Here is a 60948-nt window from a genome sequence, read left to right as displayed (position 1 = left end):
CGGTGGTCGATAAGGTGTAGAAGCTTTGTGGAGCTTGACCTCCTTCTCCTGCTCTCCTTCCTTCTGCTGGTCTGCCTTTTCTCCATCAATCGAGCTAGGCCGAGCTGAGCTTGGCAGTTCTGGTCTGGACTGAGCAGAATTCTGCAGCTCTGTTCTGATAAAGTCAGAGGAATCTGTTTTGCTCTGGCGGGATGGTTTCTCTGCTCTGACAAAGCCAGAGGAATCGGCTCTACTCTGGCGGGACGGTTCCTCTGCTCTGGTTTGTGTTAGAACATCCACTTTGTTATCCACCACTTTACCACTGCGGAGAACAGTGACAGCTTGAGCTTGGTGGGTTTGTAGAGGTTGGCCATGAAATTTCCCGGGCTGCTGCTGCTGTTGAGTTTGGCTCAACGTGCCCGACAATTGCCCCACGGTAGTCTCAAATCTTTTTATTGTGGCGGATTGAGACTCCATATTTTGCTTACTAATCTCCATGAAGGCTTGCAATGTCTCCTCAAGAGATGTTTTCTGTGGTGGCATGGGCTGTGCACTCTGCTGCGAGACTGATTGCTGCTGTTGGTGTTGATATTGTGGTCTGTATGGTTGGGGAGACCCCTGCTGTTGTGGGAAATATTGATGTTGTTGTTGATAGCCCATTGGGGGTGGTCGACGGAATTGATTTCCCCCAAAATTTTGATTTCCCCATCCAACATTCGGCTGGTTTCTCCATCCTCCATTGACATTTTGTTGGCCTTGATTCATGTTCTGCCCATAGGGTCTGCTTGGCCCTTGATTGTAGCCCTGAAATCCTTGTGCCGCATAGACCTCAGCTTGTCCTTCCGGAGTAAATTCTCCCATTCGATGACACTCATTGGCTCCATGGCTGAAATCTCCGCATATACCACATGGCTCCACGTACTGCAGGGTTGGATTCGGCGTGGCTGACATTGTCGGCGCTGATATCGGCAGAGTTGGATTCGGCTGAGCCGACATTGGCAGTACTGGATTCTGCACCGGGGCTGAATTTCCCGTCTTGTCCATCTGAAGATGTTGCACCTGTCTCACCAGATCGGCTACTTGCTTCTGCAGCTCAAACTGGTTTGTCACGGCACTAGCTTCCACTCTCCGTCCACGAACTGACTTTTGTTGGGAACTCTCGGCCAAAGTCTTGAAAATCTCCTTTAACTCTGTTGCCGTCTTCCTAGCTATGTTGCCTCCCGCCGTGCTATCCACCATAAATTGGGCAGTTTGCACCAACCCATCGTAGAAGAACTGCATCAACATAACATTAGTGAATTGATGTTGAGGGCATTGTCGGATGAGTTCTTCATATCTCTCCCAAGCTTCATGTAAAAGTTCGTCCGCTCCTTGGGTGAACTCCATTATTTTTGTTCTCAGCTCCTGTGTCTTGTGACTTGGGTAGTATTTCAGCATGAATTTTTCACAAGCATCTCCCCATGTAGTGATAGAGTTGGGCGGCAGAGATAGCATCCACGTCCTCGCCCGGTCTTTAAGTGCATAAGGGAAGCACTTGAGCTTGAGTTGGTCCTCCGTGAGTGTAAGCAGAGGAATCGTTTGCACTTGCGTGCAAAAATCTCGGATGAATTGCAGAGCATCCTCGCTTGGCATCCCGTGGAACACTGGCAGCAGATTCGAGTCATTGGGTTTGAGATTGTAGTTTCTCACAGCAGTGGGGAGCACGATTGCCGACGTGTTGGTATCTCCAATCACCGGTCTGGTGAAGTCTCCCATGTATTCCATGTTTTGGGCCATCTCCTCTTTGGCGTGCAGGGTTGGCTGTTCTTCCTTAGTGTGTTCTGCCGTGGTTGTAGTCTGCTCTGGCTGGTCAGATTCAGAGCTGGCTTCAGAGTGTGCCTCAGAATCAGAGTCAGAATATAACACGGCTGCTCTGGTGCGTGTGCTAGTGTTATCTAGCGGGGGAGTAAGTTTTCTTTTCAGACTACGACGTCCCTGCATACACAACACTTAACACACGGATTAAACGCACCGGGTAGGAGGAAAAGAAAAGTAACTACGAGAAAAACTGAAATTTAAATAAAGCAAGTAAAAACGACACAACTAAAACGCCTAAAACTTTCCCCGGCAACGGCGCCAAAATTTGACTCAACCTAGAACACCTCTAGTTTGACTTGCAATAGAACAAGGACATCCTAGTGATGGTAAGTTGACCCAGTGTCATCTCTCAAGGAAAGTCTTAAAGGGCTTTTAATTGTATCGCAGGAAAAACAGTAAAAGAAAGCAGTAAAGGTTTTGATTTAAAAACGTAACTTAAACTTAAATGTAAATTGAACTTAAACTTAGCCTAGGCAATAATTTAAACAACTCGAATTAAACCTAACTTAAGAAATTAAATACTTGTAAATTTAAAGACTTCTAATCTAGGCATGAAACTAAAGTGCATAATTGAAATTGCATAATTGAAAAGAAAACATAAACAATAACGAAAAGCATAAACATGATTAAACGAAAATAACTTGAATTGAAATATGAAATACCGTAATTGTCTTGAACGTGTAATTGTGTCACTCAATCACAATCCAAGAAACTAAACTAAAACGAAATTGAAATCTAACTTAGAACAATAAAAACTCAAAACTATGAACAACTATGAAAGCAAGTAAATCCTAAGCTTCGGATGCCAACAGATTGCAAAGATGGCGTCTAAAACTAGGGCAAGAATTTGGATGATTTTTTACAATGAAAACTATAGCCCTATTTATAGACTTCAACTCCTTCTGGATCACCATGGAAATTACCATGCAAAGCCGGACTCTAAAAGGAATAGAATCGTAGATGATAAGGTAACTCCAGCTATGACGCGCGCAACAAGTATTCTCCACTCGGCGGAAATCGCAGCTCTCGCCAGAGGAATGGTTATCGCCAGAGGAACGGATGACTTCTCTGATCTTGTCAGCGGAATGGGTTCCGCTCTGGTATTGATTCCTCTAGCGCTTCCTCCGCTCTGGCGGGTGATTTCTCTGGCATGTCCACGCTCGCCTCGATTCCTCTGACGGTCGACTCCTCTGGCGCTTTTCTCTCCTCTGGCGCCTTTCTCCTCTGGCTAAGCGAGTTCTCTGACTTAGCGAGTTCTCTGGCGGACTTCTCTGGCTTAGCGAGTTCTCTGACTTAGCGAGTTCTCTGGCGAATGACTTCTCTGGATCCGGAGCGCTTGGTTCCGCTGCTCTGGAGACTTGATTTCTCTGGTGGTTGATTTCTCTGGCCTATGATTCCTCTGGTCTGGTCTGGCGTAAAAACGCCATTTTTAGCCAAAAATCCCCAAAATTATACTCTTCCACCATTAAAACCTAAATCTCTTGAAAAGCATCAAATACACCATAAAACGCACCAATTTCCAGAAGATTTAACTTACAATGAGCACATTCAAACCCCTAAAATTAGAACAATTAAGCATAAATCAGCTGGCAATTTTGAAGTTGGCAATTCGTCCAACATTTTCACAGATAAGATACGATCGTAGGCAATCACAATGACAACACTCCTTCTAGCATCTACCGGAAAAATCACGTTTCACTTTCTTACAATCGTGTTGCAACAAAACTCAAATTCTTTGCACAATCAAGAAACACATATCAACAGTAAAACAAGAATAACCACCAAACAAACACAAACCCGAAATTCTCATCGAAAACCTTATTCTCTTCCACAAATTCATTCAAACTAGCAAGAGTCGAGACCAACAAACTAAGCATAGAAAGACTAATCTCGCCCAATGGAAAGCATAAACACAATAAAACACCCCCCCACACTTAAAGCATGACAAGTCCTCAGGGCACAAAAGAAATAAGAAGAGTTGAGAAAACGTCCCTGATTATCGGCATTGAGAAACTGAAGCATCGTGCGAGGTGGTGAAGGGGGGAATTCGCGGTCTGTGGCAGAGTAGAGAGTGGCAACGCTGCAGAGTAGAGATACAGTGCTGACTCTGCACGGCAGAGTCATAGTAGAAAATGCAGCGCTGGCCATTGCAGAGCTGGGTAGTTCAGCGCTGGCGGCAGAGTTAGAATTGCCGCGCTGAAGTTAGAACATGAACACCACATCAAAGTATCCGCGCAAGCAACAAAAACTTAGGAAAGACGCAAAACAAACAACAGAAAACAAAGAAAGAACAAGAAAAACCAAACAAGAAAAACAAAAACAAACCACGGTGGGTTGCCTCCCACCAAGCGCTAGATTTAGAGTCGCCAGCCCGACTTAGCAAGTGTTATCCGAAATCAGACTCAAGCTTGAACCACTCCATTATTTGGATCATTTCATCTTCATCAGCCACAACGTCTACCGATCCTAAAGATAAAATTGATGGAGTCATGCTCGTCCCTTTTAGACATGTGGAGTTCACCTCTTTTGCATCATCGTCACGTCCTTGCATAAAATTATTGGAGAAAAACGTGTCAGAGGCAATGATATAACAATAATGAACAACCAAAGAAATAGAGGGTGTAGAAATTTTGTTTTGCTTGGCATCGCTTAGTGTCTTGGCAAAGGCCAAGTTAGGCTCTTCCAACATCTCAGTGGAATCTTCCTCTAAATTTGCCAAACATTCTAACTCTATCACATCCTCATCCAACAAATCGATTAGTTCATCGCCATCCAACAAAGACACAGGAACCTCATCTTTCTCCATCTCTCCTTCTATCTGCTGCGCTGCCTTCACTTCCTGGCAGGGGCTCGTCAGAGCTGGGCTCGGCAAGACTGGACTTTGCAGGGCTGAATTCTGCAGTGCTGCATTTTGCGTGGCTGGACTGGGCAGCGCTGGACTTTGCAGGGCTGGACTGGGCAGCGCTGGACTTGGCAGCGCTGGACTTGGTAGAGGTGGACCATGCAGGGCTGGACTGGGCAGCGCTGAACTTGGTAGGGCTGGACTGGGCAGCGCTGGACTTGGCCGCGCTGGACTTGGCAGGGCTGGCACGTGGTTGGCAGCGTTGGGAGCTTGACTCATCAGAGCTGGGCTCATCATAGTTGGACTCATCAGAGCTGGGCTCGTCAGAGCTGAACTTTGCAGAAGTCCCTCCTCAGTCATGATCTCAGCAATTGGCTTTTCAGCAGTGAACTCATTGTCATTGTTGTCATAATCCTCCATGTCTAGATTTTCTCCCTTGCACTTGCGTATCATATCTCTCACCCAACTAACGATTTGAAGGACGCGAGTCTCAAAGCATTTTACTGTTGCATCCACAAACTCAACATCCTGTTGTGCCGATTGAATGACTGACATGATCGCGTGTATGAAGGATTGAATGGTGCTCTCAGGATCAGAATCACGCAAATGTATTTGGGAGTTATGCCCAACCTTAAAAAGTTTGGGCACTTTCGCCAACGTTCGTATGACTTCATGGTATTGGATCTGCGTAACTCCATACTTGGGAATTGCTTCCTCCAAAAGGCTCATGTACTCACAAATATCATAATAATGCCATAGAATTCCAATCTTAAGCTCGAAGCATGACGGCGGATGGCTGGTTCTTTGTAGTGCTGGACTTGCAGCGCTGGCGTGCTTGCAGGGCTGGCAGCGCTCTTCTTCTTCCTTGTCACCGGGCTGCTCTGTAAACACAGCACTTAACACACGGATTAAATGCACCTGAGGGAGACAATAACCAAAAACAAGAAAAAGAAAAAATAAAGCAAGTAAAAACGGAAAGAAAAGTGACACAACTAAAAAGCCTAAAACCTTCCCCGGCAACGGCGCCAAAATTTGACTCAACTAGAAACACCTCTAGATTGACTTGCAATAGAACAAGGACATCCTAGCAGTGATAAGCTAACCCAATGTCGTCTCTCAAGGAAGATCTTTAAGGGCTTTTAATTATGTCACAACGAAAGCTGTAAACTTGGATTATTAAACTAAAACATGGAAAGTAAATTAACGCAAAATTAAACTTAACTAGGCGAAAAGGAATTATTAACTAACGCTTATAATTTAAACTTAACTAAAAACTTAATCTTAAAATTATCTAGGCGTGAAACTATTAAACCCTAGGCAAGAATTAAATGAACTTAAAGTAAAGGAATTAACTAGGCAAATTGAATTTAAATAACTTTAATTAAAATCTTCTATTCTAATCTAACTAGGTAGAAGGACTTTTGCCATTATTAATTCCAGCAGAGACTTTTCTCTCTCGGTGGAATCACCTAGATGGGTTTCAAACCTGCGAATTAACTCACGTTGACCGGCACATCTCCGTTGCCGACGTTCTCGGTGGCTTCGACCAGGTAGAGCCTCCGGTGCAGCAGGTTCCGACCTCCTCCGTGAGCAGCAGCAGGCGTTCCGTGAGCAGCAGCCGCCGTGACCAGCAAAGGAGTTGCAGCAGCCGGCGTTCCGTGAGCAGATCTCCGTTGAGCAGCAGCAGCAGTCGGCGTCGTCTCCACCTACGGCCCGTTGCAGCAGAGCAGAAGAGAGGATAGATCTGCACCGGTCGTTGACCGCGCCGGAGGAGCAGCGACAGCCGCTGAGACGCGCTGCCGCCTGCCCCAGATCTCGGAGCTCGCTGCGCGACTGTCTCTCGCCGATCTCAGCTGCGCGACTGCACCGCGGCTCCCAGCTCTCAATCTCACGGCCACCGCACCCAGCAACGGGGAAGCCGTCACCTGCCCACCGCAAAGGAGGACTTCCGGCTTACCCTTCCGGCGGATGGCCACCAGTTCGCCGATCATCGGTCGAGACAAGGGGGGTCTTAACCTTCCCCCGGTTTCTTCCAACTTTGCTGTTCGAACTAAACATGATCTCTCCCATGGTATGCGTCTGCCTCCCAGGGAGTCGGGTACTGATTCCGACGCGGTTGCCGTCGGAATGCGATCTACTGGTAATTCTTCAAATCTGACAGATAACCAACCCACCCAGATTCTCACTTATTCCGACATCGTTAGCATCTCCCCTAAGAATAGAGTTTCTTATGCGGAGGCTACTGGCAAGAAGTCGGTGAAAATACAGGATTTGGCTGCTCACATTTTTCATGATCTGCGGCCTACTAAGGAGGGCGATCAGTTCTCCCTCAAAATACCGAAGGATCTATATCTTGAGGAGATTAAGGCCTTTGAATTTGCTTTGACAGGACGTTTGTTTCTTCAGAAAGGAGACAAACCGAGATCAACTATGGAACTAAAGTGGGAACTTCAGAGATTATGGAGTTTAGCCTCTGATTGGCAACTAATTCCTTTGGGAAAAGGTTTTTTCACTCTCCGATTTACTACGGCTGAAGATAAGGCTACAGCAAAGGGAAAGGCAGTTTGGGAGCTCTCAAAAGGGCTCCTCCGACTCCGTGAATGGACTTGAAATTTTGATCCTTTCAAAGAGAATTCCCCTTTGGCGGACGTTTGGGTTCGCATACACTATCTGCCGATAGAATACTGGAACCCACAGGTTATTTCTGGAATTGGCAGATATTTGGGTCACCCCTTAAAGATCGATGGAGCGTCGGCACGACGTGACTTCGGACAATTCGCTAGAATCCTTGTGGAAATCGATATGTCGCAAAATCTACCTTCTACTCTTTTAATTGATGGTGAGGATACATCATTCCATGTTGAATTTGTCTTTGAAAATTTGCCTCTTTACTGTCGTCGTTGCAAAATAACTGGGCATTCTCAAGAAACATGTCGAAAAAAAAGACGTGTGGAGCCGGTAGCTATTCAGGAAAATCTGACGGCTGCTCCTAACAATCAGTCTGGTGTGGTGACTCATAAACAATGGCACATTGTGGAGCAGGGCAAGAAGGCGGTTGTCCCAATCGTGCAAACAACGGGGGAACAGCAGAACACTTCTAGTTTAGGCCATTTGGCGACGGGGGTGCAGCAGCATTATTTCCAGAATGAAGGCCATGAGATGGCTGGCAGTAACCCAGTTCTGGATTCCAAGAGGGTTGACGATCATGGCTCTGAGGAGAGAGCGTTATACGAGCCGGAGGTAGCGGTGTTGGTTTCGGTTGATCAGGAGCTTCATAAGACGACTGGTAGTGAGGACGAGGTGGACGAGAAAATTGAGATGGAGACGCCGGCTGGGGATCCGACTGAGATTGTTACGGCTGCTGCTGATTTGGATGAAGCTCGCAATTCTGAGCAAGCTGGAGAGTTGGTTGGTCACCAGTCTAAAAAACTGGATGGTGATTTGGGTGGGCAAAGCAAAGACTCGCACACTACTGCTCCAGAAGATATTGATAGTCGTATCAGTCGGTTAGAGGTGCAGGTTAGCCAAGGAATGCAAATGCTTGTTGAGCAAGCACCGCCTAAGCGACGGGGACGTCCTCCAAAAGGTATGGAACGTCCGCGCGTTCCACAGAATCAGGAAGATAGCATAAAAAGCCGCCTCAGAAATGCGGAGGAAATGGGTCAGAAGCCGAGGGACTTCCATTGATCATAGCGGAAGTGCTAGTTTGCGTGTTATGAATAATATCGCCACAGGCCGTTGGTCGGACGAAATGGAGGTGGACGATTTTTTGAATGGTTTTTAAATCGCTTATTGCTTTGTTTCCTGTTTGACGAGCTCCTTTCCGAGTCTCATGCCTCTAGTCTGCATTACTGTGCTTTCAAATGCTTTTTTCTTTTTCTTTTTATATAAAACCTCAATTTAATATAAAAAAATCTAACTAGGCAGAAACTAAATTGCATAATTTAAAGTGCATGATTTAAATTGCAGAATTTAAAGGAAACGCAGGTAAAAGCAAATAAATAAACTTGACTTAAAGAAATACCGTAAATCGTCTCGAGAAGTAATCTGTCACGTAATTACAACTCTAAACGGGAACTATTCTAAAACATGAATTAAAAGAACTATATTAAACTAACTAAGAACAGAAATCGAAACTAGAACTATGAAAGCAATAAAATTCCTAAGCTTTAGCTAACTTGGCGGAACTAAAGATTAGGGCAAGGATGATATGATTACAATGAAAAGTATGGCCCTATTTATAGACTTCAAATCCCTCTAGATCACCATGGAAGTTGCCATGCAAAGTAGAATTCTAAAGGCAATAGAATCGTGCAAGATAAGGCAACTCTCCAGCTGTAACGCGCGCTCTGAAAATAATCTCCACTCTTGCGGAAATCGCGGCTCTCGCCAGAGAAACGGCTTCCGCTCTAGCGCACTTGTCCGCTCTGACTCCCTGTCTCTGGCTTCTTGATTTCTCTGGCGCTTATGATTCCTCTGGCGCTTATGATTCCTCTGGCGCTTTCGATTCCTCTGGCGTTTTCGATTCCTCTGGCGTCTTGATTTCTCTGGCGCTTATGATTCCTCTGGCGCTTATGATTCCTCTGGCGCTTTCGATTCCTCTGGCATTTTCGATTCCTCTGGCGTCTTGATTTCTCTGGCGCTTATGATTCCTATGGCGCTTATGATTCCTCTGGCGCTTTCGATTCCTCTGGCGTTTTCGATTCCTCTGCTCTGACTTCGCTGCGATGACTTTTCTCCCATCTGACTTGTGATTTCGCTGCTCTGTCGAATGACTTCTCTGGATCTGGAGCGCTTCTCTGCTCTGGAGAGCTTGGTTTCGCTGCTCTAATATGTTGATTTCTCTGACGTGCCAGAATATGCACAAAAACACGATTCTTAGCCCAAACTCTCCCAAATTTGAACTCTTCATCTCGAAAACCTAAATCTCCTGCAAAGCATAAAATACACCATAAAACGCACCAATTTTCAGAAGATTATCTTAATATAAAGCTCATGCAAACCCCAAAATTTAGAACAATTAAGCATAAATCAAGCTTCACCCATGGAGACTCCGGAGGGAGCCAGCGCACCAGAGTGGATCGGAGAGTCTGCCTCACGGGAGGTGTTGTGTAATACCCCGTTTTCCTCGAGCTAAGTTTAGAATAATTTTTTAACTTAGAATTTAGATGATTCATGCCGGATTGAGAAAAAGAATTTATTTTAATTGCAACAAAAATGATTTACAAAAGCATTTGTAAATTTAGTTATTTAAATTTATATGCATTGCATATTTATTTAATTAAGCATTCAAGCATTTGTATGTGTTAAGATTTATTTTCTTTTTGGGCCTTATCTTGTAATTACCTTTGGTTGATAAATGAGAGCCCATTCATAATCTTGACAAAGCTCAACCCATCTTCCCCAAGATATTTTCTCCACAACCGCCTCACTATTTCTCTCTTTTCAAATACATCCCCTCCGCTGCACCACTATCATTCTCTCTCAATTCATCTCTCTTTCGTTTCCACCCGGACTGAGCATCAAACGCAGCAACCATAGCTCCATTCTCGATTCACACAGCAGCCAGCAAATTCAAGCCAAGGTTTCATCTATGAACTCCATCGCCCTTGTTCATGTTCATGTATCTTTGTGTGTTTATATGTTTTAGCATCATAACTATTAAAGGAAATGATAAATGGTAGAGTCTTGATTTATTTTGCTGAAAGTCGAGTCTTAAGCATGTTGTTTTGTGGAGTTGGCTGAATTGGAGATTGGGATGAGAGTCGAGAATAGATGAGAGTTGAGGGTGGCAGCCGTGGCTTGCTGCGGTTGCCGGAAACAGAGGGAGGTGACGGTGCTTCGCCGTTGCCAAAGAGGTGATCGGTGCGAACTATACTCGTGAGCTGAGAAAGAGAGTCGTGAGGTGTTCAGAGGTTGGGGCTGAATACCAGAGCTGAAGGCCAGAGCTGAAATGCCAGAGCTGAATGCTAGAGCTAAAATGCCAGAGCTGAAAGCCAGAGCTGAAGGCCAGAGCTTAAGGCCAGAGCTGAAGGCCAGAGTTGAAAGGCAGAGTTGAATACCAGAGCTGAAAAGCCAGAGCTGGGAGGCCAGAGCTGGAAGCTAGAGCTGAATGCCAGAGCTAAAATGCCAGAGCTGAAAGCCAGAGCTGAAGGCCAGAGCTGAAGGCCAGAGCTGAAAGGCAGAGCTGAATACCAGAGCTGAAAGCCAGAGCTGGGAAGCCAGAGCTGGGAGGCCAGAGCTGGAAGCCAGAGCTCGGAGGCCAGAGCTGGGAAGCCAGAGCTGGAAGGCCAGAGCTAGGAGCCAGAGTTGGGATAGCCAGAGCTGGTAGAGATCAGAGCTGGTTAACGTAACAGAGCAGAACGAACTAGAAACTTGTGCATTTTTAGTAAACACTTTTTAGGCTTAAGTATGAAATGAGTCATGCATTGCATCATGTTTTAATTGGTTTTATTTATAATTCCAATTACAAAATAAAGATGAGTAAGAATATTGTTGGTGTTCTTAACCCAAGAGAAATGTTTTCAATTATTTATTCTTTAAATTTTGAAAAGTCGGCTAAGTGAATCATAGAATGTTAAGCACTTTACCGTGACTTGATTTAAGAGACCTATTAAGAATAGATTTCTTGTAGGCTTTGAACGTCAGGAGGATTAGCACTGCTATTCCGATTCAGAGATAAGTTAAACGACAGGCTTCGCCTATTCAGGTGGGCTTATTTTACAAATGTATGATTGAGCTAATGAGCTTAAATGTTCGTGAAATATAAATTGTTTATCCAATAAAGTATTTTTGTGCACTCTACCATGTTTAAGGCTCGCCACAACGAATCAATTGATGTTCTCTTATAGCCTAACACGTTATTTGAGGATTGTGTACACCGTTAGCTGACTCGGTGGGTTGATCTCCATCGGGCACTAACCAGAGGCATTATAAGGGTGCTCGACGGGATGTATTCCGGAGCATAGAAATGATAGGCCTGTCTGGATTAATTTTCGAGGTTTATTTTACTTGGCTGGGTTACGCCCTCAGTTCAAGTCAGCGGGAGAAAGAGATCTGTCGGTGACTAAATGGTCCGGGATCACAGCAAGTAACAGAATGGAGTGTGCAAACGCGCGCAAAATAATTAAGTATTATATGAAATGTTTTAACATGCTTAGAAGTTATTTCACTTCAAAAACCTTCTAAGTCATGTCAGTATGATTGGATAAACTGTTCTTCAGATTGAAACGTTTCAAAAGTTGCAGCCCACTAAGTACATTAGTACTTAGCCCAAAAATCTTCAAATGTTTTTTAGGTTAAAGGCTGGTGCTGACGGGATGAGCTGAGGCTAGAGTTCAACTCATTTATGACTTCTGTTGTAGAACTAGCCAGTATATGTCTTTTGTTTTCCTTAACTTAAGACCTATTATGTAGTGACTCTAAACAATATCCTTTGTTGAGTCGAGACTATTATTTCGCAAGTATTTCATTCTATAAATGCTGGTTATCTGAAGCATGACACTAAACTTATGATCCTGAAGTTATTATGTTCGTTGATGGATTTGTGTCACTTGAATACTTGTCTTTCTTCATCCAAAGGGGCTAAGCCCGATTGTTATCCTTTTTATTTGGATTTTACAAGGGTTTTTTTTCCCTTGTTCATATTAAATGATGAGTCGTACCCCGGTTATAGTTATTGTTTCAAGAATTGGGGTGTGACATGTTGGAGGCATGAAGTCAACCGGGGGGGCACATCCTCGCCAGTGAGAAACGGTGAGTTTCCCCGTCGCAACAAGAAGCCAAAGCTGTCAAACAACCTACGAAATCACATGAGAAGTACGGAAAGAAGTAGCCTCGTGTTTACGACTATTCCTTTTCGTCCGGAGAAACCACATAACCAAACAGGGGACCAAAAAGGAAATATGTCTCTTGTCCTCCCTAGAGAAGGCACGCCGCCAGTGGCCTAGTCTACGTGCAATATCAGTGCTCGTGTGAGATGGTGTTGCACAGTAGAAAACCAAAAGTCAAAATGAGCACAGATAATCAAAGCAGCCTCACTCCACAGAAAAACATGCAAACAAGATTCGGACTGGGGGACGTACAAAAAAGACATATGGAGGCAAGAGAGATGCCTCACGACTGATACGAGAATCAATAGGAAGACGACCAAAAAACAAACGCCAAAGGAAAACAGAGATAGAAGGAGTAAGGCAGTCACTCCAGGTATCAGCAAAATAAAGTCTGTTTGGGCAGTCGTCTCCGGACAAGATCCCAAGTAGAGGAAGTAGAGAACTCACTGTAGCTGGTAAGATCCCAACGCATCACATCCTCTGTCCCCATCACAATCGGCGTCCGGCTCTGAGCAACAATCAAATGATCAGCAGGAATATCATGCGCAACACATAAATCATGCAAGCAAGTCTCATCCCAAGCAAAGTCATGCCAAAAATCACAAATACGAGGAAAGGTGTGACAATTTCTGAGATGACAGTATGAGCTCAAGGGCGATTCCCGAACCATATGTCATCCCAAAAACTAATCCTACCATTCCCAATGGACCATATAATGTGACAATGAGCAGACTTAGAAATGCGCATCATATGAAAGGTTCCTCCTTATATATATATTCCATTTCAATTGCACCAAAAAAAATTCAATGGGAAGTTATAAATCTTCTTGTATCAGTTAGTCAAGTCAATGGTATATAAAGGATATATATGGAATCTTTTACGACCATGAAAATCTAAATGATGCAAGCTTCTATAGTGAAACCTAATTAATAGCGATGCATCTAAAGTGAAACCTAATCTAGTGATTAAATATGAAATTATAGGAGTACAATTTAATTTTGTTGAGAATAAGACTATAATTTAATTGATAATTAAGATATTTTCTCTTTAGTTAATAAATTACACTACAAAAATTACAGGTATGATTGAATTTATAGTGCATATAAATTTATCATTATCTATTGTAAAATGTTATATATTAAATTAACTATTTCTTTCAACAGAAAGAGTTTGCTTGGTCGCCTGAGGACGAGCTATTGGTCAGGGCGATGTGGGAACAAAAAGCCAGCAAGAGGTACAGTGACATGATGAGTGACTACAAGAGGAAGCTCAGGGCTAGTACCGATGAAGGTCGGGAGATGGATAGACCCCTCTGGATGTCTGCCGAATTCTGGACAGGACTCCAGGCATACTGGAGTCAGGAGGCTGTTCAGGCCGTTTCCCAGCGAGCACGTGCGAACCGGATGTCTGAGCCCGATGGACCCGGTACAGGGATCAGCAGGCACGTGGGAGGGTCTCAGTCCACTCGTACCCTGCAGCAGAGTCTGGTTAGTAATTATCAAATAAATTCATAAGTAATATATATATATATATATATATATATGGGAGGGCTAGAATAAAAACACTCTTAAGTGTATAAAATATAAATGATTTTTAGCCCTTAAATCATCAAGATCTACGGTTGATTCGTAACCCTTTTGGATGAATTCGTGGTCCTGGGTTCGAATCTCAAAGGTAGCAAAAATTTATTTTTCACAATTCGTAACCATGTTGGATGAATTCGTAACCCTGTTGGATAAAATTCGTACATTAAAAAATGTTTATATTTATATATATATAGGGGGCCGCTCCAATGAGACCCCCTAATTTTAGTGAAATCTAGGGCACGATCTGGTGCGTTTATTTTATCAATCCTATGGCTGATATTGTATCTGGAGGATGATTTTTTTTCGCAGGGTTCGAATATATATATATATGGGTGTGCTCCAGTGAGACCCCCTATTTTTCGTGTAACATGAGTACAATGAATAAGTCATATAATACTAATGAACAAAACGCATATCTAATGAACAAGATGTATATACTGATGAAAAATAAAAATTAAAAAATTCATAATGAATAAGACATATATACTGATGAACAGGGCCGTATATACTGATGAACAATGCAGTATATACTGATGAATAACAAAATTTAAAATATTCTGCTCCCTCCAGGATTCGAACCCTGCGAAAAAAAATCACCCACCAGATACAATGTCAGCCATAGGATTAATAAAATAAACATACCAGATTGTGCCCTACATCTCACTAAAATTAGGGGGTCTCATTTGAGCGGCCCCCTATATATATATATATATATATATAGTATATATATATATATATAGTATATATATATATATAGTATATATATATATATAGGGGAGGGCTACAGTAAAAACACTTCTTAAAATATAAATATAAACGTTTTTTAATGTACGAATTTTATCCAACAGGGTTACGAATTCATCCAACATGGTTACGAATTGTGAAAAATAAATTTTTGCTACCTTTGGGATTCGAACCCAGGACCACGAATTCATCCAAAAGGGTTACGAATCAACCGTAGATCTTGATGATCTAAGGGCTGAAAATCATTTATATTTTATACACTTAAGAGTGTTTTTATTCTAGCCCTCCCCTATATATATATATATATATAGGGAGAGGTTCAAGAAAGAACCATAAATAAAAGAAGACCGGAGAACCATTTTCAGCCATTCGATCATCAAGATCTACGGTGGATGCATCATCTTGTTAGATGAATGCAGATCCTGGGTTCGAATCCTGAAGGGAGCATTTTTTTTTAATTTTTTTAGTGCATTAATTTTAACAGCGAATACATTAATTTTTACAGTGGATGCATTAGATTTGATGGTTCTCCCGTTCTCACAAATAATGTAGTTCTCTCTAGAACCACACCCTATATATATATATACACATATATATAATATCGCAAATAATAACTTATTTATCTTATATGCATGCATGGACAGAGCTTGGAGACTGGACTCCCCCCGGCTGCACAGAACTATAGCACCTTCCTCCGCCTCCACATGCGCGAGGATGGAACTTTTCTGTCACCGAGGGATGAGAGACTAGATGTAAGCGTTTAAGTTTAATCAAATATTAGTAATTCATAGTGAAATGTATTTATTTTAATACAATTTTCAATTGTTATGTCTGAATTAGGCGGAGATTCGTCGCATTGCTGTTGAGACTGGGCGAGAGGACCGGCTGCCTGAGATCTACTTGGAGGTCGTACGGCCCGACAGGTCCCGGCTCTACGGCACTGGAAGTGCCGGTAGGAGCCAGGTTAGTAGGGGGTCTTCTCAAAGCACAGTATAAGACACGAATCTCCACGCTGGAAGAGCGCCTTCAGGCCGAACAAGCAGCACGTGAGGCTCAATTCAAGCAGCGTATGGCTCAATTCGAGAAGTTCATGAGGCGGTCGGGTCAGCTACCTTGAGCAGCACTTCATGTTTTTGAACTATTAATTTCATGTTTTGGACTATTTAATTAATTCATGTTTTGGAACTATTTGTTTGAACTATGTTTAGGAACAAAATTACACTTGCACTTTCTTTTTACATTTATGTTATGTTGAGCAACTATTAATTTCATGTTTTCAAACAACATTACAATTACTTCGTAACAAAGTAATAAATTCAAAATAACGACGAATTATCTCCCTTGTTTTTTTATAAAAATAAGGACGTATGGAAATAAATTCAAAATACAATTATCATGATAAAATACTTATGGTGTATAAACTAGATTGATTAAAAAATAATAATAATAAATAAAATATAATAATAATAATAAATTAACAAATAAATACTTTTGCGACATAAAATTAAAGACAAAGACGAGTTCGATCCGTAATTAATAGCATCTCATCGATACCATCTCGATATATTATAAGGTTATGAATATATGATTTTGTATATTGAATTAGACTTTAAATGAATTAATAGGTACTATATATATATCAATAATACGAGTGTTCTGTACTGGTGACCATTCGAAAGGAACTTCAAAGTTAAGCGTGCTTGATTTAGAGCATAACTAAGATGGGTGACCGACTAGGAAGTTCGTCTAACTTATAAATAAATAAATAAAAATAATAAATACATAAATAAAAATAATTAATTCATTAATTAAATTACAAAAAAAAATTACCGGCGGCAATTTACCGCCGGTAATGAAATAATATCTAGCAGGAGTCACCGCTGCCGTCCGGTGAATATTACCGGCGGCAAAATCGCCATCGGTAATTACCGGCGGCATATTGCCGCCGGTAATGTGCCGGCAGTTTTCCGTCGTTCACCGAGGAAATATACCGGCGGTAACTACCGCCGTTAATTACCGGCGGCGTGTTTTGCCGCCGGTAATTGTGTTACCGATGAGAAAATTACCGGCGGCGTCTCGCCGCCGATAGTTCAATTTCCGGCGACCGCCTCGCCATTACCGACGGCAAACGCAGCCGGTAATCAACGGTTTTTTTGTAGTGTTAAGAGTTTGAAATATGACATACAAAAGTAAAGAATTATTATTGATCCTCATTCGATAGTATGAGCTACTTTCAAATCAATTACGTGGACCTCTAGTGTAATTTTTTAGACTATTAATTACTCCCTCCGCCCGCCAAAAGTGGGGCACAATTACTATATCGAGCGTCCGCAAAGAGTGTACCACTTTCCTTTTAAGGAAATGGTCCCACCATTCACTTTAACCTTTTAACCTTACAAACACTCTTTATTTACAAAAAAACTCACTCCAAATTCAATCTCAACCACATATCTCATAAAGTGGTGGGACCCTTTCTCCACTACATCAAAATTATCACCAATTTTATTAAATTTCGTGCCCACCTAAAGTGCCCCACTTTTGGCGGACGGAGGGAGTATAAAAGATTGATCCAGATTACTAAGAGACACTTATTAAATTAAATTTTATTAAAAAGAGAAAGTGAAAAAACGAATCAAGAACCCTTGAGTGCACAAACAACAGATTACTAAGAGACACTACGACAACATATATAAATAAGTTTAAATATATGATTTAACTCTATGGACCCTTCACAACTTATATGTTTTTCAATGGAATTCAACTAAAGGAATATATAATTAATGACAATGACTTCTATTCCAAACGGCAATGGGATTAAAGTCTCACCTAAATATGGATTGTAGACTTAGAGAGCATTTGATTTGGTGAATATGATACTCCCTCCGTCCCTCAAACATTTTCCTCTCTTTCTATTTTTGGTCGTTCTCAAAACATCTTCCTAATTAACTTACTTTTGGAATTAATTTCACTTACTATTACTCTTACAATCTTCACTTTTTGTGGGATCCATTCTCCACTCATCTAATACACAACTAACTGTTATTAAAATCCTTGCACCCTCCCTTAAAAAGATGTTTGAGGGACGGAGGGAATGGATAAGCTATAGTATGATTAGATTATTTAATTGTATGTTCAGATTATTTGATTATGTGGTGTATGATGAATTGAAGAGAGAGAGAGGATGATAATCATGCAAAATATACAAAAAAATTAGGGTTCTTTTTCATAATCATGCAAAAATACAAAAAAATTAAAACAAACAAAATAAATAATAATTTTAATGAAAATATTTTGGAATTTTGCAATGGAATAGAGGATGATTAAATATCGACTCAACTTTAGGGTGATATAGAATAATCATACAATTGAATTATCAGAATATGAATCGAGTTATCTAGTACAAACTGAATTGTATAATCCAAATATTTAATTAAGTTAGATTATTTTATTCATTATGTCTTATCACTCAAACCAATTTCGTCGTTATATAGTTCCATTTTATTTGCATTTTGGTAATATATGTAAGTTGTATCTAAAAGGAAGGAATATATAATTCTCAACTTTGTTCCTTTCACTCATGACTATATATATCTAAATCTACCCCGTAGTGAAAGAGATTAAAAGAAATAAAAAAAATCAAGGATGGTAGTGGATTTAGATAAAGAACAAATGACCTCGTAATCTCATACCAAAACATGAAGAATATATGTCGATAATAATCGAAATTAGAAGGCATAAGGAATCTAATTTTCCCTCAAAAGCAGGAAGGAAGATACTCTTCATGTATTTAAATTTAGTACAAGTGAAGATAGAAAAGTGGACAGCCCTTTTAACACAAAGTAGTTCTTTTCCCCCTCGTGGATTATGCTAAAAAGACTACTTTAATATTCCACGCTACTTTTTCCTAACTTTAAAAAATGGTGTAGCCTTTTTACATGCTTGATCTCACTCTCTGTTTATTTATTTAATTAATACCTAAGTAAAAGAGTGGGTTCTTGTAAGAATTTGTGTGGTCGAGAAATATGGTAATCATGCAATACATTTATCCATTGTTTTTATTTATTTATTTATGTAATTTATCAAAATAAAATAATTTAAAAATTTTTAAATACATTTTAGGGATTAATTTGTTTGCTTATTATATTTGAAAATAGTTTTCCAAATTATACGTTCACTTCTGAAATATTAGTTTACACCATCATGTCCACTAATGAGAAAATATTTCTATATATGTATATTTATATAAAATTAAAATTAACTAAATTATCATATATATATATATATATATATAAATAGAATAAAAAATTAATTTTAACTGAATATTAAAAAAATAAAAAATAAATAAAGAAGAATTCACAATAATAAAAATTGATATTATGAAAAGGCAAAGAACTAAGTTAAGAAAATGTAAATAAAATAAAAATAAAAAGAATTAAAAATAGATTTATACGAAAAAAGATGAGAGGAGAGAGATTTTGTTTTTAAATTTTAATTCTTTAAATAAATATAACTTTTACATTTTAAATCAAATATTTACTTAAAATATATCAAATTAAATCTCTTATCGTGAGCTTTAATTTGATATATATATATATATATATATATATAAAATATTTTATAATTTATAAAAAAATAAATAAAACAAAAAATAAGAAGATAAATACAAATAAAATAAAAAGAAAAATTAACTTTTAATTTCGTTATAACTACAAAATTGTCACACAGTTTTGAAATTGATTTCAAATTGAAAATTTATCTTTTTAATATAGTACTACCTCCATCCACGATATCGTTTTTACTTTGTCAATGGCACAAGTTCTAAGAAAGTGATGGATATTAGTTGATAGTAATAGGTATTGCTGTGAGTAGAGTTTGAGTCTCATTATTATAGTGAGTAAAGTTTGTGAACTCTATTGTTATAAATACAAGTGAAAATAATATTATGAACGGACCAAAATAATAAAAGTGAAAACGATATCATGGAAGGAGAGTATATAAATTATGCTTTTTTTCAAGTCTCGAAGTTTCAGAATCTACCTGCTTATGTTAGGGGGAAAAAAATTAAAATCTAAAAGAACGTAACGGCTTGAGTGATATTGAACTTTTAAGCATACTAGAACTTCCATTCGCACGACGAACATCAAAATTAAATGACATGTTTAAATAATAAAAAGATATTAAATAAAATTAAAATATAAATAAATGAAAAATATGTTTTAATAATAAAATAAAATAATCCACATCAATTACTCAATAAAATCTTGAATTTGAAATGTAAATTTTCAACTTTGTATTAAGTATAATGATAATTATAGTTATTAGATAAATTTAAATTATTTGATAATGAAAATTGACGTTACACATTATTATTTTTATAGAGTATTAAGCGTCATAATAAATAAATTAATATTTTCATACCCAAATATAAATAAAATATTTTAAAATGTGAAGGAAGAGTGAAAAAATAAAATATTTTTAATTTTAATTTTTTTTATAATTTTTCATTTTAAATTCATTTTTGATGACTTTTTATACCATATTAAAAATCTTCTCACGAACTTAAAATTAAGATGTAGTATATTAAGTATTTTTTCATGTACTAAATTTTATGATGTTTAGGAAAAAAAAATTAAAGAAAAAAATAGTGAAAAATTAGTGAAAGAAGAGAGAAAAATGAAGGAAAAAATTGAAGGGAAAAAACTCCTCTTTTATATATTATATAGATAGATTTTAAATATACCTTGATCTTCACAAAGGAACGTGATGGCTCAAATTGACATTTAACTTTATATGTGAATTGTATGAATGATCTTTTTATTTTTTGTCTTCAAATATTTTCTATTTGTTAGATATTCGGCGGAAACATGGTAAGCCCAAAAAAAGATATTATTATTTTTAGATATTCGGCGCAAGCATGATAGGCCCAAAAAAAGAAATTATTGCATTTAAGAAGAATTTATGTTGTGTATAACAACGAACAGACTGGTCTGGTATCTAATAGGGCCTAAAAAAGAAGGTTTAGGCCCATACTTAAATTTGTCCCTCAACAGGCCCAGATACAAGAACCTAAATGAAAATTGCGATATATTATTTAGAATTAGGTTAGAGTGAGAATGTTATTTTTTTATCAGAAATTAGAATACTGCATAAGTTAGTATATAGTATTGTATAAACTGTTTATAATGATTGAATAATTGTATTCAATTAATTGATAAAATTTCCGCTCACTCAAAAATTCGAGCCAATGTAAATTTTCGTCCCTTTTAAGTAAATATCAGCTATAAAACTTAAAAATCTAACATTACAAATTGATTCTAATTTCTAACTATATTTTTCCATTCTTATTTGATCCTCTACCTATTTTTCCATTCTTATCTGGTAGCTAATAGAGAAAATTATATTTTCGAGATAATGGAGAATAACGAACAAATCAAAAAATTCTACGAACAAACCAACATAACTCATACCTTCCAGGATTCGAACCTAGACCAAAATGCTTGTTCATATTGTACATTGATTTGTTTATATATATATATATATATATATATATATATATATAGGGGAGAGCTATAATAAAAACACTTTTAAGTGTATAAAATATGGATGAATCTTGACCTTTAAATCTTCAATGATCTTGTGGCTTGAAATTAGCCTAATCATATGTTTCATAACACACGCATGATCAAGTTGAGGATAACATAGTAATTTATGCAATATTATTTCGGTTTAGAAGATTTGTCTAAGATATCAAATCTTTATTACCATATATTCTTTAATTATTAAACACACGTCTGCCATCTCTTAAATACATTATAAACTAAAGCTTAAGCTTTTCTTAAACATTAAAATCAGTTTCTGTCGGCTCCAAAAAAAAAAAACTTAGTTTCTTTTTTCTGCAAAGCTATTTGAATTCATTATTATTTTTCTGCAAATTAACGCATGGATCATCCAGCCACTTGTTTTCTTAATTCTAATATATAGTAATCAACATTTTGTAGGAAACTACACATTCAAACTCCAAATATTGTATAATATATACAAATCTTTATTATTCAATCTACATATTAACCTTTTCTTCTTTTGTTAGTTATTATGCAATTTTATTCTGATGAATCGTGAATTATTAACACAAGTCTGTTTGATTATCTGGGAAGTTGGGGATGGTTGCACGAATTTCATTAATCATGTTACGAATTATATTGTGGGGAATTTACACAAATTTTATTAATTATGTTATGCATTCATATATGAGGAAGTTTGCACGCGTTTTAGTAGTTTTGCACGAATTTTATTAATAATGTTACGCGTTTGTAATATTGTATTTCTTAATTCTAATATATAGTAATCAACGTTTTGTAGGAAACTACACATTCAAACTCCAAATATTGTATAATACAAATCTTTATTATTCAATCTACATATTAACCTTTTCTTCTTTTGTTAGTTATTATGCAATTTTATTATGATGAATCGTGAATTATTAACACAAGTCTGTTTGATTGTCTGGGAAGTTGGGGATGGTTGCACGAATTTTATTAATCATGTTACGAATTATATTGTGGGGAATTTACACAAATTTTATTAATTATGTTATGCATTCATATATGAGGAAGTTTGCACGCATTTTAGTAGTTTTGCACGAATTTTATTAATAATGTTAAGCGTTTGTATATTAGGAATTTTTCACAAATGATTCGCGCAATTGTAGCAATGTTGTTGAAGAAGATAGTGAAGAGGAGTGATTGGACAACGAGAAACAAAATCTTGTCAATTTGATTTTTCGAATTTTTTAGTTTTTCATGTGTTTGAATTTTATTTGAAGTTCTTTTAGCATTTTCAAGTCATGGAATTTGAATAAGCCATGGTGTTCTTTTGGCGTTTTTATGTCATGGAATTATATACTCATTTCTTTAAGGTCTATAAATTCTATAGTTGTTTATTGATTATTATGAATCTCGATTTTCAGTAGTTATAATCTTTAGATTTATATTTCTATAGGTATGAAGTTCTTTTGACAAGGTATAATGATAATTTTAATTCTAAAAATTTATTCTACCAATTCATACAAAAATAATATAAAATTCGTAACACTTGTAAAATTATTTATTACATATTAATTGGTTGTTGACATGAGCCACAAGTAACAAATAATATATTCTCGCAAACCATTCATATAATTCATTACATAATAAAGCGTAATTCTGGAATAATTTTCATTTAATAAAATAACCTTCATTTATTCCGTACGAAAATAATACAAACATCTGGATGCATCCTCAAAACAAATATTGACAATTTAATTTTTTAATTTTTTCGTTTTTCATGTGTTTGAATTTTATTTTGAGTTATTTTGGCATTTCAAGTAATGGAATTTGACTAAGCCATGGTGTTTTTTTTTTGACAAGATACAATGATGATTTTAATTCTGTAAATTTATACTACCCATTCATACAAAAATAATATAAAATTCGTAACACTTTTTTAATTCCACAAGCCATTCGTATAATTCATTACATAATAAAGTGTAATTCGTAACATAACAGATGTATGCAAAACTTCCAACAAATATCCGAAAAGCAAAACTAATGAAATGATCCAAAGATTATCCAACTTTAAACAAAAAAATAACCAAAGTTTCAGTCTGCAAGTAAATATGCGTCATTGAGTTCATCCTCCTAGCAAAGTAGCATCAATATCTACAGCGGGGTTATTGAAGAACTCGTCGTAGTACGCATTAGCTCCCACTGCAACCGCATCTCTGGCGATATTTTTTTTCCACCCAAGAGGCATTGCACAATACCTCACATGTAAAAATTCGTAATAAATACAACAAACTTCGTAATACAACTAGGGAACATAACAAATAAAAACCTAGTTCACTCAATAAAGAAAAAAAAAATAGAAAAAAATAACAAATAAAATAAAAAAGACAATATAGTTTACGAATCGTAATAACTACACCAAAATTCGTAACACAACTAGGGTACACACCAATTAAGTATTATACCTTCAGTTGCTTGGCAGCTATGATCCTCATGTTCCAACAATTAAGAGTGAAAGAAAGATTGCAGATAGGTTCCACTGTAAAAAAAGAAACCCACTGTAATGAACCTCGAGATCCACACTTCGTCTTCGCCATTTCGTCTCTCCAAAACCCATGCACATAAACCCACATTCGCACCCAAAAAAAAAAAAATCGATTACTGGATTCAATCGGAAACTAAATCATAATTCGTAAGAGAATATAATACAATTTTTAATGCAAATGCAATTCATATGAAATGGTAATATCATCACCATAATACATACATCACATATACTTCATATCAACTAAATCCTAATTCGTAAGAGAATGTCATATAATTTTTAACCATATAGAATTCATACCAACTGAACCATAATTCTTAAGCATATAGAATTCATACCAACGGAACCATAATTCTTAAGAGAATGTCATTTAATTCTCAAAGAATATATAATTCATAACAACTGATCATAATTCTTAAGAGAATGTAATTTAATTCTCAAAGAATAAATAATTCATAACAACTAAACCATGATTCGTAAGAGAATGTCATATAATTTTTAAAGCCTATATAATTCATAACAAATGACAAACAGACCCCACATTCGTTTAAAAACACAAGGGGACAATTATAAAACACAAATCTTTCAAAAAAACAACACAAGCATGAATCTTTGAATCAAGTTCCAAAACCTCAAAAAAATTGACATATTCCTCACTGTAAATTTAATTTTTTAAAGAAACAAAAAAAAAATAATAAGATGAAACATAGCCTACAATCGAACTCAAAGTTCACAAACCTTGCGTCGCCGTCGACGAAATCGGATCCTCAAATCGAATCCTAGTTGTGCCGCCGTCTGTGAGTGCAAAAGATGGAAGAGTGTTTTCTATGAATTGGATTAGGTAGGTTATAATTAAAGAGAGAGAGTGATATCCAAAAAGATCAGCATCAAATACTTCAAAATTCATTCAATATTATATATATATATATATATATATATATTTAATCTTCTACAAAAAGAAAAAATTATCGGTTCAATGGAGGCATTGTTGGGTGGCATTTGATTTGTAATTCAATTTATATCCCACCCTCAAGAATCACCGCGGAAATCATTTGCCACATGGAAAAAAAATTCTTCCATATCCCACTGCGCTAAAATCGGAATAGAGAGAGATATACGAAAAGTCAACACCACTTGTTATGACATTTTTGACCTTTACACAATCTCAGTTACGAACTATACATTAAAATCGAAAGAACCATCAAAATGATTAAATTAAAATCTGATCCGTTAATATTTTAGAGATGGACGGTTGGATCTTGTCCATATTTTATACACTTAGGAGTGTTTTCATTGTAGCCTCACCCTATATATATATATATATATATATATATATATATATATAGAAGGGTTCAATAGAGAAGTACAAGTATTTAGAGAAGAGAGAAGTGATCTGGAGCATTGATTCCTTTAAATCTAATGGCCGAATTTCAATCAGCATTTTCCCTTAATTATTTTCGAAAAGGTCATTATAGTAATTGCATTTCATAACTAACCGTGTATTAAGATACGTAATCTTTCATTATCTTCTTTTTTTTTGGTAAGATTTGATTATACCATATCTATTCAGTAAAATTCCTCTTGCTGTGAAATTCTTCCTACCGTAAAACTCAATATCAAAATTCAGTATCAATCTCAGAAGCTTCGTCTCGGAGAGTTAAAAAAAAACGACGTGTGTTCTTCAGAAAATTGAAGTCGGCTTCCATGGATGATACAGGTAATTTTTTTTCTTTTCATTGTAGTTTTACACGGTGATTCCAAACAAGTATATATTTGTTGTTTTTTTCGAACTCGTGCATTATATGTTCATAATGATTCAGTGACATCTTTTTGTTAATGATTTGTATTTCAATTATCCATCTACACCAGTTTCTTGTATACTGTTATGCGTACTGTTCTGTTCGATTTTTAATAGTTTCTGTTCGTTTATACAACTGAACAGTTCATTTGTGTAATGTGTTCTGCGCTGTCATTTTCCCACATTTTTTGTTCTTTGTAACTACTACAGTTTATTTATTTAATGAGCATTAACGATCAATTCATGTTCTAAAATTGTCTCTATTGTATTTTTTGTTTTCAAGTATATCCGGCGTATGAAGAAGATGAAACAGTTGAACTTACAATCCCTGAATGCGAGTCTAAGAGCAAACCGTTTGTGGGGCAGATTTTTCCTAATTTGGATGTAGGATGTGAGTTTTACGACGATTATGCAGAGTTATGCGGTTTTACATCCAGAAAAAGCACAAGCACAAAGGATGATGATGGTACAATTATTTTATACTATGTGTTATGCAATAGAGAAGGTATTCCTCCTAAGCCCGACGAGTCATTGATGCCCAAAAGTAAACGCTCAACCAAGAAGCGTAAGAGAACGTCATGCAAGGTTAATTGCAGGGCTCGGATTATTTTTCAAATTTCAGATTTTGGTATGTATAAGGTGCGCACGTTCATTGAGGGTCATAATCACGCCATGGTTCCTACTGTATCTAGACACCTTATGCCCGTGAACAGGAACGTTACCCCCGTCCATGAGATGTGGATTACGTCCGCGATTAAAGCAAACATTGGGCCTATTAGATCTTTCCGTATGTACAGAGAGATTATGGGCGAATATGAGGATATTGGTTGCGTCAGTAATGATTTCAAGAATTTTGTACGTGATCTTAATGTTTACGCACTTGATTCAGATGCTCACATGATTTTGCAAACATTCATGAATAAAAAAGAGTTAGGCAATGGCTTCCAATATTTCTATGATGTAGACGATGAGAACAGGCTGCGTCGGTTGATTTGGACCGACGAAGTATCTGTTAAGAACTACAAATTATTTGGTGAAGCTGTGTCCTTCGACGCAACATACAATACCAACAGGTATTTTTAATTTTTCTATGTTCTGTGTAATTTTTTTTTTGTTTCTTTATGTGTTCAAATTATTTATTAAAATTGTTCTTATTTTGTTTTGTGTTCAAACGTTTTTACACGACTGTTCGATAGTAATTGGTAACTGTTCAAGTAGGTTAGAAAGGCAGTTTTATTCTTTTTATATTGTTGTAGTATGAACATTTATTTTTTTCCGTTTTGATGTCATAGTATTAAAGATTCGTTTTTTGCCTTGACAGGTATAAAATGATCTTCACACCGTTCACGGGTAGGGATAACCATGGCAAGTGTTTGTCTTTTGGGGCAGCCATCATATCTCGAGAAGATGTTGATTCGTATTCTTGGGTTTTGGAAAAGTTTGTTGAATGCGTGGGAAATGCCCCACCACTATTAATAACTGATCAAGATCCAGGGTTGAAAAAGGCTGTTGCGGCAGTTTGGCCTCAAACACGTCACAGATATTGCATGTGGCATATTACAATGAAGGTTGCTGAGAAGATGCCGCAAAGATTGAGGGATAGCACTGAGTTCAAAACCAACTTTGGGAATTTTGTTTGGTCTGAATTTGATGAGCCTGCTGTTTTTGAAGAGAATTGGAAAAATCTTATGGATGAGTACGACTTGTCAGATAATAGATGGTTTTCTGATATGTTCGATGATCGTTCACACTGGATCCCTGCATACTTTAGAGATGTCAGTATGAGTGGATTATTCAGAACTACATCGTTGTCAGAGAGCGAGAATAGCTACTTCAAACGGTTTGTCCATAAGAATGCAAATCTTATGTTGTTTTATATGCAATATTGCAGTGCATTGGAGGCTCAACGACATAATTATCATAAGACTACCTTTGCTGACGAGACCGGAGTTCTACCCATGAAGACGAGACTTAAAATAGAGAAGCATGCTGCAACCATATACACCAACAACATATTCAAGGAGGTACAAGAAGAGATAGTTGCTTCGCAAACCTATTGCAATATGTATAAGATGGAGGAGCAAGTTGATGAGAGCATATATACTGTGCATGACAATATTGATGGGAAATTCGTGGTGCGACATAGACTGTCGGACGCTTATACATATTGCAGCTGCAATCTGTTCGTCAGGAAAGGTATTCTGTGCAAACACATTTTTCTTGCATTTCGCACATTGCAAGTTGAAAGAATTCCTGATAAATACATATCAGTTCGCTGGAGTAAATTTAGTAGATTGTCGGCCATGGTTCCTGGCTTTGACCTCGGCAGTGCACCAAGCCAAAATTCTGTTATTGGTAACAATAAGTTTTTCAACGTTGTTGGCAATTGTATTGTGTATGTTGGTGACAATCAAGTGCTACGTGAAGAACTGCTTGCTGCGCTGATTGAAGTTGAAAAAAGATTTGCGAAAGAGGGCAGTACAGAGTCTAAGCTAGAAGCTAAGCATAGGGTTTTCAAGGATTTTTATGGTACTGCAGCACCGGAAGTACCATCTGTGTTACCTCCTCTCATATCCAAAACGAAAGGCAGTGGCGCAGGTGGAAGAAGAAAATCTGACCAAGAGAAGGCCATGGCTCTTGCTAAGAAGCCATTGCGTAATTGCAAGAAATGCAATACGATGGGGCATCATGATTCGAGGAATTGCCCAACAAATAAGCTTTCTCATTAATCTTGTTGAGCATTTTTTTTTTACTGTGAACCTTTGTGTATTTGATTTTCAATAACGATGCTAGACTTTTTAAGTTGATATCATTTTGTTGACTTTTTTTTTATTCATTATGTGTATAGTTTATCTAGTGATTTTGTTCAATTCTATTTGTTGACTGCCCTACAAAGCATTATTAAGTTGAATATTTTTTTTATTGTGAACCTTTATGTATTTGAAAAGTAGTAACGACAGTGGATTTTTATAGTTGATATCATTTTGTTGACTTTTTTATTTTCACTATGTCATGAAATTCACATATGGAAAAATTGTATCTATTTTTTGGCGAAATATTTTGTATGTTCATCTTTTGATCTTATATGTTCAAATTTTAACGCATCCTGTTCATTGTCATAATATGACATTCACGTATGGAAAAGTATTAACTTTAAATTCCGATTTTATATTATGTTGGACCTGAATTTTAGATATTACACTTTAAATAGTATTTTAAATACAGTTAAATGGCCCAACTAAATAAAACACACTTACAAAAATTCCATAGATTAATCAAAACAATTTAAATTAATAGGTCCAAAACAATTTAAATCAAGATAATTCAACTTAAATCAATAATATCTCAAAACAATCTAAATCCATAATATCTCTAAAAAACGATCAAGTCACTTGGAAGTGTTAAGTTAAATAAGTTCACAATTCAAGGGAATTTAAATTTATTTAGAAATCAATCTAACTCAACCCACCAAGACTGAATCTATGTTAACCGATGGATCACTGCAAATCTTACGATATTCAATTGCAGCATTGTCCTCAATCTCTTTCTTCACTTCGTTCCTAGCGCATGATATTATGGACGAGCAATACCTCACCCGCATTCGAGAGATTTGTCGTGTACTTATGTTGGACATGTCACACTTCCAATTTGACGAACTATCTCCCATGAATGTCTCCAAGTGGCGCATAAGATAAATAGCTGTGTCCAATGTATTTCTCTTGTCCGCCCACTTCAGTTTGACAATTTGCATTTTGGAATTCGACACCGATTTTGACTTCATGGTCTCTTCTTTGTAGTTGAGATAATACGCCAATAGTGTACGCTGCAATTTATTAAAAAATTGGATAATTTCAGACATAGAGAAGGCTTCAACAGAGAAGCTAAATATTGTGGAAAATAGAGAAGTCATAAAATAAAAACGAACAGATCTATAATTTTAATGAACAGATAGTAGTTCTAAATACTTACAACTTTGGTGCAAAGGCTGTCATACTTCCTGAAATCATGATCACCTAATATGTCTATGAGACTGTCCAGCACAAAGATTCGTTCCCTTTTTAAATCCACGCACAATGCAAAGTACCGTTCTTGTTCATATACGGGGAAGAAAAACTGTCCAATAACAAATATATTACAAATAATATTTACATTATTTAGAAAAGTACTGTTCCTGTTCAATTAAAAAGTAGTTGCGTACCATATCAATGTTCTCAATTGGATTTTTTCCAAACTCCGTCAACTCCACATATAACTCCATCACGAATTTAGCTCTTTGTGATTCAAGACTTAAATTTTCTGGAGCTATACTGTCAAGCTAAAAATAATAATAAAATATAAATTAGAGTTTATTTTTATTGAATATGAACATAAATAACTTACATATAGGCTGGCCGTAGAAAAAAATCGGAGGGGTGAACTATTTGAACGATACTGCTCTTTCCAGTTCAGAACTAGCGTCCATGCATCTATAAGAGAAATGTTCACCACATTGCCTCTTCTCATTGATAACATCTCGAAACGCCTTACTTGTATATCCATGAATTCGAATAAAATTTCCTTGCTACACATAATATAAACAAATTAATATAAACAAATATCATAGCAATGTTTTTAAAGTATAAAATTTATCAAAATAATGACTTACTTCTCCCCACTTTCCAAGTACATGGCATAAAATCCCACTTCCTTCTCATTTTTTTTCAACGGTTTTGAAGTGCTTATATCACGTTGAAAATAGGGTGAGCGGAATTTTAAAGTATGCAAGAACATGCTCTGCTTGGGTGCTTTAGTCTCACGTCTTTCTGGACTAATAATCTTCAAAAAAAAATGATTGAATACGACAATGTATTTATAATAATATATTAATTCATATATATAGAACATCAAACACTACCAAAATAAGTTATAAGCCATCAATATAAACAATTCAAAAGGACACATACGTTTGTGTCAATGGCCTGTAATGCTAACCGATCCACCACATCTATTGTTTTGGAGTTCTCGTCAACCTGCTAAAATTATTTAATTAACATACAACCATATCGAATTATTTTTTTGCTTTCTTCACAGGGTATGCCACCTTTACCCCTGTCTTTGTTGTGGTAGGACGAAGCAGATGCTTTCCGGCATCACCCACCAAGTTTCCCTTAACCTGTCAAGTTTCAAAACACATTTGTTTAACACGTATAAGAACATAACTCAAAATAAAACGAACAGACATATTACTCAAACGAACAGTGTTATCGGATTACCCTGTTAGAAAGTCTGACCTCCTTCCGAGCACCGACAACGTCACTAACATTGTCGCCTTGAACCTTTTCACTTCCAGATGCAGCATCAGTCATAATCTGAACAAATAAACTAGTAAAATACCTCATACTTTAATGAATTATAGATTTAGGGTTAGTAATCAAATACCTCATCCATGGTTGAACTTTGAACCATTTTCTCCTTACTAATGGCGTGCTGGACAACGACGGCGTGCTGGACGTTTGCTAATTCCTTTGATGCAGCTATGCCTTCAACTTTTTCACCAGCTATGCCTTCACCGTTTTCAGGAACTAGTCCATCGTTAAGCCCATCCTTTGTCAAAGTTAAGAACTACAAAATGAACATATCAGTTAAATATATTCGAATATAACTCAAAATAAAACGAACAGACATATTACTCAAACGAACAGTGTTTCTCGGATTACCCTGTTAGAACGTCTTACTGTCTTCCGAGCAACGACAACGTCACTAACATTGTCGCCTTGAACCTTTTCACTTCCAGTTGCAGCATCAGTCATAACCTGAATAAATAACATAGTAAAATACCTCATACTTTAATGAATTATAGATTTAGGGTTAGTAATCAAATACCTCATCCATGGTTGAACTTTGAACCATTTTCTCCTTACTAACGGCGTGCTGGACACCGACGGCGTGTTGGACGTTTGCTAATTCCTTTGATGCAGCTATGCCTTCAACGTTTTCACCAGTTATGCCTTCACCGTTTTCAGGAACTGGTCCATCGTTAACCCCATCCTTTGTGAAAGTTAAGAACAACAAAATGAACATATCAGTTAAATACACTCGAATATAATTAGAGTCATGACATAGGTAGCTACTATTTAACCTTATTCTGAATCTCAGTGTATGTCTCCATTGTATTTCCTCCTTCATTTTGTTCCAAGACCTGCTATTAAAAAATATATATAATAAATAAAGATAGATTATGATAATTCACTATATTATATGCAAAATATAATGGATGGTTTGTTTAAAACGTACATCCCCAGTCATGTCATCTTGGCCTCCACCGTTCTGTCCATGGTTTTCAGTCACGCTTCCATGTATAACCCCAGCCTTTGCCAAATATTTTACAAATTTGAAATCAATAAACGACCAGATACACACACATAATCAAACTGAAGTTAACTATATAGTGTTCTAAATATTACGGTTTTGAACAGAACAATTTTATAAACGAACAGAATTATGAAATAAAAGAATATCTACTTTCTCACTTACACATATAACATATTTTAGAAAATTTAAATACTTAGCAAAGAGCACTTACATTGGTCTCAAGGTTTTGGTCGACTTCATCAACGTTTAGTGAGAAACTCGGGATATCAACATCCACATGCCTTGTTTTCTCAAGCGCAGCGTCAGATGAAGCTGCATCAACTGCAGCGTGAACTTCGTCCATATACCAATATGGGTCAGTTTCAGGTTCCAGTCCCTCAGGCAACTTAGAAGGCAACTTCCCATCGACATCAATCTTTACTCCTATAATTTTTGAAGCTGCTACCAAGCTATCCTTGAAGTACTTTGACTCCTTCTCCTCAGCTGAAACTTTATGAACCATCTCACGTGCTTTACGGATCATCTGACCAATTACTATCGCGTCCTTCATCAATTGTCTGGCCACGGGACCCCTATATTCACCATGTGCATCTTCAAATGGTTCTTCTTCTTTGTATTCATCTGGCAGTTCTATTGGTGGTGCAACAGAACCACCTCCAAAGAAATCATCGTCGAGCTCTTTTTCCTGACGTTTTTTCAAAGTTTTTCCATCCCAGTTCACGAAAATAGGGAAACTTCTAGGCACAGTTTCCCTACCGATCCGAACCCTATCCACGTAGAAAAGCTGTGACGAAAATGGAACAAGTCAATTAAAAGAATATATATCATAAGTTATTTTTAATGAATTGAATACTTACAACTAAGAACAATGTCGGCCCACCAAATACTTTTGTCTTGTCCGCCATCCATGATCTCTTGTGATCTATCAAACAACGCAATAGATACTCTCCCCAATTCCATGACTTGACTTCATTGATGTTCGCCAGAGCTGTAAATACGTACGGGTGTACTGTCCCATTAGTACAACTCTCCATCAACGAGAAACACAAAGCGATGACGAAATGACGCTTAAACCATGTCCCGCCATCTGCACAGTCAATCATATGACGTAACACTGCCTTTATTTTGATTTTATCTCTTTTCACAACACCGAAGAATGACATCCACTCTATAAAGAGCTCATTTACTGCCGTGCGCTCAAATTCCTTAATGATCTTTTTTCCCTTGGGAAATCCGTACACCCTGTAGACATCATCTTCCTCAATTTGAACCTTGGTCAAATTGTCAATCTCAAGTGTGCAATTCCTATTGTTGAATCTGTCCAGCACCCAATATGCCATTTTGGATGGCACCCTATTCACATTAAACCCCAATATCTGTCCGAAACCAATATCCCGGACGGCAGCCTTCTGTGCATCGTTCAATTCAGCCAATTTTTTGAAGAAGGCTCTAGTTGTGGTACGAGTCTTCAGCTGCGGGTGGTCTGCTTTCTCCTTCGGCTGAACACCATTCTTGCTCTGCAGAACGCGTCTTCTACATTTGACATTCTTTGGATTTGCAAAAACCTTTTTTTTGCCCCTCTTTCTCTTTGGTTCATTTGACATGGACTGATCTGTAAACATAATGAACAAACTAATTAGTTTAAAGAACACAACAACAAATATTAAATGAAAATTTATTTGTAATAAGTGTGAATAGAATTCGAACAGGATTCATAAATCAAATGAACAGATACATAAACTAAAAATAACTAATTAGTAAGAAGTAAAGCCACCATTATAAATTTATAACTCCCTTTCGAACATGCATCAAAACTGATTTGAACAGATAAATAAACTAAAAAAGAACTAACTTGTACCAAACCAAAAGTCATTTGATCAGATAAATAAACTAAAAAGAACTAACTTTAAAAACTAAAAACTCATTGCAACAACTACCATTACAAATAAACTACATTTCAATGTACACATAAACTACAAAGAAAAACAAGATTTGATCACATAAAACTCATTTGAACAGCTAAATAAACTAAAAAAAACTAACAGGTAAACAGTAAAAACTCATTTCAATCTACACATAAACTACAAAACTCATTTGAACATGCATCAAAACTCATTTGAACAGCTACATAAACTAAAAAGAACAAACAGGTAAACAGTAAAAACTCATTTCAATGTACACATAAACTACAAAGAAAAACAAGATTTGGAACATAATATATTATATACCTTCCACATTTTTCAATCCCGATGATTTTCCGATTTTTTTCTTCTTTGATGCACGAGTAGATGACGATCCTTCACCTATACATTATATTGTATTGATTAAATAAAAAATATTAACACTAAATGTATCACATAAAACAAAGAGAAAGAACAGAATATGAGCATACCTTTCTTCCTTTTCTTGCCTGTTTGAGCCTTTATACCATCTGTACAAAGGAAATATAATCCATTATACAATTGACAATTAGCAACAATATAAATAAAACTATATTTGAAACCTAATCCATACCATCTAAAGCCTTTTCTTTGCCTTTTGCCGAACCCATACAGAATACCTACAGAGTTAAATCATAAGTGAGAAATAAAGTAAAGACAAGAAGACGACAACCGTACGCACTAATCTGACAATTAAACCAAAGTAAAATGAGCAAACAATTCTGAAAATTATGGGGGGGGACTGACTCATCCAAAAACACCGCTAACGGATGGACTCGAATTTATACGAGGTCGTCCTAGGGTGGTAAGGTGACTCAAGTCGTCTCACAAGGAAGACTTAGCAGGGCTCTAATCGTATTGCTCACAAGAACCTTAAAAGAAATCTAAACACTCTAATCGGGTAATTGGGTCTGACACTTTCTCTCCGATTAACTAATGCGTAATTAAAATAAAGCATATAAAGTTAACTAGGCAAAAGATAGGAAGCCAATAAGAACGCAAGAAGGAAAACAAAGCTAAGGTTCTAAACTAGCAATCTAGAAAGCAATCATCAATTCAACACCATAAACAACGATTATCTAGGCGAAATAACATATTAACATTTAATCAAATGAATGTTCAGCAAACACACACAATCCAAGAGAATTCCGCAAGCAACTCAACGACGAACTAACTAGAACATGGTATTTGAACATTAACGAAATCAACAAGAGTTTCCAACTCCAACACTAAACCAAACGATCATAAACTTGTAAACATCAAAGATTAATAACTACCTAGGCAAGAAACTAAATCAAGCATAAGATTCGAATGCAAAGAAAATCTTAATCTCCATAAAAAAGAAATCTCTAAACTTTCACCAACAAGAAGGGAAAAACGTAAGCAATAGCAACGAACTACGAATCACGTAGATTATCTAAGCTCAACAACAATCATCTCTAATCATTACATCCATCAAAAGTGTAAAACAAGGATTCAATTAACCAAAGAATTCATATAATCAAGATTATCTAAACTCAACAATAATAATCTCCAATCATCACATTCATCAAAGCATAAAACACAAAACTTAATTAACCAAAAGATTCATATAACCAAGAAAATATATAGCATCAACAACAATGATCTTCAATCATCATATTCATCAAAGACAAGAAACAAAAACTCAAATAACCAAGGGATTCATAAACAAAGAGAATCAAAGGGAGTTCTTACAAAACATAGCAATCCAAGGAAAACCAATCCGATGAAGTGTTAATTGACATCCAAAGCAAACCAATGAATCCACAATCGAAAGTAATTGATTTGAAACTCTAAAAACCCAAGGAAAAATGTGGAAATCGCCCTTGGAGGCTGCTGGGTCGAGAAGTGATAAAGTGAAACCCTAGAAAGGGGTTTTTAAACGAAAAAGTGTACTGTCGAATCTGCACAGAGGCGGCGGCGCCGTGAGACGGCGGCGCCGTGGACGGCGGCGCCGTGACACGGCGGCGCCGTGACCCCCCTTCGCGACTTCTCTCACAATTGAGCACGGCCCGCGCCGTGGGGCCGCGGCCGCCGTCTATACGGCGGCCGCCGTGTCACGGCGGCGGCCGTGAGGTTGTCTTCGAAAACGCTCCGATCCATGCTTAAAACTCTTGACAACTCTCGTTTCCTGCACATGACAGTAATATATCCAAAAAGATCATCGAGCACGTGCAATATAAGGCAAAAAGTCATGAAGCATGCTCGAATCCTCAACAGAAATATACGCAAAAACTGCCCAAAAACGAGGTAAACAACCCCCCCACACTTAAATCCTTGCTTGTCCTCAAGCAACAAACATAAAATCGACAGGAAAACTACAAGCGATTCTTCTCACCAAACAAACACCGATCAATCCAAGTCCTTCAAGAAATCAATGTCCCCAAATCAAGTGTTCAAAGTTAAGATTTTAAAAGTGCAACAACACGGTGATACAACTCAATCCGATCAGACCCAATTCTCCGCTAAGGGTGAATTTCCTAATGCAATTTCCTTTACAATCATGTCTCATTCCTTTTTTCATATTCATTCACTTTTCGCACTACATTTCTCTCTTTATTTATTGAGGTTAAGTTATTTTCAGTCTTAATAGATGGGCCATAATTCACGAGATTGCATTTTTGGAGGTTATCCAAATTGTTCTCGTGTGGTTTCCCATGCTCATAATGAAATCATTAGAGGAACAGAGACCCAGACTATCAAAAACTCAACAACCAACCAGACAATTCAAAACAGAGACAGATATTAGGAAATTGCACTGAAAACACTCCCCTTAGCATCTACCGGACAAATCACATCAAGAGTTGCTCATCAGGGTGTTGCACCAAAATCTTAAACTAATTACACTTCATTGGGAACAAATCAATCAGGAAAAAACAAGGACAACAAACCAACAGACACAATCCAGAATCGCCAGTGAATCACCATCAATTATATGATGTACTTAAAACAAGCAAGAAAACAAGAGAAAGGGGACCATTCGCCCCAAGACAAGCAAAACAAGGCACCACAACCAAGCATGCAACGTAATGATAAAGCATCGTAAAATCCGCATGCAGCACGACCAACAAAACAACCAACCAGAACCAAAGGAACCCCACAAAGTATAAATAACGCCCCTCCCCCACATAGAAAAACTTGCACTGTCCTCAGGGCATATAAATGGTAAAGTGAGAGAACGTCCCTGAATAAGAGTGAAGCTAACACGGCTATGGCGGTAGAGAGAGCGGCGACCAAGAACCTGAAAACTAAACAACAACAAAACCCACAAGAGAGGAAAAAAAAACATAAAACAATTAATAAAAGAAAGACAAAAATATTTACAAACGTGGGTAAGATGTAGCTCAGTAGGGGCCACGAGGGGGGCCCGGGGGTTGTCGGAACTGGTCCTGGTTCTGCAAGGAGAAGGCTGCCCACTGCCTCTCGAGGTCGGCAATGTAATAGTTGGTGTCAGTGAGGCTCTGGTTGGCATCGGTGAGGCCCTGGTTGTATTGGGCAAACCGAGCATCATATGAAGACACCTGTTCACGCAAGCGCGAGACCTCTCCGCCAATTTTATTTACATGGCCATAGACGTCGCCCAACTGTTGCTGCATGGGCGTCACTTGGCCTCCAAGATGGTCCAGATGACCATAAATGTCGTCAATCCGGGCATAGATGCCACCCACCGAGTCCTCCACTGAATCAAAACGGGAGGAGACATCCTGACGGAACTGGCCGAAGGACTCGTCAAAATGTGCCTGAAATTGCTGAAAGGCATTGGGGAAGCCGGCCTCAGGATCATAAACGAAAGCAGGTGGTGGCACAGGGTCCTCCTCTTCCTCCTCATCGTCGTCGTCATCATCGTCATTTAATTCATGTTGCGCTGAGGATGACGTGCCCTCGCCCCGTTGGAACTGCTGCAAAATGGAACGAACATTGTGGCGTTTGGCTTGTGGAATGATGGTGAAGTCTTTGGCCACAAATGTCTTGAGCTCAGAGTGGTCAATTGGTCTTGTGTCAGCAGCGTTCAGGTGTGGTGGGACCTGGTTCGGCGAGAAGAGTCCAAAATGGAGGGCAAGGGCGGTAGAGATGGGGCTGAGGGATGGCTTGAAACCCCCATGTCTGGCCATGCTGTGCAGCTGGTTCCAAATGATGGTGGTTGCGTCGATTTTCTTCTGCCGCTTTGCACACCATAGCATATAAAGTTCAGTCTCATTGACTTTGTTTGCCTGCTCCTTTCCCAGAATGCAGAAAGAGATGAACTTGTGGAGCACGCCGATGTCGGCGTCAATGAGTTGGTTGCTCGGGGCACCCTGTCCTGTCCAAGTCGGCAATCCAGTCAATTCTTTCCAAGCCTTAGCCGGCACCCAAGTATCCGGCATTCCCTTCAATTTTTTAGGGTGAAACCCAAAGGCTTCACTCATTATCCTGTAGGTGACGACGCATGGCGTGTTGAGCATGCGGCAATGCAGCTGGGTCTTGTCGGCTGTCATGTTGAGTGTGCAAAGGAACTCCAAGTGTAATGGAAGCAGGCCCGGCGGCGTGGTTTGGGAAAACTTGAAAAGTCCCAAACTCTTCAAATGTGTCTCTATGATTTGGTCGAGCTGCACCCGGCGGAGCAATGGCCAATCAAGACATCTAGGCTGTGTGACTTTCTTCGCTTTAAGGGCTTTCCAACGAGTGCCCTCCCAATCTTCAAATATTGCAAACGGGGCATTGTATACATTTCTGATGTCCTTTTGTGGCGTGGGAGGGCGTGGAATGCGGATAGGCGAGGCCGGCGGGCGGCTAGATGAGACCGAATGGCGGCTAGAAGAGGCCGGAGGGTTAGTTGGTGCCGCGTCCTCGTCTTCGTCTACTATGAGGCGGCGGAGGCGCTTGTAGGTTTTGAAGGGTGCCATGGATTGAAGTAGGTGGAAACAGACAGCGGCGGCTGTTGTGCTAACGGCGGGGCGGTGCGGACGGTGGCGGACGTGAAGGCAGCGGCGGACGCAGTGGAGGACGGCGACGGCCGTGTCACGGCGGCGGACGTGTACGGCTATTTGCAGAGACGGCGGCGGACGTGCTGCGGCGGCGGCCGTGGACGGATGAAGAAGATGGTGCTGGAATGGCGGCTCTGCGTCGGCGGCGGAGTGCAGGGAGGCGGTTTTGGTTGCAAGGGTGGTGGTAATGGGGAATGGTGGTCGACGGTGGGAAAGGAGGTGGTCGGATGTGAGTGGAAAGGAGAAAGAGAGATGGTGCAGTGCGGTGGCTGTGGTGAACGGTGTTTGGTGATGGTGGTGGAGGGAAGGAGGTTGGCGGTGGTCGGACGTTGGTGGTGGAGGTGGTTCTCGGTGGCGGCTGGTGGAGTTGGCGGCTGGTGGAAGGGAGAGAGAGAGAGATAGATGGGGGTGGTTGAGGGAGGTGGTGGTTATGGTGGCTGGTGGGCTGGCGGTGGTGGTTGAGCGGCGGCGGGTGTGGTGGACGGCGAGCAATTGGAGAGGGAAAGGAGAGATGGTGCGGCTGGTAGAGGTGGGAGGCGTGAGAGAGAGATAGGTAGCTAGGGTTTGGGGGTTTTAAAGCAATGGGCCGGGCCGGGCTGGGTGGTCGGGCTGGGTGTTATGAGATGGGGGTGACGGCGGCCGCCGTGGCACGGCGCCGCCGTGCACCCCCTACGGGGTTTTTGGAGGAAAGGATGAGAAGGGGGAAAAAATGGGGTGACGGCGCCCGCCGTGACACGGCGGCGCCGCCGTGACTCCATTCCGATTTTCGGTGATTTTGGTTTGCGGATAGCGTATGGCCGCCGCCGTGGGGCGGCGGCGAGTGTCCCGGGGCGTCTAGCGGCCCCTTATCGCTGTCTTCGAGCTCGGAAAGAGTCCGATAGACTGAAAGCCTGCAAAACCATAAAAATACACAAGTGAAAACCCAACTAAAACAGCAACGAGAGGATAAAACACCTCAAGAACTAACTCTACACAAAACAAAAAGGTAAATAGAAACGAAGGAAACGTGGGTTGCCTCCCACGAAGCGCTCTAGTTAAGGTCGAGAGCTCGACTATAATAAGCTTGTCAAAACAATGGGTCGTGGAGTGCTTGGGACTCCACTACGGCAGCAACCACTTCATGCTCCAAGTAAGGCTTCACCCTATGCCCATTGACGGTAAACGACTCTTCGTTGTTCTCCTTGCTTAAAACCACGGCGCCATGAGGGAGCATCTCCTTAAGAATGAAAGGGCCACTCCAACGAGACTTGAGCTTGCCCGGGAAGAGTTTCAACCTTGAGTTGAACAAAAGCACCTTCATTCCGGGTTGGAGATTCTTGGACACAATACGGCTATCGTGCAACCTCTTGACTTTGTCTTTGTAGATCCTTGCATTCTCGTACGCCTCGTTGCGCAATTCATCGAGTTCTTCCATTTGCAAGGCTCTATGCTTCCCTGCGGTTGTAAGGTCGCAGTTTGTGGCCTTTATTGCCCAATAAGCTCGGTGTTCAATCTCTACCGGTAAGTGGCATGCTTTACCGTAGACAAGGCGGTAAGGACTCATTCCCAGGACTCCTTTGAAGGCGGTGCGATACGCCCACAAGGCATCATTAAGCTTAAGTGACCAATCCTTACGGGAGGGTTGGATCGTCTTTTCCAATATGCCCTTGATTTGTCGATTACTGGTTTCGGCTTGCCCTGAGGTCTGAGGATGGTAGGGTGTGGCCACCTTGTGAGTGATGCCGTTTTTCTTCATAAGCTTCTCAAAAAGCTTGTTGCAGAAGTGTTTGCCTCCATCACTGATTATGGTCTTTGGAAATCCAAATCTACATAATATGTTCTCCTGCACAAACTTCAAGACGACATTAGCATCACATGTCCTTGTGGGGATGGCTTCAACCCACTTGGACACATAGTCTACAGCAAGCAAGATATACTCAAAACCGTAAGACATAGGGAAGGGGCCCATGAAGTCAATGCCCCACACATCAAAAATCTCAACCACAAGAATGCTCGTGAGAGGCATTTCATTCCTGCGCCCAATGTTACCAACTCTTTGGCACCGATCACAAGCAAGATAAAAAGAATGAGCATCTTTGAAAAGAGTTGGCCAAAACAAACCGGATTGGAGGACCTTATGAGCCGTCTTTTGTCCACCAAAATGCCCACCACAATGGGCTTCATGGCAAAGCCTCAACACTTGTTGTTGCTCCACATCCGGGATGCATCTCCGAATCACCTCGTCCTTTCCCAACTTGAAAAGGTACGGATCTTCCCAAAAATATTGCCTGCAAGTAGCCAGAAACCTTTTTCTCTCTTGGGATGTTAGATCGGGTCTTAATTCCCCACAAGCAAGGTAGTTAACAATATCAGCAAACCAAGGTACAGAGGCAATTTCATAAGTATGTTCAAACGGAAAGGACTCATGTATAGCATCTTTACTCAACTCAACCACATTATGCTCAAGTCTAGATAAGTGATCGGCAACGGAGTTTTCACTCCCCTTCCTATCCTTAATCTCAAGATCAAACTCTTGCAATAATAAAATCCAACGGATAAGGCGTGGCTTAGCTTGGGACTTAGTCAACAAATACCTTAGTGCTGCATGATCACTATGGACAATTACTTTAGACCCAATAATATAAGCACGAAACTTATCTAAAGCAAAAACCACAGCAAGCAACTCTTTTTCAGTGGTGGTGTAATTCACTTGTGCACTGTTCAAAGTCAAACTAGCATAGTAAATCACACGCAACATTTTGTCAACACGTTGACCAAGAACGGCCCCCACAGCGGAGTTTGAAGCATCACACATAATCTCAAAAGGCAAGGACCAATTGGGTGAAACAACAACAGGTGCAGTGCTTAACTTGAGCTTTAGCAATTCAAAAGCGTGCATACAGGTTTCATTAAAATCAAAATCTACATCTTGAGAAAGCAGACGACATAAAGGTTGGGTAATCTTAGAGAAATCCTTAATGAAACGCCGGTAAAACCCGGCATGACCTAGGAAACTCCTAATGCCTTTCACATCAATTGGTGGAGGTAATTTTTCAATCACCTCCACCTTAGCCCTATCAACCTCTATACCATCTTTTGACACGACGTGGCCAAGAACGATGCCACTAGTCACCATGAAGTGACTCTTCTCCCAACTAAGAGTTAGCCCACTCTCTATACACCTTTTTAAAACCAAGTTAATTTTACCCAAACAATCACTAAACGAATTACCAAAAACGGAAAAGTCATCCATGAAAATTTCAACAAAATCACCTATCATTTCCGCGAAGATCGACATCATGCACCGTTGGAAGGTCCCCGGTGCATTGCACAGCCCAAATGGCATCCTCTTCCACGCAAAGGTACCAAATGGGGTGGTGAACGCCGTCTTGTCCTGGTCCTCCGGCGCGATTGCTATTTGGTAATATCCTGACAAACCATCAAGGAAACAGTAAAAATCATGACCAGCTAAACGATCCAACATTTGATCAATAAAAGGGAGAGGAAAATGATCTTTTTTTGTTACGGCATTTAGCTTCCTGTAGTCAATACACATACGCCAACCCGTAACCGGACGGGTCGGTACCAACTCCTTGTTGTCATTGAGGATAACCGTAATTCCTCCCTTCTTGGGCACCACATGCACCGGGCTTACCCACTCACTATCGGCAATAGGATAAATGATCCCTTCTGCTAATAGTTTGAGTATCTCCTTTCGTACTACCTCCATGAGGACGGGGTTTAATCGTCGTTGGCCATCCCTCTTAGGTGTTGCTCCATCCTCGAGGTAAATCCGATGCATGCACGTAGCGGGGCTAATACCACAGATGTCGGCAAGACCCCAACCAAATGCTAACTTGTTGCTCCTTAGCACTTCCATCAATGCCATTTCTTGCTCATGCGTGAGCTCGGCGGATATTATCACGGGCTTTTCCTCTCCTTCTTCCAAGTACACATATTTTAGGTGTTTGGGGAGGTCTTTGAGTTCCAACTTGATCTTTTTGCACTTCGTGGCATCTTCAAGCACCACAGGCTCATCAATGGGGAGTTTGTCTCTTCGTTCACTCTCTCTGTCTTCGGCTTCCCGAGCAAACTCTTCCATATCCGCTGATCCTGCAAAAACCTCCACTATCTCTTGTTCCTGCATATACACCATCTCGGCTAGGCTATCAATAGCATCTATATAAGAGCATTCATTAGTAAATAAAGATGATGGCAAAGCACGACTATGATGCACTGAAAAAGACACAGACTCTCCTAACACTGTCATTTTTATTGTTCCATTTTTCACATCAATCAACGTGTTAGTGGTGGCCATGAATGGTCTTCCTAGCAGTAAAGTATGCTCCTTGCCATTCTCATGAACTTCTCCTATCTCAAGCACAACAAAATCGACAGGCACTATTAAACTACCCACTCTAACTAGAATATCCTCAATGACCCCGCGAGGATACCTAACTGATCTATCTGCCAATTGCAAGCACATTCGAGTGGGTTTTAAGTCGCCTAACTCTAGTTGTTTAAAAATAGAGTACGGCATCAAATTAATCCCTGCCCCCAAATCAAGCATACCCGAGGCCTCCTTACCATTCCCCAACGCAATATTGATAACAAAACTACCTGGATCTCGTTGCTTTGGGTGGCAAGGGCTGTTGCATGATGGAATTTGCAACCTCGGATACAAGAATCTTCTCGTTGTCAACAAACTTTCTCTTCTTGGACGCCAGCTCTTTAAAGAACTTCACATAGGCCGGGACGTTTCTGATCACGTCTAGAAGTGGTAGGTTAACATTCACCTTTGCCAACATGTTGTAGAAGTCGGTGAATTGTTGATCTTGCTTCTCATTCCTCAACCGCCCTGGGTACGGAATCGGAGGTCTATAGGGCTTGGTGGCCTTGTGAAGTGGCTCTGAGGGCTCTCCTTGCTGCTTCTTCTTCTCTCGGTGGAGGTAATTCTTTCACCATCTCCTCCTCACGAGTTTCTTTAGGGATCTCGTCAGTGGGGATCTCTACTTTGTTGTCCACCTTCTTCCCACTTCGTAAGACTGTGACAGCTTGAGCTTGATGAGGTTGCAATCCTTGTCCATGGAGTTTCCCTGGCTGTTGCTGCTGTTGCATCTGGTTCAAAGTCCCTGAGAGTTGTCCAACGGTTGTCTCAAGACGCTTGATTGTAGCAGACTGTGACTCCATGTTCTGTTTGGTCATCTCCATAAAGGATTGCATGGTGTCCTCGAGAGACAACTTCTGCGGTTGAGCTAGCTTCTGAAATTGCTGGGGCGCATTCTGGTATTGCTGCTGCTGCTGAAAATTCCCTTGCTGCATAGGGAACTGTTGATACTGCTGATACTGCGGTGGCTGCTGCTGCTGATAAGCTTGCTGGTAGTTCTGCTGCTGAGGAAAGGGAAACTGCTGTTGAGATGGGTAAAATTGCTGTTGGTTCTGATACCCATATTGCTGAGGAGGACGGCGGAATTGATTTCCCTGATTTGATCCCGACCCTTGGCCAGGAGCTTGATTCCTCCATCCAGAATTCTACTGAGCTCTCCAACCAGAGTTGGAATTCTGTTGCCCTTGATTAAACATGGGCCTATGCTCAAACTGAGGCCTCCCTGGGTATCCCTGAGCAGCATAGACCTCTGCCTCTCCTTCGGGTGTAAACTCCCCCATTCGATGGCACTCGTTGGTTCCGTGGCCAAAATCGCCACATATTCCACATCCTTCTGATGGCGGTGACTGCGCTAGGGGTGCTTGAGCTGGCGGTGCTTGAACGGATTGAGGCTCCACCTGGTTCATTCTTAAATGCTGAACTTGCCTCATCAGGTCCGCTACTTGCTTCTGCAGTTCATTATTTGGGACTACAGCATTGGCTTCGACCCTCCTTCCTCTGACTGATTTATGTTGAGAACTCGCGGCAAGAGTGTTGAAGATCTCTTTGAGCTGATCAGCTGTCTTTCGGGCAATGTTGCCCCCAGCGGTACTGTCCACCATAAACTGTGCCGTGTGAATCAATCCGTCATAGAAGAACTGCATCAACATAACAGGTGCTAACTGGTGCTGTGGACACTGGCGAAGAAGCTCTTGGAATCTCTCCCAAGCCTCGTGGAGAGGCTCGTCAGCTCCTTGCATGAAGTTCATTATTTGTGTCCTAATCTCCTGCGTCTTGTGATTAGGGTAGTATTTGAGCATGAACTTCTCACTCGCCTCTGCCCATGTGGTAATGGAGTTTGGCGGCAAGGACAGTAACCACGTTCTAGCCCGGGTCCTTGAGTGCATAAGGTAAGCACTTGAGTCTCAATTGATCCTCGGTGAGTTCCAGTAGTGGGAAGGTCTGCACTTGAGTGCAGAAGTCACGAATGAATTGTAAGGCATCCTCACTCGGCATCCCATAAAAGAGCGGCAGCAGGTTTGAATCGTTGGGCTTCAGATTGTAATTTCGGACCGCCGTGGGAAGCACTATAGCTGACGTGCTAGTGGTCCCAATAACTGGCCTGGAAAAATCTCCCATGTACTGAACATTCTGCTCCGCCATTGCTTCTTGGTCAGGATTGGGCCAAGCTTCTTCTTCTTTTTCAGAATGCACTGAAAGTGTCTCCTCAAAAGCTTCCAGAATGGGATTGGAAGCAATTCTCTCTTCACAATTTTTCTCTCGAAACGGTGATTCCACAAAACTTCTCGAACTGGACTCGGACTCCTTCTCCAGGCTTGAAAGAACCTCCCGAGGTCGATGAATGTTGTCGTAGTAAGGTGCAAGCTTTCTCTTCAAGCTTCTACGTCCTTGCATACACAACACGAACAAACAAATCAAACGCACCGGAGGGAGAAAATAACCGAGTCAAAAGAAATAAACAAAAATAAACACGGAAAACAATGCAACACAATCAAATGCCTAAAGCCTTCTCCGGCAACGGCGCCAAAATTTGACTCATCCAAAAACACCTAACGGATGGACTCGAATTTATACGAGGGCGTCCTAGGGTGGTAAGGTGACTCAAGTCGTCTCACAAGGAAGACTTAGCAGGGCTCTAATCGTATTGCTCACAAGAAACTTAAAAGAAATCTAAACACTCTAATCGGGTAATTGGGTCTGACACTTTCTCTCCGATTAACTAATGCGTAATTAAAATAAAGCATATAAAGTTAACTAGGCAAAAGATAGGAAGCCAATAAGAACGCAAGAAGGAAAACAAAGCTAAGGTTCTAAACTAGCAATCTAGAAAGCAATCATCAATTCAACACCATAAACAACGATTATCTAGGCGAAATAACATATTAACATTTAATCAAATGAATGTTAAGCAAACACGCACAATCCAAGAGAATTCCGCAAGCAACTCAACGACGAACTAACTAGAACATGGTATTTGAACATTAACGAAATCAACAAGAGTTTCCAACTCCAACACTAAACCAAACGATCATAAACTTGTAAACATCAAAGATTAATAACTACCTAGGCAAGAAGGTAAATCAAGCATAAGATTCGAATGCAAAGAAAATCTTAATCTCCATAAAAAGAAATCTCTAAACTTTCACCAACAAGAAGGGAAAAACGTAAGCAATAGCAACGAACTACGAATCACGTAGATTATCTAAACTCAACAACAATCATATCTAATCATTACATCCATCAAAAGTATAAAACAAAGATTCAATTAACCAAAGAATTCATATAATCAAGATTATCTAAACTCAACAATAATAATCTCCAATCATCACATTCATCAAAGCATAAAACACAAAACTTAATTAACCAAAAGATTCATATAACCAAGAAAATATAGCATCAACAACAATGATCTTCAATCATCATATTCATCAAAGACAAGAAACAAAAACTCAAATAACCAAGGGATTCATAAACAAAGAGAATCAAAGGGAGTTCTTACAAAACATAGCAATCCAAGGAAAACCAATCCGATGAAGTGTTAATTGACATCCAAAGCAAACCAATGAATCCACAATCGAAAGTAATTGATTTGAAACTCTAAAAACCCAAGGAAAAATGTGGAAATCGCCCTTGGAGGCTGCTGGGTCGAGAAGTGATAAAGTGAAACCCTAGAAAGGGGTTTTTAAACGAAAAAGTGTACTGTCGGATCTGCACAGAGGCGGCGGCGCCGTGAGACGGCGGCGCCGTGGACGGCGGCGCCGTGACACAGCGGCGCCGTGACCCCCCTTCGCGACTTCTCTCACAATTGAGCACGGCCCGCGCCGTGGGGCCGCGGCCGCCGTCTATACGGCGGCCGCCGTGTCACGGCGGCGGCCGTGAGGTTGTCTTCGAAAACGCTCCGATCCATGCTTAAAACTCTTGACAACTCTCGATTCCTGCACACGACAGTAATATATCCAAAAAGATCATCGAGCACGTGAAATATAAGGCAAAAACTCATGAAACATGCTCGAATGCACAACAGAAATATGCGCAAAAACTGCCCAAATACGAGAATATTAAATTGAATTAACGTTCCGCTTTGCCTGATGATCGTTTCTTGGTTATTATTAATTTATCATACAACGATTAATCTTAAACATGCTCCTATGAATTTAACAGCTGCACATAGGTGTTAGGAATACTTACTTGTGAAGCGGTTGCAGAGATCGTTGATGATCGTGTCGAAAGACTCCAGTTCTGATCTTCTCGACTGTATCCCGCTCAGCTTTCACCGTTGGATGGACAACGAGCTATGAAAGTCCCAAGCTAGAAATCTCCCTACAGTTTCCTGCACCTCCTGAGCTCTCAAAAACCCTAATAATTATCAGTGTGTATTTCTTGAGAGCTGACAGCTGTATTTTATAATACAGAACTGTCGCAGCCCGATTCCCAAACGCTAGTAATAGCGGGGTATGAGTATCGATACGACTAAAATAATTGAATAAAGGACATCACAACTAAACTGAACATCGGCGCGGAAGCTTACATCAAAACATGCTAAGGCAAAACATCATAAATCAACTCAAGGGTATAAATATCAGGAATGATATAACTTCTTGAATATCAGGAATTTCAAGAGGAAAAACAAAGTAGGTAGAGCTTATTTTCCATAAGGAAGTATAATATCAAGAGTGCCACAGCAAAAGGCGTAACAATTATATGTATGAAGACATATAATTGCGAGTACATTGCTTGATTTGAAAGGATTAGTGTATCATCTCACTAAGGTTTTATCAACATCCAAAAGGAAATCAAAGTACATCGTCCTTAAGACTCTAACATCAAGGAAAACAGCAAGGAAACTTCATCAACGAAACAGTCCCCACCAGCACCAGTCCAATCTCGCTCCAAAGCTTAGCCTGCACATTTAGAAATATATGCAGGGCGTGAGTAATAATACTCAGTGGGCAAACGCCGAAGAAAAACATCAAAGGCGCTCTTAGAGCTATATGTTTGAAGCTTGCCATAACATCAGCAATGCACAGAAGTAAAGTTTGCGTAAATAAATCTGTGCATGCAGTTTTCATAATCATAACATCATGTGTAAACGACTGCAGTCAAATATTTTAACATGTATGTACCACACCTACAACAATCATCATTATTATCGATACTGAGAAGTAGGCCTCCCTCTCGAGTACCGTGACTGGCCGACCCGAAGACGGCTCACAGTCACCTCTGTGCACAAAATCCCGCTTGTGGCAGGACCGAATTCGTCTCATCAGTAGAGGGTAACATACAAGTTCAACATCAAAAATTGGCAAGTCAAACAGTTCATAAACATCATTTATCTCAACATTTGATAAACTCATAAATATCATCAATTCATTTCTTGAAAGCTCGTACGATAATCGTATACTCAAAATATTGCCCACCTGGAGTCCTTCGCTTAAGCTCGGATAGGAACAGGTGACTTACTTCTTCGTTTCGCTCGGATCTTCATGAGTCATCAACATCATCACGAAAGTTCATGTGATAAAACAAATCTCAGTTAGAACTCATACCAAAATCCAACTCATCTCAATTAATGACTTCTCGCTCAACGTCTAATTACCCAGTAAAACTAAATCCCTAGGTATACTCAACTTCTAAGGATTCTCACGTCTTAATCTCGATTTAACTCTCAACTCAGACCATACTCAGCAAACAAGCACATAGGCATGTAGAAACACATAAGCATACAACTCACATATAACATCTCACAAACAAGTAAACATCAATCTGACTCGGAGACCAGAGCAGAGAAATGCTTGGTGGTCAGAGTGGAAAACTCGGCAGGGCGGAGCGGAACAGCTCGGCAAAAACTGCGGAAAATACCCGCCAGGGCAGAGGAATCAAACTTGCCAAGGCAGCGAAATCATGAACTCTCTGTCGCCAGAGGAATGGCGACCGTCAGAGGAATCAAACTCAGAGGATTCAATCATCAGAGGATTCGATTTCAGAGGAATCGATTTCAGAGGAATCGATTTCAGAGGAATCAACGTCAGAGGAATCGAATTCAGAGGAATCAACGTCAGAGGAATCGAATTCAGAGGAATCAACGTCAGAGGAATCGAATTCAGAGGAATCGATTCAGAGGGATCAAACGTCAGAGGAATCGAACTCAGAGGAATCGATTCAGAGGGATCAAACGTCAGAGGAATCGAACTCGCTGGCAGGGCAGTGGGGAAACGATTTCTCGGTTCCGAGAAATCAAACATCAGAGGAATCCAAAAAGCCAGAGCAGAGGAATGACTTCTCGGCTGAGTAAAGCAAGACTCAAAACAGAACGACGCAGTCAAGAGCAACTCTAAACTTCATCAATCTTTCCATTCACAAAAATCATCAGACACTCTCAAACATCAAAATACTTATCATGCTTCATCATAACTCACTCACGAACTCTTTAACTCTAATATCATCAACAACACGTAACTCTTTTCATACGTTCTTACTCAATCATCAAAACATCATTCAAGACATAAATCACAGATTTTTTTTTTTCCAAATTCTTACGTCGAACTAAATTTTGTACAAACTCATATCTCAAGACTCAGTTTTGCAAAACACATCTTAAACATCTCAAATCATCACATATAACACATTACTCACCCCAGTTTTCGAAAAGAACCAGAAAGATTTTTAAAAGGGCATGAACCCTATTTTTCGAAAATGAAGAAAAAGGCGGTGGGGGAGTTTCTCATTCTTCAAACATCTTAATACTCACATAAATCACCACATACTTCTCACAACAAGTCTAGACTCCAAAAAGCAGAACACTTACTCAAAGAGTTTCAAGAAAAAGGCGTCTTTTCTCGATTCTTCCGATTAGAACTCAACAAATCTTCTTGAAACAAGCGTGGAAAGTGTTTAAGGCTAGATTTATCGGAGTATTCTGTCTCAGTTGTGATTGGTGAAGCTTCGAGCTTAGTCTCCAATGGAGGAGAGAAGAAATATCGGGGGGGAGAGAGAAGGCGGTGAAGGCCGAAAATGATGAGAATGACCGAAAGAGAGAGGGACTCCTCGGTTTTAGCAAGATTCTTATTCCATTGGATAAGTAGCATTAAATGATTGAATAGTGCTTTGTCTCCCCCTTAATCAACAGGTCTCATCCGGCTAATTAGCCACATGTGAGAAAGGATTAAAATATTGTTTGTGAGTGTAGGGGTGTGCGACGGTAAAATCAACACATATGCTAAGTTTTTGAAAATCATACTGACTCAAATAACATAAGTGCGCACATAACATATAAATCACATAACGTCAAACAATTTACTCACAAAATTGTCACGTTAAAACGGACCATCACTCGTCATTAATCTAATTGTCATTCTAGCTTAATCCTTTTTATAGTGATTCTAAATCACTACCTCAACTCTATCTCTCGTCTTTCATCTCATCTTATCTCAAAATTAATCAACGTCTCCATCTCATAACTCTATAATCTCGCATCTCGACATCTCAGTACTCTTAGTAGTGTTAAAACACTATCTCTTATCATAAGGAAAGGTACGGGGTGTTACATCCTACCCCCCTTAAAAGAAATTTCGTCCCGAAATTTGAGTTATTCATCTCCGGGATAAAGCTCTGGGTACTTCTCTTTCATCCTCTCTTCAAGCTCTAGGGAATACATTCCCGTTAATTCCAAGTAGTCCATCAAATGTGACAATCAATTTCCTCGCTTTGTAGTCATCTAGAATTTTGTGCTCCGTAGCCATTCGAGGTTATTGGAGATTGGCTATTTTGTAACTGTTGCTTTAAACATCTGTTTACAATCATCTTTTCTTCACGTTCCCATGTTGACTCTCCTTGACCGTGATGTCCCCATTGGATTTTCACCAAAGGAATCGACTTGGTCCTCAATTGTTGGATCTTCTGGTCCAGTATAGCATTAGGTCTCTCTCTTCGTAGCTCAAAACTTGTTCCAGGGACTCTTCTTCCTGGGCGACGTGTTTTGAAACAAACATCTACTTTCTCAGTTGAGAAACATGGGAAAACGTCTTGAACGTTCGCGAAGCTCGGAGGCAACGCTAATTATAGGCTACTTGGCCTACTCCTTCTAATACATCATAAGGTCCTATATATCTCGGTTTGAGTCTTTCTTAAACTCGAAACTAACACGCTCCCTAAGATAGGGAAAACTTACATAAACATCGTTTCTAACGTAAAAAAGAATCTATCAGTGATTACTCGACCATCGGTTTTTCCTCCTCTCAAATTTGCTCATCGTTGTCATAACTCAAGGTATAAAGTCTCACTTCTATCGTGGAAGTAAATTCGTATAAAGTTGCCAAAGTGGCACCTCCACGTGTTAACACATCAAACATCTTTCTATGAAAGATGCCATCACTCGCTTCTCATTCTCTAATCAAAACGTCGTTTCAGTCTTGGCACGTATTTCATACCTTCTCTGTTAGAGCAGCGAAATCACTAACCAGAGTAGCGAAATCAAGACGCCAGAGGAATCAAATTCCAGAGCAGCGGAATCCTTGGCCAGAGCAGCGGAATGAATCATCAGAGGAATAGCTTCCGCTCTGGCGCAAAAATCTCTTCTCGTCCTAATCTCGCATTTATATCTCGGCGCCCTCGTCTCATCAAAAGTGTAACTCAAATGCTCAAAATCTCTATTTATCATCATAACTCCATCTCATCTTAACTATGATCTCATATCTCAGTACCGTAGTACTCTTTGCAGTGTCTCGACACTACTACTATCTATAAAGTACGGATTCACTTGTGACTTCATTCTTCAACTTTCCTTTATCAGACACGCTCGGTTTCTTTCCTTAAACAAAATGACATTTATGACTTGAGAGTTATGAGAATTAGTTCTAAGGTTGATACATGTCCCCTTAGACTGTGCCGAGAAAGAGAAACTGGATGAAGAAAGAAATAGAGTGGATGATAAGAGATAAGGCAATAAAACCGTAGCTGAATACGAACGTCAGTTTCGCGACTTGGATCGGTATGCTACATATCAAGAAGAGATGAACGAGAAGATGTCAGAATTGTTTCGAGCAGGGTTGAGATAAGAAGTACGAGACGATTTAACGAGTCAGAGCGCGAGTATGTGCACTGAAGCACTAAATAGAGCATGGGATATAGAACGGGCCATGTAGCCAGAGAAAGCAATTTGAGCTCCAACACCCCAAAACGACTGAGAGCACTCGAACGTGCAATCCGTCTTTCATAGACGAGAGCATGAAGGAAAGAGAGGATAGGATGACCGAAGTCAAGATCCTAAGAAGTCGTGGCAGAGACAAAATGCGCCACCGCAATATCAGAATTGAGACAAACGGCCTCATGATGGCCCAACTGCCCCAGCAGCAGTAAACCTTTAAGAATCACGAGGAATGTTGCCTTGTCGAAGAGCAATAAATTACATTGAGATAATGTAAGATGAGATGGAATAGCTGTCACACCGGTGGAAGGGTTGGGCACTACTCAACTAGTGCTAGAATCGTCAGCAAAGTGGAAGCGGAAGAATGACCGAGTCAGTCTCGGCCGCAACTCAAAAGCGATGGAAAGAGTCCTACCGCTACCGCCGCCACCGCAACAACAGTCAGCCTGTCGACCACGTCAGTCAAGAAGGCGACCACCAGCCCTGCAGGTGAATCGACCTCATCACCAGACACTGTACGCACTTGAACAGAAAGCCCCAGACAAAAATAGAAGATTTTTGTCAGAGATAGACGAATTGAAAGATATGCCCATCGTATTTTTGTTCGACACCGAACGAGGAGTCTGTTTCGCAACCTCTAAAGAGTAATCGCACCCATAGGCTGAACCACTACGGTTTCATCCGCGTGCCTGACTTAGAATTTGAGTTGAGCTCGATTAAGTTCGAGGCGAGAAACCTGAGATTGATGCCTATATGGTATTTAGATATAATTTTGGAATGGACTGGCAAGAGGAAAACCATATGACGATACAAGACAAGGAGAGACGAATAACGCTTCATTTTCCAGGCCAAGAGCCTACCTCGTCTATTTGGCGTTAAGAGAAAATGGAAGAAGACGCCGATCATCTCGGCGCTGCAAGCAAGAAAGTTCTTGCGGAGAAATGATACAACCGCGTACGTTGTATATCCGAACCAGAGAGACGAAACCGAAGAAAACGTTGATGATGCCAGTCGTCCGAAAGTATAAAGATGTTTTTCCCTAAGACCTTATCGGGTTTACCCCAGACCGCCAGTTAGGGTTACGATTGATGTAGAGTCCGGCGCGACACCGATGTCAAAAGCACCAATTGGTTTGTCAGGGAGAAGGATGGAAGCTTGAGGTTGTGTATCGATTATCGAGAGTTGAACAAAGTGATGATAAAGGATGAGTATCCATTACCCTGGATCGATAATCTGTTCGATCAACTACAAAGAGCGAGCACTTTTTCAAAGTTTGATTTGAGAACGAGATACCACCAGCTGAAGATACGAGTGGGAGATATTTCCAGAGATGACATCTCGTATGAGACATAGACACCATGAGTTTATAATAATGCCTTTTAGATTGACGAATGACCCGACAGTATTCATGGATCTCATGAATCGCGTTTTTCACGAATACCTAGACAAGTTCGTGTTAGTCTTCATAGACGATATCCCGACTTACTCGAAGAGTAAACGAGAACACAAAGAGTGTTCGATGACCATGTTGAAAAGATTACGAGCTAAAGAGTTTTATGCGAAGATAGTAAATACGAGTTTTGCTTTGCGAGGGGATTTGAGGTAGACCCCGCAAAAGTTTAAGCGGTACAGGAAGGGAGAACGCCAACCACACCGCATGAGATTCACAGTTTCCTAGAAATTGCAAAGTATTATCGACGTTTATCGAGGGCTTTTCGAGAATCGCTAAGCCTTTGACACACCTGTTAAAGAAAGAAGTCAAGTTCGATTGGCCGAACGATTGTGAATGAAGTTTTTAAGATCTAAAGAAGAGACTTAGTACGCAAACTGCATTGATGCATCGAAGAATGGTCTAGGATGTGGGCTGAGTTAAGAGGGAAAAGATATCTTATCTTTTGATAAGTTTGAAGCCGAGCTCCGCTCGGGAAGCAAAGCTAAAATTGAGCTCTGCTCTGCTCTGACGACAGAGCTGAAAGCATTCCTCTGCACTGGCACCGATTTCTCTGACCGGTGCGAGACTAATTTTAGAAATAAAGGAGTTAAAGCAAGTGGAGACCACACGAGATGAAGTATCTAACGCAAGATTTAGATTTAGCAGCCGTAGTGCATGCTTTGAAGGTATGGAGACACCATCTCTACGAAGTACAATGTAAGTTATACACCGATCATGACAGTCTCAAATTTTTCTTTGAGCTACGAAGGAGACGATCAGAGTTAGTGAAGGACTATGAGCATGATTCATGAGTTATAGAAGTTTGAGGATGATTTAAGTGAGACGAGTTACCCAAGATTTTGGGAAAAAGCTTGAAGTTCATAAGTCGATTTGAAGATTTGAATGTGTATGAGTTCTTGAGCATGCTAGGATAATAAATGTTGGTTTGGATTGATGATTAGAAGTGTTGAAACGAGTTCTTTTGTTTTGCCGAATACTGCTGAGTTTTAGCTCTGCTCTGGCAGAGAGTTAGGGATTCCGCTAACAAAGTGATTCCGCGGATGAAGAGATCCCACTGATATTGTAACTGACGCAGGAAAGTTAGGATTTCTCCTTACTCGAGAAGTGAATCTAATCGAGGAATTCGAGAAGATGGATCGAGAGGTAATAATACCCCCGCAAAGCACTGAGCTTTACACCAGACCCACGATCGAGGAGCCCTGCTCCACCAATAGAGCCTATGTTTTGAGCAGTCTTTGTTTTAGACAGAGCTGACGCCAATTTCTCTGCTCTGACAGAGAAATCACGATTCCTCTGCTCTGGCAGAGAAGAATAAAAGATGGAAGGGTTTCGAATAAAGTTTCGAACCGAGAGAGAAGAGAATTATCAAGAGGCGGCAGATAATGCCATTTTGTTTAAGGAAAGAAACCGAGCGTGTCTGATAAAGGAAAGTTGAAGGATGAAGTCACAAGTGAATCCGTACTTTATAGATAGTAGTAGTGTCAAGACACTGCAAAGAGTACTACGGTACTGAGATATGAGATCATAGTTAAGATGAGATGGAGTTATGATGATAAATAGAGATTTTGAGCATTTGAGTTACACTTTTGATGAGACGAGGGCGCCGAGATATAAATGCGAGATTAGGACGAGAAGAGATTTTTGCGCCAGAGCGGAAGCTATTCCTCTGATGATTCATTCCGCTGCTCTGGCCAAGGATTCCGCTGCTCTGGAATTTGATTCCTCTGGCGTCTTGATTTCGCTACTCTGGTTAGTGATTTCGCTGCTCTAACAGAGAAGGTATGAAATACGTGCCAAGACTGAAACGACGTTTTGATTAGAGAATGAGAAGCGAGTGATGGCATCTTTCATAGAAAGATGTTTGATGTGTTAACACGTGGAGGTGCCACTTTGGCAACTTTATACGAATTTACTTCCACGATAGAAGTGAGACTTTATACCTTGAGTTATGACAACGATGAGCAAATTTGAGAGGAGGAAAAACCGATGGTCGAGTAATCACTGATAGATTCTTTTTGACGTTAGAAACGATGTTTATGTAAGTTTTCCCTATCTTAGGGAGCGTGTTAGTTTCGAGTTTAAGAAAGACTCAAACCGAGATATATAGGACCTTATGATGTATTAGAAGGAGTAGGCCAAGTAGCCTATAATTAGCGTTGCCTCCGAGCTTCGCGAACGTTCAAGACGTTTTCCCATGTTTCTCAACTGAGAAAGTAGATGTTTGTTTCAAAACACGTCGCCCAGGAAGAAGAGTCCCTGGAACAAGTTTTGAGCTACGAAGAGAGAGACCTAATGCGATACTGGACCAGAAGATCCAACAATTGAGGACCAAGTCGATTCCTTTGGTGAAAATCCAATGGGGACATCACGGTCAAGGAGAGTCAACATGGGAACGTGAAGAAAAGATGATTGTAAACAGATGTTTAAAGCAACAGTTACAAAATAGCCAATCTCCAATAACCTCGAATGGCTACGGAGCACAAAATTCTAGATGACTACAAAGCGAGGAAATTGATTGTCACATTTGATGGACTACTTGGAATTAACGGGAATGTATTCCCTAGAGTTTGAAGAGAGGATGAAAGAGAAGTACCCAGAGCTTTATCCCGGAGATGAATAACTCAAATTTCGGGACGAAATTTCTTTTAAGGGGGGTAGGATGTAACACCCCGTACCTTTCCTTATGATAAGAGATAGTGTTTTAACACTACTAAGAGTACTGAGATGTCGAGATGCGAGATTATAGAGTTATGAGATGGAGACGTTGATTAATTTTGAGATAAGATGAGATGAAAGACGAGAGATAGAGTTGAGGTAGTGATTTAGAATCACTATAAAAAGGATTAAGCTAGAATGACAATTAGATTAATGACGAGTGATGGTCCGTTTTAACGTGGCAATTTTGTGAGTAAATTGTTTGACGTTATGTGATTTATATGTTATGTGCGCACTTATGTTATTTGAGTCAGTATGATTTTCGAAAACTTAGCATATGTGTTGATTTTACCGTCGCACACCCCTACACTCACAAACAATATTTTAATCCTTTCTCACATGTGGCTAATTAGCCGGATGAGACCTATTGATTAAGGGGGAGACAAAGCACTATTCAAGCATTTAATGCTACTTATCCAATGGAATAAGAATCTTGCTAAAACCGAGGAGTCCCTCTCTCTTTCGGTCATTCTCATCATTTTCGGCCTTCACCGCCTTCTCTCTCCCCCCCCCCCCGATATTTCTTCTCTCCTCCATTGGAGACTAAGCTCGAAGCTTCACCAATCACAACTGAGACAGAATACTCCGATAAATCTAGCCTTAAACACTTTCCACGCTTGTTTCAAGAAGATTTGTTGAGTTCTAATCGGAAGAATCGAGAAAAGACGCCTTTTTCTTGAAACTCTTTGAGTAAGTGTTCTGCTTTTTGGAGTCTAGACTTGTTGTGAGAAGTATGTGGCGATTTATGTGAGTATTAAGATGTTTGAAGAATGAGAAACTCCCCCACCGCCTTTTTCTTCATTTTCGAAAAATAGGGTTCATGCCCTTTTAAAAATCTTTCTGGTTCTTTTCGAAAACTGGGGTGAGTAATGTGTTATATGTGATGATTTGAGATGTTTAAGATGTGTTTTGCAAAACTGAGTCTTGAGATATGAGTTTTTACAAAATTTAGTTCGACGTAAGAATTTGGAAAAAAAAAATCTGTGATTTATGTCTTGAATGATGTTTTGATGATTGAGTAAGAACGTATGAAAAGAGTTACGTGTTGTTGATGATATTAGAGTTAAAGAGTTCGTGAGTGAGTTATGATGAAGCATGATAAGTATTTTGATGTTTGAGAGTGTCTGATGATTTTTGTGAATGGAAAGGTTGATGAAGTTTAGAGTTGCTCTTGACTGCGTCGTTCTGTTTTGAGTCTTGCTTTACTCAGTCGAGAAGTCATTCCTCTGCTCTAGCTTTTTGGATTCCTCTGATGTTTGATTTCTCGGAACCGAGAAATCGTTTCCCCGCTGCCCTGCCAGCGAGTTCGATTCCTCTGACGTTTGATCCCTCTGAATCGATTCCTCTGAGTTCGATTCCTCTGACGTTTGATCCCTCTGAATCGATTCCTCTGAATTCGATTCCTCTGACGTTGATTCCTCTGAATTCGATTCCTCTGACGTTGATTCCTCTGAATTCGATTCCTCTGACGTTGATTCCTCTGAAATCGATTCCTCTGAAATCGATTCCTCTGAAATCGAATCCTCTGATGATTGAATCCTCTGAGTTTGATTCCTCTGACGGTCGCCATTCCTCTGGCGACAGAGAGTTCATGATTTCGCTGCCTTGGCAAGTTTGATTCCTCTGCCCTGGCGGGTATTTTCCGCAGTTTTTGCCGAGCTGTTCCGCTCCGCCCTGCCGAGTTTTCCACTCTGACCACCGAGCATTTCTCTGCTCTGGTCTCCGAGTCAGATTGATGTTTACTTGTTTGTGAGATGTTATATGTGAGTTGTATGCTTATGTGTTTCTACATGCCTATGTGCTTGTTTGCTGAGTATGGTCTGAGTTGAGAGTTAAATCGAGATTAAGACGTGAGAATCCTTAGAAGTTGAGTATACCTAGGGATTTAGTTTTACTGGGTAATTAGACGTTGAGCGAGAAGTCATTAATTGAGATGAGTTGGATTTTGGTATGAGTTCTAACTGAGATTTGTTTTATCACATGAACTTTCGTGATGATGTTGATGACTCATGAAGATCCGAGCGAAACGAAGAAGTAAGTCACCTGTTCCTATCCGAGCTTAAGCGAAGGACTCCAGGTGGGCAATATTTTGAGTATACGATTATCGTACGAGCTTTCAAGAAATGAATTGATGATATTTATGAGTTTATCAAATGTTGAGATAAATGATGTTTATGAACTGTTTGACTTGCCAATTTTTGATGTTGAACTTGTATGTTACCCTCTACTGATGAGACGAATTCGGTCCTGCCACAAGCGGGATTTTGTGCACAGAGGTGACTGTGAGCCGTCTTCGGGTCGGCCAGTCACGGTACTCGAGAGGGAGGCCTACTTCTCGGTATCGATAATAATGATGATTGTTGTAGGTGTGGTACATACATGTTAAAATATTTGACTGCAGTCGTTTACACATGATGTTATGATTATGAAAACTGCATGCACAGATTTATTTACGCAAACTTTACTTCTGTGCATTGCTGATGTTATGGCAAGCTTCAAACATATAGCTCTAAGAGCGCCTTTGATGTTTTTCTTCGGCGTTTGCCCACTGAGTATTATTACTCACGCCCTGCATATATTTCTAAATGTGCAGGCTAAGCTTTGGAGCGAGATTGGACTGGTGCTGGTGGGGACTGTTTCGTTGATGAAGTTTCCTTGCTGTTTTCCTTGATGTTAGAGTCTTAAGGACGATGTACTTTGATTTCCTTTTGGATGTTGATAAAACCTTAGTGAGATGATACACTAATCCTTTCAAATCAAGCAATGTACTCGCAATTATATGTCTTCATACATATAATTGTTACGCCTTTTGCTGTGGCACTCTTGATATTATACTTCCTTATGGAAAATAAGCTCTACCTACTTTGTTTTTCCTCTTGAAATTCCTGATATTCAAGAAGTTATATCATTCCTGATATTTATACCCTTGAGTTGATTTATGATGTTTTGCCTTAGCATGTTTTGATGTAAGCTTCCGCGCCGATGTTCAGTTTAGTTGTGATGTCCTTTAGTCAATTATTTTAGTCGTATCGATACTCATACCCCGCTATTACTAGCGTTTGGGAATCGGGCTGCGACAATAAAACTCTTATTCAACATCATACTATTTCCTCAATTCTCATAACTCAACGTCAAATACATCTTTCATGTCTATCATCGTAATCATCAGCTCAAAACTCTACTCAAGCATAAGGATTCTCTGGTCATCGCCGTATAGACCTATGAGAAAAAAAAATTTCTCTTTCGAGAACTCTTACTTAATGCAGGGCATAACGGAAATAAAGCATCCCGTAACGCTATGCCGTTTCAACTTCCGTACTAGTCGTCATCTCAGTCTGCTATCGTGAAAAACGTCATCTGTTCTATTCCGTCATCTCGATCTCCTTAAATCTGCTATTGCCTATTCTGGCTTAGCATCACTTCTTCCCATCCTCGAAATGGTTAGCTTTCTTCATTTGGCTAACATAAGAAAAATCCATAATCGGACAGTTGCTCGTCCCGTAATAAAATTCTACGACTTCTCCCATAACTCGTGTTTTCTCCCAAACACTCTTCTTATTACGCCATCCTAGTTACCTAAACCTTCCTAACTCTTGTCGGATGTGGTAGGGACTAGGATGTATTGAATAAAAATGTCTGATCTTGAACAAGACGAGCTCAATTAATGGAATAATTCCATAATAGCCAGTGCTATCTCAAGGATAATGAAGAAGTTACAATCAAAGGAAGATCAAAGGCTAGAACAGAAACTCAGATAAAAACTGAGATATAACATGATGGGGGTAAATCAATACTGGATGTAGAAACAATCCAGTAAGTGGTAAATGAATAAATTGTCCACTGTTAAACAAGGGGCAAGAATTTCCAACCCAAACAATTTAGGCTCAAATACAGTGGATCTAAAAAAATTTCTCAATAGCATATAGTTCATCTCATATAGGAGTTCAATTGGATGCAGAAAAATCTCAAAACGACCAAGCGGGATAGGGACTCAATGAGTCTACTCTCATAATTACTCTAGCGATACTAAACGCGGTCCCGGTGAAAGTACCTCTATTACGAAGTACAATTGGTCAAAAACATCTATGCATCCTATAAGATCTCCATAATACGTTCGCCCTAGTAGGGTCGTATCTATAAATCGCGATGAAAACTCTAATTCTTATCGCATTATCTCAACTATCTCTCTCTCTGCTTCTCTTCTTCATCTTCATCTTCTTCTCGGTTTATGTTCCTTCCGTTCCCTCTTCTTCTCGGAGGTATACTATTAA

The 60948-nt window shown here is 39.7% G+C and overlaps 2 protein-coding genes, 1 long non-coding RNA gene and 1 other non-coding gene across 4 annotated transcripts; 2 read left to right on the top strand and 2 right to left on the bottom strand.

Moving 5' to 3' along the window:
• Positions 1-1276: 1276 nt before the first annotated feature.
• Positions 1277-1383, top strand: LOC131002054 (small nucleolar RNA R71). Its single transcript, XR_009094135.1, has one exon. It is a non-coding gene; the product is annotated as a small nucleolar RNA R71 (small nucleolar RNA).
• A 21914-nt stretch (positions 1384-23297) lies between these two features.
• LOC130997096 (uncharacterized) lies at positions 23298-25003 on the bottom strand. The gene is made up of 2 exons (XR_009092958.1): positions 23848-25003; positions 23298-23640 (listed from the first exon to the last, which is right to left on the bottom strand). It is a non-coding gene; the product is annotated as an uncharacterized LOC130997096 (long non-coding RNA).
• Positions 25004-25631: 628 nt separating this feature from the next.
• LOC130998489 (protein FAR1-RELATED SEQUENCE 5-like) lies at positions 25632-28454 on the top strand. Its single transcript, XM_057923907.1, has 5 exons — positions 25632-25644; positions 26009-26191; positions 26348-26798; positions 27047-27565; positions 27617-28454. The coding sequence occupies exons 1-5, from the start codon at positions 25632-25634 to the stop codon at positions 28452-28454; spliced, it is 2004 nt and encodes a 667-aa protein (XP_057779890.1).
• A 731-nt stretch (positions 28455-29185) lies between these two features.
• Positions 29186-34692, bottom strand: LOC130998488 (uncharacterized). The gene is made up of 18 exons (XM_057923906.1): positions 34591-34692; positions 34469-34507; positions 34305-34379; positions 32934-33688; positions 32288-32860; positions 31999-32073; positions 31844-31903; positions 31588-31752; positions 31422-31517; positions 31144-31326; positions 30978-31073; positions 30812-30877; positions 30669-30734; positions 30371-30540; positions 30106-30286; positions 29924-30040; positions 29695-29838; positions 29186-29548 (listed from the first exon to the last, which is right to left on the bottom strand). Exons 1-18 carry the CDS (start codon positions 34625-34627, stop codon positions 29186-29188), a joined length of 3261 nt encoding a protein of 1086 aa, XP_057779889.1. The 5' UTR covers positions 34628-34692.
• Between the last annotated feature and the right edge of the window lie 26256 nt (positions 34693-60948).

This window comes from Salvia miltiorrhiza, chromosome 8 (genome assembly GCF_028751815.1).
Source record: "Salvia miltiorrhiza cultivar Shanhuang (shh) chromosome 8, IMPLAD_Smil_shh, whole genome shotgun sequence".
Taxonomy (NCBI): Eukaryota; Viridiplantae; Streptophyta; class Magnoliopsida; order Lamiales; family Lamiaceae; genus Salvia; species Salvia miltiorrhiza.
The sequence above is the reverse complement of the archived record's forward strand: the minus strand, read 5'-3'. Positions and strand labels throughout refer to the sequence as shown.

Excerpts from the sequence above, each read along its gene's own strand:
- LOC130998489 (XM_057923907.1), top strand. Across the intron at positions 26,192-26,347 it reads AAGCACAAAGGATGATGATG|ATTTTGGTATGTATAAGGTG; the intron begins GTACAATTATTT and ends TTCAAATTTCAG. Across the intron at positions 27,566-27,616 it reads GAGAATAGCTACTTCAAACG|TGCATTGGAGGCTCAACGAC; the intron begins GTTTGTCCATAA and ends GCAATATTGCAG.
- LOC130998488 (XM_057923906.1), bottom strand. The coding sequence starts at position 34,627 with ATGGGTTCGGCAAAAGGCAAAGAAAAGGCTTTAGATG. Across the intron at positions 29,839-29,923 it reads CAATTGAGAACATTGATATG|TTTTTCTTCCCCGTATATGA; the intron begins GTACGCAACTAC and ends GTTATTGGACAG. Across the intron at positions 29,549-29,694 it reads ACAGCCTTTGCACCAAAGTT|CGTACACTATTGGCGTATTA; the intron begins GTAAGTATTTAG and ends AATAAATTGCAG.